The sequence below is a fragment of the Triturus cristatus genome, chromosome 2_1 (genome assembly GCF_964204655.1).
Source record: "Triturus cristatus chromosome 2_1, aTriCri1.1, whole genome shotgun sequence".
Lineage (NCBI taxonomy): Eukaryota > Metazoa > Chordata > Amphibia > Caudata > Salamandridae > Triturus > Triturus cristatus.
In genome coordinates, this window is record NC_140581.1 from 127421525 (window position 1) to 127493613 (window position 72089).

Here is a 72089-nt window from a genome sequence, read left to right on the forward strand (position 1 = left end):
CAACCACACCCATAACCACACACACAACCACACACACAACCATACACACAGCCACAACCACATACACACACAACCACACACACACACAACCACACACAAAACCACATACACAACCACACACACACAACCACAACCACACACACACACACAACCACAACCACACACACAACCAAACACACACACACACACAACCACCACACACACAACCACACACACAACCACAACCACACACCCAACCACACACACAACCACACACACACACACAACCACACACACACACAACCACACACGCAACCACACACACACACAACCACACACAACCACACATACAACCACAACCACGCACACAACCACATACACAACCACAACCACACACAACCACACACACACAACCACACACACAACCACACACACAACCACACACTCAACCACAACCACACAATCACACCCACAACCACACACAACCACACCCATCCACACAACCACACCCATAACCACACACACACAACCGCACACACAACCACACACACAGCCACAACCACATACACACACAACCACACACAACCACACACAAAACCACATACACAACCACACACACACAACCACAACCACACACACAACCAAACACACACACACAACCACCACACACACAACCACAACCACACACACAACCACACATACACAACCACACACAACCACACACACAACCACACACACAACCACACAGACAACCACACACACAACCACACAGACAACCACACACACAACCACACACAACTACACACAACCACACACACACCCACACAACCACACACAACCACAACCATACACACAACCATACACAACCACACATCCATACACACACCCGCACCCATAACCTCACCCGCACCCACATCTGCACCCACACACAACCACACACACAACCACACACAAAACCACACACAACCACACAACCACACAGACAACCACACACAACCACACAAAACCACACACAACCACACACACAACCACACACACAACCACACACACACAACCACAACCACACACAACCACACACACACAACCACACACACACAGCCCCACACACAACCACACACACACACATACAACCACACACAACCGCACACACACAACCACACACACAACCACACACAACACACACAACCACAGCCACACACACAACCACACACAAAACCACACAGACAACCACACACACAACCACACACACACAACCACACACACAACCACACACACACACAACCACACACACACAACCACACACACCCACACACAACCACACACACAACCACACACAACCACACACACAACCACACACACACAACCACACACACAACCACACACACACACACAACCACACACACACACACAACCACACACACACAACCACACACACAACCACACACAACCACACATCCACACCCATACCCGGACCCACAACTGCACCCAAACACAACCACAACCACACACAACCACATACACACAACCACAGAACCACAACCACACACACAACCACACACACACACAACCACACAAAACCACACACACAACCACACACACAACCACAACAACACACACAACCACACACACACAACCACAACCACACACACAGGCACCCACACAACCACACACACACAACCACACACACACACAACCACACACAACCACACACACAACCACACACACACAACCACACACAACCACACCCACAACCACACACACAACAACACCCACACAATCACACCCACAACCACACACACACTCAACCACACCCAACCACACCCACAACCACACATACAACCACAACCACACACACAACACCCACACAACCACACACACACCCACACACAACCACACACACAACCACACACACACACAACCACACACAACCACACACAACCACACACACAACCACACACACAACCACACACACACACAACCACACACACACAACCACACACACAACCACACACACCCACACACAACCACACACACAGCCACACATACAACCACACACACACAACCACCCACACACAACCACACACACAACCACACATGCAACCACACACACACAAGCACACACACACAACCACACACACAACCACACCAAGCATTGGCATAGCCAATAGGTCTCGCCTTTGGGACCTTATAAGTGTTTAGCTACGCAACAGTTGATGTTGTTGCACCAAGGATATTGTGCTGCATAACTAAATATTTAGAAGGTCCCAAAGGCGAGACCTATTGGCTATGCCAATGCTTGTTTAAAAGCTGGCATGGATCTTGCCCAGCAGTATGCATATACATTATTGTCCACAAACAAGCATGTATATTTACTATGAGAAAGCACAAACTTATTTTCCATGAGCAGGCATGTATATTTGCCAGTGGTGCGCATGTAAACTTGCTGGCTAGGAGAAAATTGAAAAAACATATTCCAGAAGCAGGCCCATACTCTGGCTAGGAGCAGGAGTTTACGTTTTCTTCTCTGACCACACATACATATTTTCTTGTAGAGGACATACAACGTTGCTTGCAAGGAGCAGGAAAAGAAAGGAATTTTTCAAGAGCAGGCATGTATCCTTGCCAGGAGTAGGTATGTAAGTTTGTTTTCCGTGAGTAGGCATGTAAGTTTGACAGGAGTGGGATATACAGCTGCTTGCTTAAAGAAGACGTGTGATATTGTTTTGCTGGTATGGGCACTTGTCTTTCCTACAAGTATGTTTCTAAAAGTTCTTTCCATGTACATGTAGATGTTCTAGTAAGAGGCATGTAAAATTGTTTACTAGGAACAGGCATTTAAAATTGTTTTCCTGGAGCAGGAACATATCATTGCCAGCAATAAGTGTGCAAGGTCATTTTTCAGGAGCAGGCATGCATATTAACCAGAAGTAGGCATGTAATGTTATTTTTCAGGAGCAGGCATGCAAGTTAACCAAGAGCAAGCATGCAAAGTTGTTTTCCATGAGCGGGCATGCAAGTTAACCAGGAGCAGAAATGTGACATTCATTTTCAAAAGCAGGAATGCATGTTAACCAGGAGCAGGCATGTAAAGTTGTTTTCCATGAGCAGGCATGCAAGTTAACCAGGAGCAGGAATGTGACATTATTTTTCAAAAGCAGGAATGCATGTTAACCAGGAGCAGGCATGTAAAGTTGTTTTCCATGAGCAGGCATGCAAGTTAACCAGGAGCAGGAATGTGACATTATTTTTCAAAAGCAGGAATGCATGTTAACCAGCAGCAGGCATGTAAAGTTGTTTTCCATGAGCGGGCATGCAAGTTAACCAGGAACAGGCATATAAAGTTCTTTTACATGATCAGAAACAAATCAATACTCCTCGGTAAAAGCATATAATGTTGCTTTTATGTTGCTTTGCCTGTTGCAGGTAAAGCTATTGTGCATGAGCAGACATTTATATTTGGTAGTAGCAAGCATATAAGCGTGCTTGCTTGGAGCAGGAAGGGACAGTTGTCTTCCAGGATGAGGTGTGTACTTTTGCAGTAGACATGTAACGCTGCCAGTTAGTGCAGTCATCTAAAGTTGTTTCCCTGGAGCAGGCTCACGTCTTTACTAGGAGCAGGTGTATAATATTATTTTCCATAAGCAGGCAGGTATATTTCCGAGGGATGGGCACCTAAACGTGCTTACTACGAGCTGGCATGTAAAGGTATTTTTCATGACTAGACATGTAGGCGTGCCGGTAATGAGCATGCAAAGTTTTTTTTTCTGGAGCAGGCATAGGATGATGGTTTCCTGGTGCAGGCATATTAAGTTGTTTTTCAGTCATGTGAATGTGTTTCCCTGGAGCAGGCATGCGAAGTTGTTTCCCTGGAGCAGGCGTATGATGTTGCATGCGAAGTTGTTTTCCTGCAGCAGGCATATGAAGTTGTTTTACTGGGGCAGGCATGTGAAGTTGTTTCCCTGGAGTAGGCATGTGAAGTTGCTTCACTGAAGCAGGCATATGAATCTGTTCCCTAGGGCAGGCACGTGAAGTTGTTGCCTGGGAGCAGGCCTATCAAATAGATTTCCTGGAGCAGGCATATGAAGCTGTTCCCTGGAGCAGGCATATGAAATAGTTTTCCTGGAGCAGGCATATGAAATAGTTTTGCTGGAGCAGGCATATGAAGCTATTCCCTTGAGCAGGCATATGAAGTTGTTTTCCTGGAGCAGGCATGTGAAGTTGTTTCCCTGGAGCAGGCATATGAAGTTGTTTCCCTGGAGCAGGCATATGAAGTTGTTTTCCTGGAGCAGGCATGTGAAGTTGTTTCCCTGGAGCAGGCATATGAAGTTGTTTTCCTGGAGCAGGCATATCTGGTTTTCTTCCTGAGCAGGCAGGTGAATGTGTTTCCCTGGAGCAGGCTTGCATCATTGCGAGTAGAGGGTGTGTGTGGTTGTTGGCAGCACGTGGTGCTTCGCACTGCCGTTTCTTCTCTCAGATGTGGAGCCTGTCGGGGATACCTTGACAGCAATGACTGGCCAGGCCTGTGTGCACAACGTCACACGGAGCCTGGGTGCTGGCCCAGCCACCGGCCGCTTCGTCGTGTGTAAACCTTAGTGACAGAGCGCCAAGCTGGTGACAGCCGGCCGCGCAGCGCCTCTCCTCGGCCACACGCCCCGTGGAGGGTGAGGTACAGCTCCCAGCCGGGGAGGCCCCGTGGGCGTGGCTACAGAGGGGAGGGCACTTCATCATATCTGCACTTAGTTATAAGCACCCTTGGGGCGGATAGAGCGGCATTTGGACCGGCAGGTCGAGAGCTTGAAACCAGCAGCAGCACACAGGAGCCAGGGGTACATCCACAGAAAATGGGGCGCCAGAAGGAATTGGTGAACAAGATCGGGGACCTGCTGAGGATCCGAAACAAGCTGATGAGGCAGGCTCTGGCCGAGTGCCTGGGGACCCTCATCCTCGTGGTGAGTGTGCAGGGGGCGCCTCTGGCCCAGGGCGGCTGATGAGACAGGCGCTGGCCGAGTGCATGGGGCCCCTCATCCTCGTGGTGAGTGTGCAGGGGGCGCCTCTGGCACAGGGCGGCTGATGAGACAGGCGCTGGCCGAGTGCACGGGGCCCTCATCCTCGTGGTGAGTGTGCAGGGGCGCCTCTGGTCCAGGGTCGGGGTAGGAGCTGAGGCAGGACAGGTGCCGAGCCCCCGCTGGATCTCCAACAGTCAGCATGCACCAACTCGGTTGCTTAGAATAGCTCCTTGAGTTTAGCGCCTGTTGCAAAGCTCTACCTGTAACTGCAGGTGCTTCATCGAAGGCGAATCGGCTCGATCCTGCCTTACTCACTACCTCCAGCTGAATAATCTGAATAGTATATACCCCACAGTATACAGTGTTTCTTCCCTTTTCATTAGTTCTAGCGCATCGAAGTGGTATCCAAACCGCGATCGGCGCTATGCTGATTGAGATGCGTAAAGTGCCAGTGGCTTAACCGAAATGTAACAGGCATCACTCTGCTAAACCTAAAAAAGGTGAGTGCTTAGAAGTCATGTAAAAGAATGCACGACGTGTTCAGGCAGATGTCAGCCTCTGCCCTGTGCAGATGCATGCATTCCGGGTTTGAGGAAACATTTTTTTCTGGGGCAGGTGTTATTTTTGAAGGTAAACAGAGAGGTGCTGCTCACAGTCCCTGCACCGCCAGCTGGAGCAACAGTGTGTGTGTGTGTGGGGGGGGGGAGGGCATCTTAGTGAGTGGGTATTTGTCCACAGGTCACACGTTCCAATATACTCGCATACTATGCGTTTTCATGTAGCATTTGCTTCGGAGTACCCAGCCCATCTACTGCGGAGAGGCGCGAGGCGCTGGGGCAGTCCCGCCGGATTCGAACCGGCAGCTGCGCAGAGATCTCAGCAGCAGGTGTTTACTTAATTGACCAACCTGTGTGATCTTGGGCAAGTCCATTTCGTCCGGACCACCAGGGTTTACTGATCTGCACCAGACAGAGGGGCTTAAACTCGCCAGCCCCGTGTTTAGCGGACTGTAGACTCTGCCAGCTTCCTGCAGGAGTGCAGTGAACTTGGCAGGCGGGCAGCAGGTGCACACGTTCACTGCGGAGGAAGGACAGACGACAGACACGTGTCCCTCCTGTCTCCGGTGGTGGTGCTCAGTCCGTATGTCCTTGCGTGCGTGAAGCGGCGTGTGATCGTGTGCACGGATCCCTGGTGTCTGTCCTGGGAGGGCTGCCTTCACGAGCACATGGCAGCGTCAGGTGTGCCAGCCGGTGGGCATGGAACTTACAGTGGTGCCCAGCCCGTGTGTGCGGGAGTGAAGCGACGTGTGATCGTGTGCAAGGCGCCCTGGTGCGTGTCTGTCCTGGGAGGACAGTCTTCACATTATTGATCACAGGGCACTGTGCCCTGTGCCAGCCGGCGTGCACGGGTGCTTACAGCGTGGCACGGTTGACGCTACGCTGAAGACGTATGTTTAAAGAAACTCTCCAGATAGACCCCCTGTGGGTGAAGCGACCCATCTCCTGCTCTGCGTGCACTACCCCCCCCTCAGCCGTCCACCCCTTCTCCCCCTTCTCCTTCAGGACAGGGCATCTAAGCGCGTCGTGAAAGGAACTAAGAATCCGCGTATGTCAGTTGGAAAAGAATGCAGCGCGCCTATCTCTGCCTTTTCTCGCTCCAGAATCGCGAAGCGCTCTGAAGTGTCTGAAAGGTGACATGGCGCTATGCAGTGGACTGACAAATAATAAAGGTCTCTCCAGCTAATACCAATGCACTGTGCACAACTCTGTCTTCTCCAAGAAAATGAGGCTCACTGAAGTATCTTTAAGGCAAAATGCAGGCGCTACACAAATTTCAAAAGTCAGCCCTGGTGAAATGTAAAATACGTATATCTTTTTGTATGCAAATGATAGAATGCGCCCATATTTCGCCCCTCGCCGTCTCCAGACTCCCTAAGTGGTGTACAGGAGCTATATTAAGGGCCAATAAATACAAATAAATAAACCTGTCTCTGTACCATAAAGATTAGCTCGAGCCTGGCGCTTTCTTCCCCCCATCAAAAACGCTATAAAGTGTATGGGCGCAACATGATGGCACTACACAGAATACTAATGGCTAAATAACTACACACATAACTAAAGCAATGTGTCCCTTCTTCGCAAGCAAGATCGTGTTAAGTACCTAGCTTTTTATTAATCGTTGCAGGCTATCTAAGCGCACTGAAGTGCCTGGAAGGCAGCGTGTTGGCGCTACGCAAAACACCAATAACTGCATTATTGTCTTTTGCTGGGTATGAATACATTATCACTCCAGATTCTCAAAATATTCTGATGTGCCTTGAAGGCACCATGTGGACGCTCTACAAAATACGATCTAGTAGGCTTGTAATATTTAGGTGAATCCTGTTGGAAAACCCGACAGTGCACTCTGCTCTTCTACTCTGGAACATCGTGCGCTCTGAAGTGTCTGAAAGGCAAACTGTTGGCGCTACACCAAACAGCAACACACAGTTGAATCATATAGATTTGGACATCTCCTTTGTGATGGTTCAGCACTCTGACAGCACCGCCCGGCACATTCTGTTGGTTGCATAAGGGTCCGGGACAGAGAGATATGATGTTGCTTTCATTTTTAAAAAGTTTGCATAACTGTTCCTATTATTGCCTATAAAGCGCTGCGTTTCATCAAAGGCAGCTCCAGGCTCCTGGATAGCCGAACAGAATACATCAAACAACAGACCGTTGAAGCCATCACAGATTTGTTTTTAGTTCTGTACTAATTATATCGAATTGTTCCTTGTCTTAATTTTTTAGAGTAGAAAACCCCTTCGACACGTGTTGTTTATTGAGTGCATGTCACAGTAACTTAACCCGACACCGGAGACTTGTAAATAACAGGCCATGGAGCCGTTTGTTTCTAGACGCATCCATGCCAGGCTCAACAGAGCAATCGCTTTATCACAAGCAAGCGCTTCGTGTTGGTGTGCGCATCGTTTGTGAATGCTTCTGAGCACGAGAACTGGGTTACCGCTGGATGGATAGCTTCATTTGCCTGTGCTCACACACTTTTGTTCTGGTAAAACCGTAAAGCCGGGATTAAAACGAGCCCGCCGGGTTCCATAGCCGCCAGACCCTTTGAACCGCACCCACTACAGAGTGGTCTCTGCAACAGGAGGGCAGCCTTGCTGTGAAGGGGCCCCGGTGGGTAGCCGGGGTGGGGGAGGGGTCGTCACACTAGCAGGCGTGCAGAGCCGTCGTGTATGTGCACGCACGGCCGGTGGTACACACCCCTCCGGTCTGCGGACGTGCCGGGGCTCCTCTCTGTGGAATGCTCTCAGTGCCTCGGCCACTGTCCTCGAGGCCCAGCAAAGGCTGCGTGTAAAGCATAGAGGACCGCTTCTGGGCTCTATAAATCTAAATACGCCAAGAAATACAGCTCTCTCGGTGACAAGTGAAACGTTTTGTCGGTCTCACTTCACCTCCCAAATAGCGTGTTCTTTTGTTTTAGATAAGTGTGTCTTGTTCTTTCAGACGCCCGCAACTTTGAAAAATACATTACATTTGTAGAATGGAAACAGTTCTGTGTGGTGTGGTATCTGATTGATGGCCTTGAGTAGTGGTGTGATGTGGTACGGCACCGCATAGTTCAGTGTGGTGGGGTATCGGAAGGGCGGCACTGAGTGGTGGTGTGATGTGGTAGGGCACCGCATAGTTCAGTGTGGTACGGCACTGAGTGGTGGTGTGATGTGGCATGGCACCGCATAGTTCAGTGTGGTACGGCACTGAGTGGTGGTGTGATGTGGCATGGCACCGCATAGTTCAGTGTGGTGCTGTACTGAGTGGCGGTGTGATGTGGCATGGCACCGCATAGTTCAGTGTGGTGCGGCACTGAGTGGTGGTGTGATGTGGTACGTCACCGCATAGTTCAATGTGGTGCTGTATCTGACAGGCGGCACTGAGTGGTGTGATGTGGTAGGGCACCGCATAGTTCAGTGCTGTGCGGTATCTGACGGACGGCACTGAGTGGCGGTGTGATATGGTATGGCACGGTGTGGGTGTGGTCACCGGCCTGGTTCGCCTTGATAAGGCCAGACATTCCCCACTACACACTCCGCGCCCAACAGCAAACACCACCCCCGCGGTGAGACCCACACACACTGGGTACACTAGTGCGGGGTAGGGGGGCGCTGCAGTGTCTAAACGCCATAACCTGGCACTGTTGGCCTGGCACCCACTGCTGAGAGGGCATCACTCTAGCTGGCACCAAAAGTCAACACGAGGTGTGGCGCATGTGGCCAGCAAAGTGCTGCCACTTCTGGGTCCAGGCCTGTGTTGGCTGGGGAGAGTGGGCAATGGCACAGGGCGCCCGTCCGCCAAGGGGCCCTCTGTAGAGTGAACCCTGCTCTGTTTAACCTCTGTGTATTCTACTTGTCTATCTAGACCTCTATCCTCCTCTCGACCCCCCCCCCCCCCCACCCACCCTGCACCACCGTCATCCTAATGATTTCTGGGTCTCCAGACAAGACACAGTTCAACTGTTTTTGTCTGATCGTTTACAGAGTAACATACATTATTGACCGCATCCGCGATCAGTAACTACTGTGAGGTACCCGTCCTCGCAGCCATGCGCGACGGCAGCGTGCATACAGAGGGGGCAGTTTATTCATCATGGCTGCTGTGGCCCCGAGCGAAGGGCAATAATGGTATTAGGACCCCTGCAAAAAAAGAAGGGTCCACAACTTGAGGAGAGGGCCTTTAATACCAGCAGTGGGCAATAATCCTATTTTATAACGCCCTTGTCGGCCCTCTGTCTGGAATGCTGATTTTGAATAAGCCAATATAGGTCTTACGAGGCCAGGCAAAGCTGGAAGAACGAGGCTGGGATACTACTTCCTGCAGGGGTGGGGTCTTGGGGAGGGTTCAATCATGGGGGCAATTGATGAGTTACTCCGCACTGCGCAGGAGGCATTGATGCCTTACTCCGCACTGCACAGGAGAGGCACCGATGCCTCCCTCCACACTGCACAGGAGAGGCACCGATGCCTCCCTCCACACCGCATAAGAGAGGCACCGATGCCTCCCTCCACACTGCACAAGAGAGGCACCGATGCCTCCCTCCACACTGCACAAGAGAGGCACCGATGCCTCCCTCCACACCGCATAAGAGAGGCACCGATGCCTCCCTCCACACTGCACAAGAGAGGCACCGATGCCTCCCTCCACACTGCACAAGAGAGGCACCGATGCCTCCCTCCACACCGCACAAGAGAGGCACCGATGCCTCCCTCTACACCGCATAAGAGAGGCACCGATGCCTCCCTCCACACTGCACAAGAGAGGCGCCGATGCCTCCCTCCACACTGCACAAGAGAGGCACCGATGCCTCCCTCCACACCGCATAAGAGAGGCACCGATGCCTCCCTCCACACCGCATAAGAGAGGCACCGATGCCTCCCTCCACACTGCACAAGAGAGGCACCGATGCCTCCCTCCACACCGCATAAGAGAGGCACCGATGCCTCCCTCCACACTGCACAAGAGAGGCACCGATGCCTCCCTCCACACTGCACAAGAGAGGCACCGATGCCTCCCTCCACACCGCATAAGAGAGGCAACGATGTCTTTCTCCACACCGCATAAGAGAGGCACTGATGCCTTCCTCCACAGTGCACGGGAGAGGCGCTGAAGTCTCCCCCCACACTGCACGGGAGGGGTATCGATTACTTCCTCCACCCTGAAAAGAAGAGGCGCCGCTGCCTCCCTCCGCACTGCACGGGAGAGGCGCTGATGGATTCCTCCCCACCAAGGTCGGAGAGGCAGGACCAGGCACCGGGCGTTTCACAGGGAGGCTGGAAGGACTGGGGCGGTTTTATAGCAGTGCGTAGTTTTAAAAGTTCCCACTGTATAGGTATTTGAATATTTAGCAGTTTTCAGACAACAATACAAGTGTCAAAAGTGTTGGGGGGAGGGGGCCTGAGGTGGGGGTGGTGTCAGGCGGCTGAACATGGATTTCTGGCTTCATGAGAGACGCCCTGGCAGGCGGGCGCAGCGCGGAGTTCGGCGGGGTCCTATGCATGCTGCGTCCCCGGGGTTAGAACACACCCTTTCTACCTGTGCCCCTCACCGGTGAGCGCTGACACGGACCCACACCTGTCTACTGTGCATGCTCCCTTCTCAGCGGGGGTGTCCCGTTGTACCGCGAGCCTCTGCCTATCTGTGGTGCGCGTGCCACTGCCAGCAGGAAGAGGTCACCTCAGGACTTCCCAAGGCGGGAACCGAGCATGTCACATGCAATTAATACGCTTCTCTGGTAAGCAGCATCACTCCGCAGAAGCGCGCATGAGACGTCACTGAAGAGGGCCTGTCTCTCTGGTTTTGAAACCTAGCAAGAACAAAACTGACTCATTCTTTGGGGTTAAAGACTGCCTTTTCTCCCAGGTCACGCTCAACGTAACCCAAAAGTTGTGGTTGACGAAAACCATTTCACCCAAGGTTTCAGATGAACGCCTTCACAATGACATCACTGTAAGGGGCGGGAGCTCGAGGACGTCTCTTTGACTCTGACCCCTGTCTCAAGACAGCATTCATGATTTGGGGTCGGAAGCGCCATCCGAGCGTGATCCTCACCCCAACAGAGGAGGCGGCAAGAAGGCCTGTGGCCTCTATGGGTCTGTCTTGTCCCAAGAGACCGCCCTTCATGTAGGTTTGGGAGGGAGCTGGGTCTCTCATAAGTCGCCACATGAGTGCAGATGAAGGAAGCAGTGTCTCAGTGAGTCTAAGACCTGTCACAAAAGAGCGTGAGAGATGGGTTACAAGAGGGCTCGGTCTCTAGGAGTTTGAAACATATGTCAAGAGATCACCCACGGGTCGAGGATGGACAAGGGCCGGGTCTCTATGAGGCTGGCGCCTGTCTTAAGAGACAGATCATGGGTTGACATACATAAGACTTTGGTCTCGCTTGGTTTGACTCCTGTCTAAAAACATCACCCACGAGTTGTAGTTGGAAGACGGTTTGGTTTCTATGATGTCGGGCCTGTCTCGAGAGTTCACCCATGAGTGGTGGGTGAAAAAATGTTTGGGGTCTATGACATTGCCACCTGTCTCAAGAGATCACCAATGAGTGCTCGGTGAAAGAAGGTTTGGGGTCTATGAGGTTGGCTTTTGTCTCGAGAGACCACCCATGAGTTGTAGGTGGAAGACGGTTTGGTTTCTATGACATTGGCGCCTGTCTCGAGAGATCACCCATGAGTTGTGGGTAGGAAAGAAGGTTTGGTGTCTATGAGGTTGGCGCCTGTTTCAAGAGATCACCCATGAGTTGTGGGTAGGAAAGAAGTTTTGGTGTCAATACGTTGGCACCTGTCTCGAGAGCTCAACCATAAGTTGTAGGTGGAAGATGGTTTGGCTTCTTTGACGTTGGCGCCTGTTTCAAGAGATCACCCATGAGTTGTGAGTAGGAAAGAAGATTTGAGGTTTATGAGGTTGGTGCCTGTTGCAGGAGATCACCCATGGATTGTGTGTGAAAGAAGGTTTGGTGTCAATACGTTGGCACCTGTCTCAAGAGAACACACAAGAGTTGCGGGTGAAAGAAGGTTTGGTGTCAATACGTTGGCACCTGTCTCAAGAGATCACCCAAGAGTTGCCGGCGCTTGTGCATTTAGTCTTCCTGGATTCAAGACCTGTTGCAACAGACCAAAGATTTGTCGGAGCTGATGAGGGTACAATCTACCGGTGTTTTGACTTAGGTTGGTGACAACTGGTGTTTTGGAACTGCCACAATATTTCAGCAACAGTTTTAATGTCCTAATTCAATGTAAGATATTTTTGGGGTTCGTCATGCAGCTGCTTTTGAGCCTGGCACGTGCAGGTTGCCAACAAATTCAACCAGCAGATGAGTTAACCCACTGAGCTACTGAGTGGAACCAGCTTTCATCCTCATATTTCCGGTAGCCATCTTGAATGAAAAGGTGCTCTCCCAGTTTGACGGGATCCATAGAAGGACAGTTCAATTTAAGTCAGTGGTAGGCCCACTGTGTAGGAGAGGGCGTGCCTGGAAGGCACTTGTCCAAGGTATCATTATCTTGTATTTGAATAGTTAAGAATAGTTCTGCATCTCCCCTTATTTTCAGGGGAAGCACAGAAATACAGCTTCTCGAAGAGGCTCATCGACAACAGACTTCGCATGGTTGAGCACGTGTCAGGACGGCGGCCATGTTAGGTGTGGCTCAGCCCGTCACTTGCAGGTATAGGGAGGGGCCTGACATACATGTGTAATACTCCTCTGTGGCTGAATCAACTTGCTGGAGTTTCTGTTGCATAAGAAGATATTTGTGTCAAGCAAATAAAACAAAAAAAAATAGTCGGTGCCTCAGTTCTGGTAAGTCATTAATGACGCCGTAAGGAATGCGAGCGGCAATCACCATATTTCATCTCTGACACACGCGGCATTGTTAGGGTTTGGAGTGGACCACACGATGTGTTCACGCCGCTCCATGTCTGCTTGGGAGGGCGGCTAGGAGCAGAGTGCAGACTCTTCCTTCCTTGCCCAACCTAAGGAGTGGGCATCTGAAGTGCATGTGGTCCATCGGCTAGACTGCCGACTTTGGTGCTGGAAACCAGGGTTCGAGCCTCGTGGTCGCGTCCACTTCCTGTGATTCTGGGCAATTCACTTAATCTCCCCTGTGCCTGAATATGTAATGTAAATACGTTGCTCATGTACAGCGCTCCAATACCTTCGGGTCGAGTTTGCGCTATATAAAAGATGCAACAACAAAAAAAAAATACCGGAAGTACCACTCCCAGACTGCCGAGCGATTAATCAGCAGAATAGAGTGCCTCGACAAACACACTGTAATCTTATATTTAGCGCTGTTGATTTCAGTGGGAAGGATCGTTTGAGTGCAAACCGACAGAGTCGGCCAACACGCACTTCCACCAGCAGAGCAGGAAAGAGGGCTGGCCGGTGATGTCACTCAGTCTGGAAAACCTGCTGCAACTGAGGGTGCAACATCAATTTTGGTGCCACCAGTGGCACAAGTTCTATAAAAAGAAGTGGGGGACTGACCAAGTCAGACAATATGCAGGTGACATCATGACGTCACGATGTAGCTCTATTTGTGTAAATACTGGGACAGACCACCCCATCTGACACTCTTATAGTGTCTGCACTTATATACAGGGACAGAAAAAAGGCCAAAGCATGCCTCCCTTAAGTACCTGTGAAGAGATAGCAAGCTGGGTGCCTTTGTTTCCCCTCTGGTGCATTTACATTTGAGTGTGAGGTTTCAGGACGCCACCAGTCAGAATATTCAAACAAAAGGAGTCCTAATGTCCCCTTAACTTCGACCTGGCTGGAGTGGAAGTTTCAGTTGCTGGTCTCTAATGGATTTAATTACAGCATTTAATAATTTGTACACTTACATGACAGTTTTTATGTGTCTTGTCCAAAGGCACTGATAACAGGCCTTAATTATTACCCAACTCAAAGTATCCACCGCAGAAGGATGAAAGTATGAATCGGTTTGCCAGGATTCAAACCCATCTCCTTCCGGTTAATGATTAGACTCTGCAGTAGATGCATCAGTCCAATGAGCTATCTTACGTTCTTCGGCCCCATACGACGTAAGTCTAGTGGTCAAATACAAATACATCTTAAACCAATAGATAATACTAGACACTAATACTCAGTTTCAAGATGCAACTGGAAAGCAATGGAATGCTCCCGCTGGCAATTTAGTAAGTGCCCACAAACTATAATACACAAATTAAATTCTGTAAAAATCATTTATAACTGGTCAACTGCACTTTCCCCCTGGGATCTCCTGCTCTTTGTTGTGTTGACTAGGGCAGAAGTGTTTGAAGCTGCAGATGCTCGTGTGCAGGAGACAAAGGTCTGCCCCAGGATTGATTTTTCAGAGAAAGACGGAATGAATGTGGAAAGGTGAAAGAGTGGTGTGAGATGGCACATGCAGGGAATTTTGTTTCCCACGGTGTGGAATGCAACCTGCCGCCTTTCCCTACAGGAGGACATCCTGAGGATCTGGGGGCGCCCTATTGGTGGCACTGCCAGTGGCCTTCTGCACATGCCTTACACTAGAAATGCACTGGCGAGGCGACCGCTAATGGTCACTGAAGCCAAGTCAATGCAGACTTCTCCTCACTCATTCCAGAATGCCTGGTCCGGGAAAGGCAGTGCTCAGGATGGAGTGGAGTTATACAGGGGTCTGGTCACACACTCCTAGTGCTAAAGATGGATTGTATCACAGCTAGGTAGATCTCACTGTCGTTTCTTCTGCCCAAACACACCATCTGTTTCTGGTGCATCACACTGGTTTCTTCTGCCATGTTGAACCGATGCGCCCTGGTGGATCATACTGGTTTCTCTTGCCTGGTCACTCCACTCTATTTCTGGTGCATCACACTGGTTTGTCCTGCCTGGTCACACCAACTTCTGGTGGATCACACTAGTTTCTCTTGCCTGATCACACCATTTTCTCTTTACGGACTCCACTGGCTTCTCTACTCATGTTTACTCATCTTCTCCTGGTAGATCACACTGACTTCTCCTGGATCACGCTAGTTTCTTTTGCATGGTCATACCATCTTCACCCTGTGGATCACACTGGCTTGTCCTGTCAGATCACACTGGCTTGTCCTGCCAGACCACAATCTTCTAGATCACGCTATTTCTCTTGCGTTGTCACACCATCTTCTCCTGTTTGATCACAATAGTTTCTCTTGCCTGGTCACACCACAGTAGATCAAACTGATTTCTGCAGGTGGATCTCGCTGGCTTCTCCAACTTCGGTCACAACATCTTCTCCCAGTGGATCACACTGGCTTGTCCTGCCAGATCACACTGGTTTCTCCTGCAGGGTCACACCATCTTCTCCTGGTGGATCACACTGACTTCTCCTGCAGGGTCACACCATCTTCTCTTGGTGGATCACACTGGCTTCTCCTTCTGGGTCACACCATCTTCTCCTGGTGGGTCACACTGACTTCTCCAGCAGGGTCACACCATCTTCTCCTGGTGGATCACACTGGCTTCTCCTTCTGGGTCTCACCATCTTCTCCTGGTGGGTCACACTGACTTCTCCAGCAGGGTCACACCATCTTCTCCTGGTGGATCACACTGGCTTCTCCTTCTGGGTCTCACCATCTTCTCTTGGTGGATCACACTGGCTTCTCCTTCTGGGTCACATCATCTTCTCCTGGTGGATCACACTGACTTCTCCTGCAGGGTCACACCATCTTCTCTTGGTGGATCACACTGGCTTCTCCTTCTGGGTCACATCATCTTCTCCTGGTGGGTCACACTGACTTCTCCTGCAGGGTCACACCATATTCTCCTGGTGGATCACACTGGCTTCTCCTGCTGGGTCACAGCATTTTGTGCCGGTGGATCACACTGGTTTCTCTTGCGTAGTCACACCATCTTCTCCTGGTGGATCACACTGGTTTCTCCTGCTCTATCCCAATGTGTCTCCTGTCAGATCACACCACCTACTCCTTCCGGATCACTGCATCTTTGCCCACTGCAGGAAGCCCCATGCTCTAAGGGTGCGGGTTTCCCTAGCAGTTTAGAGAGGCTTGGATGTGCTGTTGTAAATCCATGAAGCCGCTCAGCCGTCTGGGAACTACAGAGACGTATCTGCTCACCTTCAAGTGACAAGGCGGAGAGCTGAGCTAGAGTGTGGCTGGGGCGCAACTGTAGAGATTGAGACTGTGGACTGACATGGCCTCACCATTGCACCCATGATGGAAAGAGCTTTCTGGGGGCTGTGCCTGGGTGTGACGAACACACCTTGAGGCGGAAGGAGGCACAGGAGGTACCTGCCCAATGGTTCAACTGCAGATTACATGACCGTAGGCTCATCTACGCACTGCAGGGAGGTAAAGTTCACCAGGAAGCTGATGGCAGGGCTCCCATACAGAAACTGCAGGAATCCTTCGTGAAGTCTGAGCCATGTTACTCGACAAAAGGCGAAGTCACCATCTTGATAAGAACTGGCAGAGTTTGATAACTCTTCCCCCATGTAGAAACTGTAAACAAGTCAGGAGGGTAAACACTCCCTGCCCTTTGTGCTGTCAGACATTAGCCCCACATTTATGACTCGACCGGTGCCGAAAGTCCAGTTATAGGAAAGCAAGGCAGCTTATTCCCGTATAAACAGCAGAGACCAATGTGCAGGCAGGACAATCAACCCCCTTCCTGGAAATAGAAACAAAGGAAACGTCAGTCTTAGAGAGTTTCACTTAATTCTAAAACTAATCGGAGGGAGAGCACGCGCTGCGTTCGTGCTGCGCGGCGCTACAGAGCAGCCGGGTAACTCGGAGGGTTGGTGCATTCTCTGCAGAGGATTTCCTGATTATGGGTTTGGCCCCTCCTGTGGCTGACTCAGCCTTTCATCTTTTCAAAACTGACACATTTCAGCCGATGAAGCATTAAGCCTGAGAAATGAATTAACAAGCAAAGAAAGAGGTTCTTTCAGAGAGTAAACACAAACATTATAACATATTTCGAGTTTTTCAAAGCACTTTATGTTATAGGGTGCACGTTTGAGAGGCGTGCAGGCTTTGCAGCATCTCGGGAGTCCTCTGGGGCTGGCTACCTCCGTCTTTGAGCCCTTTCGGGGGGCAGTGGGCAATGCCTGCTCTACTGGGAGCCAAGCCCTGGGCACGGACAGCTGTCATCAATGGCACCTGCAGAGAGCGGGCTAGCAGTGACCCTGCTCGGAATGACACACTCCTGCATTTATAGGCCTAATCTAGTGTATGTAAATAATTAAAAAATATATATACTGCAGTGTACAAAGAGTACAGCTGGCGAATGAACATGGTGGTTCATAAATAGCAAACCGATGCATTTCACGTGTAATAATACATTGCTTTTATATAGCGTGTCAGATCGCACTTTTGGCGTTTCTAAGCACTGCAAATAACAAACGCTAATTGTAACTAAATGAGATGCCATTCGATCTATGAGCCTCTGAAAGAAGAAGGGCTGTGTTCGCTTGCTGGGCGCTGAACTTGTGGCTGGAGGTCGCCATATTTATGGGAGGCAAAAGTTCATGTCACTGATGTGCACCACCGAGGCAGCTGGGTAAAGAGAGGCGCCCGGTGGGCCTGGGCACAGGTGCAGCAGAGGGGGACTATATACTCGGGAGGTTGCTGCTCAGGGGTCGCTTTTAGCTGGAGACAGTAGCCTGCAGGGGGCAGAAGCCTGCTGACGTCTTCTCTCGTCTCTTCCCTTCCCTGCTGAGCTGTCATCACAGCCCCTCTCACGACGATCGTTGCCAGTTACTGACCTGGTGACCCACAGGCGACCTTAAGTGAATACGTGCGACAGGCGTTGCTGACTGTGCGGCGTTCGGGGCGCCGCCTGTGAGTCCGAGGCTCATATTATTCGCGCATTCAGTGATGGAGCATGATTCCCGCGCTCCTTCGCTTCGTACATTTGTATGCACTTTTACTCGATACGTTCTCCATATAATTCGTATTTTCATTGCGTTTCCCTTTGTAGTACTTTCGTTCACTTGTTTACTGTGCTCGCACGCCCTCTACTGGCTAACGATAAATGTTTAAAAAATGCCGACTCGACTCAGTCTCGTCTGAGCACAGCCCGGAATGATAACAAGGAGATGATGACTCGGCATGTTTTATCAGGCGCCCTCCTTTTCTATTCAGAACAGCGAGATAAGGGGACCGCACGAGACCACACCACGCCCCAGAGGGTCAGTCAGACCGCACGAGACCACACCACGCCCCAGAGGGTCAGTCAGACCGCACGAGACCACACCACGCCCCAGAGGGTCAGTTAAACCGCACGAGACCACACCACGCCCCAGAGGGTCAGTTAGACCGCACGAGACCACACCACGCCCTTCTCCGCAGACGGCCAGTTAGACATTCACTAACGCGTACCAACGCTGAGGCGGCATCTAACAGCTCAATAGCTAATTTCTGAGCAGTTGTTTTGGTGCGCATTTTATCGCCTTTGAAATGATGAAATGCTGATTAATCGGAGGCGTTACAAGAAGTGAGTGCAGGTGACTACAGTAGGCGCTCAACCTATCGAGATGTCTTCCAGGCCTGGCGGTAGCTGTTTGCGTTATACAGTGAACAGTGAGAGCCTGCATCAGTGAATAGATCTCGTCGCCACCGTTGAAAGTTAATGAACAGCACAGCGATACCCCACCGGCCCAAGATTGCAATGCATGTAACAGCACCGCACTGGCATTGCTGCACAAGAGCACAAGTGCAAGAGGCCGGTGTCGGTACATGTAGACAGTACTGCAGTGCATGTAACAGCACAGCACTGGCATTGCTGCACAAGATCACAAGTGCAAGAGGCCGGTGTCGGTACTTGTAGACAATACTGCAATGCATGTAACAGCACAGCACTGGCATTGCTGCACAAGATCACAAGTGCAAGAGGCCGGTGTCGGTACTTGTAGACAATACTGCAATGCATGTAACAGCACAGCACTGGCATTGCTGCACAAGATCACAAGTGCAAGAGGCCGGTGTCGGTACTTGTAGACAATACTGCAGTGCGTGTAACAGCACAGCACTGGCATTGCTGCACAAGATCACAAGTGCAAGAGGCCGGTGTCGGTACATGTAGACAGTACTGCAGTGCATGTAACAGCACAGCACTGGCATTGCTGCACAAGATCACAAGTGCAAGAGGCCGGTGTCGGTACATGTAGACAGTACTGCTGTGCATGTAACACAACAGCACTGGTCTTGCTGCACAAGGTCACAAGTGTAAGAGACCAGTCCCGGTACACGGGACAATATAGCAATGCATGTAACAGCACAGCACCGGTGTTGCCGCACAAGATCACAAGTGTAAGAGGCCAGTGTCGGTACATGCCTAAGGGCAGCCACGCGCTCTATAAATCCTTCAACATAAACATGTAGACAATACTGCAGTGCATGTAACAGCACAGCACTGGCCTTGCTGCACAAGACAGCAGTGCATATGAGCGCAGTGTCACTCTTGGCACACGTGTGACTGGCATATCTCCATAAGACTGCAATCATGTAATACTAGAGTTCTGGTAGATGTGCACACGGCTGCAATGTACGTCACGGTCCAGCGCTGCCATAGCTGCACAAATTGCAGCATATGTACTAATGTAACACTGGCATATGTGTCCTATTTTTAGGAATCTAAACAAGGTCACTGAGTTATGCGGCAGTGGAGGAGCCAATCATTTGACAGTGTTGATACAATTATGCGGCAAGAAAATGCAAATTATGCGGCATACTGCCTCATAGTCTAAAGCTGTAAAATGTATTTTTTTGACATTTTGACAACTATTACTACTGTTTGTTAAAAAGGGGCATTCCAATTATTCGCGTTTAACAACAATCAGCAACTGAACTTTGAACAATTCACCATTGCAAGAGCCCGCTGATGTGTAGAATCATTTATCGCACTTTTCGTTTATTAATTTTTGATCCTTATGAACTAGACACAATTTGTTAATCGCGAATCGGCAACTTATGCAGTAGATGGTGCACTCTGTGACGAGCGCTGCAAATTCATAATTATGCAGAGATGGCCATGGTCACAGAATCACAAAACTCCAGCAACCATGGAAATACCATTAAAACATATACTAAAATAAAACAAGGCTTTCGAAGTATTATGGAGCTCTGTAAACTGTCCCTAATTGTTTAGTAAAGTGAACAAGAGCAGATGTGTCACGATAGAACAGACGACGGAAAACTTTGCCCAACACAATAACCAATCACCAGCGCCCGGCCCTCCCAGAATCTGAAAACATGAGCAAGGGGTGGTATTTTTCTCGGGGTAAGGCGGCCACCCTCTCTTCACTGAAGGCCACCTGCGCTGCCCCAGTTGTATTTACCACACTCGGCGTCTGGCTTTGAAGTGTGTCAGTCGGACCCCAGTGACCCCCGCACACAGCCTGCTTTACTGTTGACCCGATTAGAAACGCCCAAAAAGCTCGGAGAGGTCACTGCCCCGTATTGTCAGCCGCCATGTAGGCCTCAGCGCGCTTTGATGTGACGTGAAGCCGGAGCGACGTCCATTGTTGTGCGGGTCATGGCTGGGTGAGCAGGGCACCTCGGCACAGACCTCTCCCTGTGAGCTGGGGGCTCGAGGGGGCGGAGGTAACACTCTATAGCACAGACCCCCTGACTGGGAGGTGTACAGAGATCATGCGGCTGGCCTTGGAATCTGTTAACATGGCTTCTGAAGCTGGCTTTTACATGGCCGAAGCACTGTGTGATTCTTGGCAAATCATTTCCCATGCTTGTAGAGGTGATGGGAGTGGAGATATGCCCCGGGGGGCTACACCTGCAGAACCGGGTTCGAACTCTGATCTGGGCTTGACATACTGTGATAAACAACATCGCAACGTCATTTGGCCATTGGGGCAAGTTCGCGATTCATAAAACTGCAAAAAAGTGAAGTATATGTGATGTGATACGAACCGTGGAATTTTGCCTTGTGGCACTGTTCCAGGTCTGTATCCCATAAACCACACCGCTCCTGTGACCTAAGAGCGGTTATGTTAAATCTCCAGAGAAACGTATCGATATCTCGCAGGGCGTCGGGTTTTAGGACCATATGTATGAACACATTTTCCCATAGACACATAATGGGTAAAACCCTTTGATACATATGGCCCTTAATGCGTAAGCCGCCTGCGCGGGCTCATTGAGCGCATCAGCCAGACATGCCAACATTTTAGGACAGGGAAGTGGGAGATTTTGAAATAGAAATAGGGAGAAAGTAATTTCCCCATTGACTTCTATTGGACAAGATGTAATGTCAGGCGAGAGATGGTTACAAGAAAGCCATTTTTTGCTTGAAAAATCGGGAGTCTCCCGCCCGAATCGGGTCTATTGGCATGTCTGCATCAACATATATTTTCTTTGAGTGTTAATGCATTAATTTATTTAGTGTAGGCACACTGAAGAGCTCCCGGCGCCAGGGATGTTGAGGGTCAGACACCCCACATACGCTTCTTGGAACAGCCGGGATTTGAGAAGTTTTCCAAGTTTCAGGTGACCTTGTGTGGTAGCCAGGAGGCTGGGCCACTTGTGCTCCCGGAGATCTTCCTCAGGATAAGTTATCAGAAAGGTGCAAAGGGTCAATAGATCAGGGATTCTCAGAGACCCCCGGGGGCCTCAAAGGAAAAGGTGTCCTGCACCACTTATCTTTAGGAACACCTTCATTTTTTAAAACATTGTGTAACAAACTTGTAAAAATATAATAAAGTCTCTTCAACATTCAAAGGGGTGTATTTCAGTACCATGCAGAAGTGTTTTTCCCTTAGTAAATCAGATGATATCCCTGTAGTGAAGAGTGTTAGAGAAGTGATAGTTTTCAAACATGAACTAAGAGGCATTCACCCTCCCTCACCCTGCCAACAATGCCATTAGTGAACCAAGAGGCGAGTCACTTGCCATGTGCACCCTCAGGGAGGCCTACATTTGTATTACACTTGAAACAACGTTATAGGTTATTAAATCAAATTCAAGAGAAGGTTTTGTACAGCGCACACCATGAACTGATATATTTCAAGGTGCTCTCGTATGTGATAACGAAGCGAAAGGAGGCAAAGTGAAATAAAACAATTGCCTAGGATCACACAATTTAGTAAAGTCAGTGAAGCTGGGAATGATCCCAGGTTTTTCTGGTTTCGCATTGAGTAATTCCTTCACTAGTTCAAGTTCAAGTATCTTTATTCGATTGTATTCTTTACAATCATAAAAGTTCATATCACAAATGTACATACATAAAACAAATTTCACAAATAGACAATTAAAAAAGTTCATATCATAAACATACAATCATGGGCAAGATTACACAAATAAAAAGGTAAGTCCTCCAGTTCCCTTTTTTTTTGAGCAGCAAGGATATGAGACAAAATATGTTGCGAAACTATTATAAAACCAGAGCAGCAGACAAAACGAACCAGTTAAAAATATAAATACGAATGCAAGATTAAAATAAAGGAGAAGTACAATATTAAGTACAGCATAATTAACCCTCCATACTATTCCTGAAGGTGATAGCTAGTTTCAGGAAGCTGCATATATATAAAGTGCAGTCACTATTTAAAAGTTGAAGGTAAAAAAGTGCTGGTTTAATCTGTGTAAAATTTAATTTTTTTAAACAAGGCTTTAGGTATAACTTCCGCGGTACTGTATAGTAAGGACAAATAAATAAAAAGTGCACCAAATCTTGCGGAGACTTCCCGTCGCAGCCGCAAGCAGGAAGCACTTGACCTCGGTGTGCCCCTTTCGGAGTTGCTAACAGGAGGTGGAATAAATCAAAGCGGAACCTTATCAATAAAAAGCGCTCAAAGCCGGACATAGGCCATGTTAGATATGGTTCCATACTTAGGCTTGTTTGGAGTAAAGCATGTTTCCTAATACTAGCTTTCAACAATTCACCCTCCTCCCGGGCAAAGTACCTAGTGAGTAAGAATGTTTTTTTCACAAAGGTTACATCGGCTCTAGTTATAGTCTCTGGGGCTGAGAACAAGTCAGGTCGTCCCAATTCCGTGAGACGGTCATTTATATACCTCAACCATGGTACCTTAAACCTGCCGTCCCAGGTTAAGGCTTCTTTTAAGATGTCATGAGTAAGTGGTATATCTTTATTTAGCCAGGAGGTCAGCCAACATAACAGGGGACTTGCTGCTAGTCTATCACTTAGAAAGGGTACCCCTAACTCCTCATGCACCGAGAAGTTTCCAGTTCCCCTTGGCAGCCTCAAAACCTTCTTTAAAAAGTTATTTTCTACAATCTCCAGGGCTTGTGTTTGGCTGTAGCCCCAGAGCTCGCTGCCGTAACAGGCAATGGCAACACTTTTAGCTTGGTAAAGTTTAAGTAAAGCAGCCACCGGGCTATTACCCATTTTTCTGGCAAACCCGAGTATGGCTGCATTAGTACGTGTTACCTCACCCTTCTTTTTAACAACAGCTGGGCCCCAAGTTAATTGGTTGTCAAGTAGGACACCAAGATAAGAGAAGGTTTTAGAGTTTGGGATTTTTCCACCGTTTATGGATAAAAAATTTGGCTTTCGCATTCCTTGGCCTATTTTCATCACATATGACTTTGAGTTATTAATACTCAAGCCTCGAAAGCACATAAAATCTTGAAATGAGTTTAAAAGTAACTGGAGACCATTTGCCGTCCTAGAAATAAGGACGGCATCGTCCGCGTATAGCAGAACCGGGACGCCTTTTCGGCCGACATAGGGGTAATCAGCTCCTGTTTTTATCAGGTAATCTTCTAGCTCATTAATGTATAAATTGAACAAAAATGGGGCTAGGATACACCCTTGACGGACTCCCCGATTAATTCTAATGTCACTTGTTACTTTCAGATCTTGCGTGTAACGGACATTAGCTCTAGTATCTGAGTGCAGGTCAGCCAAAATATAAATTAGGTTCTGCTCAACGCCCATCTTGAACATGATGTCCCACAGTTTACCTCTATCGACGCAATCAAAGGCGGACGATAGGTCCATAAAGGCCAAGTGAATCGTTCCCTGCCGAGCCAGGGTGTATTTGCCTACTATCAAATATAGATTCAAACATTGGGTTATTGTAGAATGACCAGGTCTGAAACCATATTGTATAGGGGATATGATTTTATTCTCTGCTGCCCATGTTGATAACCTATTCAAGATTGCGCCACCTATCACTTTAGCTACAGAATTAATTAACGAGATGCCCATTTAGTGAATTCCTTCACTAAATGGGCATCTCTTTAGTTCTCACGTTTTACATCAAAAGGTAATGCTTTGTCTTTAATTCTTGGTGCATGAAGTTCGAGCGTGCGTGGAGAGAGAAGTCAAGGCCTAGTGCGTTTTGGGTTTGGAAATCAAAGAGAACATCGACCTGAGCCAGACCGAGGCATTTGATCCAGCCTGGCTCGAGCCTTCAGTCCCCACTCACCTCTATCACATAAAGGCAATTAAGGGGACAGAGGCATAGGAAGGGTATGTTTTGACCCTTAAAATAACTCCACAACTCAGTGTCCACTCCATGTACATGCTTTGCTTCTCCTACTCCCACCCTAAACCACCCCGACACTCACCCTCCTGGCGTCCATGTTGCCCTCGGTGATGTCACAGACCTTACTTTTTGGCCCCTGGGAAAATGTTTGCGAGTACCCATGCAATAGATGGCCCTTTGTAGAGACAAGGCTTCTGATTGGTTTGTATTTCTGAAACATTTTCACAAGAAAACCTTCTCCAGTACCTTGATATGCCCCATTTACAAAGCACAGGGCCTCACAATTGCTGTGCCAATGCACTGGAAGCTAATGATGTGAACTCATACAGGTGATATATATGCTTACTTGTGTTCTTTAGGTTGTCAATCTTGGCACACAGCAGTCTGTAGTCACTTCAGATTCCATAGCAATATGTTAGTGAGCTCTAAAAAGAAGCTGTTGTAGTGGCTTGGCACCAAAAGCGATATTTGCTTTTAGAGCTGTGTGTATAATGCTCTGAGAGGTAGAATGTGATCACGGTGGAGATCCCGGTGTCTTGTTTCTGTCTGATACATGGGTCTGCCTCAAAGCATGGGTGGGGTCATCCCATAACAAGAGAAATGAGACAATTCCTTGAAAACAACCTTCCCACTCAAAAGTTCTTTTTAATGAAATGATTGTAACTTATCCGTCATTCTCCTGGTGCAGTTCCTAAAGCAGACATGTATTGGATCGATCACTACATATCCTTAATTTTAGGACTTCTGTTAGCAAATATCTCTCTCGCCATAGTTCCTATAGGAGTGTGCCTGAAACCTTCATCTCTTTGTAGCAAGGCCATTTTCTCTCCACGCCTCTTATTTGCAGCTTCCATTCTTTCCGGTGTGTCTCAGTGGCGCAAGGCCCTTTCTGTTGGCAGGTTTTGTAAATTTCATTTAAATTGATGACGCCGGTTTCATATATCAGTTCATAAAGTGTCATCACAGTTCTATCATATCCTCTGGATCTTCTTGACTGTTACCCGTAATTTAAATTTACATTTCTACATTTACATGCTGGGCTGCACACTTCACAGGCAGGAGTGGACAGAGGTATTTCCAGTACTTTGTTTATTTCACTGCAGAAGGTCAGTAAGGAAAACTGGGGTCTCTGCAAGGCATCACACCCTTTAAATCACGATGCTGGCTTTAAAATCCAGTTACACAAAAATGGTTGTCTTAGAATATATTTCCAGCAAAGTACAAGCTGCATGTTGGCATGCTTATATCCACAGTACAGATCCCAGATTCAGTTTTCAAGTCAGTAACTGAAAGATCTCTTGCGCCACACGGAGAAAAACATTGAAGTGTTGAAAAGGAGTGTGTGATGGGCTTTTTCCCAGCTGTGAAATCAACCCCCCCCTCATTCCACCCCAAAGCGTGCTCTGCATGACCCACTGCTTCCAGGCCTGGCCTTTTGTGTAATATACTAATGCATTCTGGGTGTTGTAGTCTTGTTTTGCTTACATGGAACTAATGAGACCAACACACCTAAAATGAATGGTTTGTAAGTGAAAAGTTCAGGACTGAAGACAGGGCCTGGAATGACCTGGAGTGAGCCGGTCACCCTAACTTCTACCCAGTCACTCAAAGCAGGCTCAGGCCAGGCCTAATGCACACTCAACCTCTCTGCGCTGATGCCAGTCCCTGTGTCAGGACACACTGCCTGTGGCGTCCCCTAGTGGCCGACAGAAACATCACACTCTCATAGTCATGCACAGACATGAGTCCTGGTCTCCAGTCAGGCCCTTCCTTGAGGGGCCGGGCTTCTGAGGCAAAGCTACTGTGCTGAGGATGGACTCACAGGGTCAACCTCAAGTTCTCATTGGCGGACAGCCTGCCGTGTAATGAATGGTTTATGAGCCTGTGTCAGGCTGTAAAAAAGGCTAAGAAAGCAGGCAAGGACATCAAGTTTATCCTGGTACAGCCCCTTATATACACCGTCCATCCCAGGAGCTTTCTGAAACCTTGACATACAAAGCTAGTGTGCAGAACAGATGCAGCGCCAAGACGGCTGTACTCGGAGGCATGGTAGGAATACGGAAGGTGAGTCTCCTTGATGAAAGTGTGACAACAGGAGTCACCCATCCCTGAACAGACCACGAGGCACAGGGTCTCTCTAGACTAGGTAAAATACTTTTGAGTTTTCAAGGAGAGGTAGGTTCCCTCAATATTTTTTAATATTAGCACACAGATTAGTATAGGAATCCTTAGATAAGCCCTGATGAATGCCTGAGTCCAAGCTAGGCTATCCAAGGGCAGAAACATGTTGGCACCACAAAGGTACTTAAGGGCCATGGTAACCAATAATGTCGTCTGAGAATACTTTTTAGTATTTTTATATGTACACCAAGGGTACCACCTGACGCATTGCTAGTACCATATCACCATGGTGGGATGAGGTGGCCTATGTGTGAAGCATGTCACATTACGTGAATGAGCCCACCTCATCCAATTCTTGGAATTGCCCGATCTAGAGTTGGAAAGTGGGACAGGTACACAGAATCTCTGGAGAGGCACACAAAACGCATAGGTGGCTAACAGGCTACCACGTCAATGTGTGATATACTGCTGGAGGCCGACGTGCAGTCTATTTCATCCTCTTTTTCTCTCTTAGTGATAAGGAGGGTGCCAAAAAGTGAACTAGGGGCCAGGTATGACGAGCCATTGTTATAGGTAACACTATGACCAACAAGCGATGACTTGAGTTGAATCCATTTTGTCTACCCCAACCAGTGCAGCTGACACAGGACTGGTGAACTGTGGTGCCCCCGGTAGGGCCCAAAACCAGGCAGGGAGCAGCCTGGTGCACGTTCCGGAGGCGTTAAAGCCAATATTGAGAGAAGCTCAAACAGAGACTATTGCAGTAGTCTAGGCGCCATGAATGGCAGCGTGGGCAACCCAACAACAAAGAGACTCTGGGGTAAGAGATGAAGTCCCCACATCAGAATCTTCAGCCCAAAAAACATGACTTGGGCAACCCTTCAATTTGCAAAATACAAATCATGTTTCAAGCAGTCGGACCTGCAGCGTAAAGTTACAGAAAGAGGAGAAGAACTCCAGACCAATGGGCAGGCACGTACTTGAAGGGGGTGGGGCTGAGCGCGGCGGCCTGGGAGACACCATGTCACAGCGGTTGCACCACGCGCAGCCCATGCGCTGAGGAGCTCAGGGGAGTTTGGGCTGAAGCTGATGTTTCGTGAATGGGGCTAGTATATCTGATTAAAAGGGTGCTCCCCCACCTCCTCCTCCACTACTATTTCCAGCGCACCCTGATCCATTTAAGGACCCCAGTTTTGCACAAAAGGATACATTACAGTGCAGAATGGCATGCTTAAAAACATGTTGCAAAATGAGAAGCGTTCCTCCTAAAAACAGAGGGATGCTGGAAGGTGTGAGAAGGCGGACTTCTTTACTCCCCTCTGACACTAAGACCACTGCCGGCAGATGCCTTACGGCACCACCACAAGAGGGCGCCAGGTGCCAACAGATATCCTCAAAATGGCCCTGTTGTTAGGGGAGTGAGCACAGCATATTTATTACTTATTTATGTATTTGTGCATTTATTTATGATATATTTGTTTAATTAAGTGCTCTGATACCGAAATGATGGTTTCCAGGCACTAAATAGAAGAAGACGGTAAAAGGGGACAAAAGAGGGCTGGAAATTTGCTAATGTTTCTTTATACCTCCCTTAAGAAATCTGGGACCTATGTAAACACATTTGTGCACATAGAGTGTCATCTGCACCTACAAATATAACATCCTTATTCATAGACTTAGAATCTGTGCATATTTGTCTGTCGATTGGAGTAACTACAGCAGAAAAATACACCCGGCGGGTGTCATTTGTTTCAGTCGTAAGTGTTGTTAGAGAGTGGAAACTTAAGTGTTCCCATGAGAGTGTCAAGGGATTGCGCTTACAAATGTTGAGAAAACGCTCACAACCATTTTTTGTGCCTTTGCCCTTATTGGCATATTTTTAGGTCAATCCTACTAGACCGCGCACGCTGTCTTGTTGCCAAAGACATATTCAAGACTTAATGAAAACATGAAAAGGCTTGCAGACCACCCATTACTTGCCATTGGTTGGTTTTACTATGATTCCCATTTGCTTGCTTTCTATTTAAGCATTTCCTTGTCTCAGCCTGTCCATCTTGTGTTTGTCCCTCCTACGGAGCATAGGGCCAGATGTATCAACACTTTTTGGGATCGCAAACGGGCCAATTCGCAGAATCGTCCAGTTTGCGAACGTAAAAATGCGTTTTGCAATGTATCAACATTTTTGAATTTGCAATATGGGTAATCGCAATTATTTGCAATTACCTCACTTGCGAATGCAGTTAGGGAATCGCAATTTGAGATTCCCTGACTGCAATTCTTGTAGCTATCGCAAATTGCGACTTTGCATTTAGGAATCGCAAATTACCACCAACTTCTTGTTGGTGTTAATTTGCAAATTCCTAGAAAAATGCACTTTTGTGCATTTTTCTAAGTGCCTTGTGGCGTGTATGTGCGCCACATATGCACACTTACCTATCACCCTTGTAACTGCATTCGCAATTTGTGAGTACCTATTTGGTACTCGCAAATTGTGAATGTCTTCCCATTCATTCCTATGGGCCTTTAGGAATGAATGGGAAGGCATTCCTTAACAGCGAAACGCAATTTGCGATTCGCTATTAAGTCATATGTAGGAATCGCAACACTTTTGCCAAAACCTGCCTACATTGCATTTTGCAATTCTATAATAGCGAATCCGTAAACTTCACTATTATAGAATCACAAATGTAATCTTGATGCATCTGGCCCATAGTCTCTTTACCATCTCCTTGCATGGCTGGCTTCTGTGCTTCCACTGCTTGTTTTTTCTTTCTATTCAAACACTCTCACCCACCTTGATTCGGATTAGTAAATAAAAAGAAAAAAACACTTTTACGCGGTGGCTACATCATTTCACCAGTTTTTTTTTAACCATGCTGTGCAACGACTGCTATGTTGTACAGCATGGCTAAAAACACTGTCAAAACCAATTGGTCTCTTAGGCGGGTCCTATTGGCTATGCCAATGCTTTTTTATTTTTATTAAGCGCCGCTCCCCAGAGATATGAATGCTTCCATCCACGCCTTCAGACCCACTCTCCATCTGTTAATTGATGAAGTGTGCTTTTGTTCTCATTTGACCTGCACACACTCAGGCTCTGGGATGCTCTTTCTCTGGACCATCTCCAGATAGCTGAGGTTAGGCCCAGACGCACTCCCCGGCTGCATCGGGCATGAGCTCGGGTGGGTCCCTGGAGCCTCTAAGTGCAGCTGGTCCACATGTGCCAAAAACGTGTTTGCACAAACAAGGCGAGGTAAGCGTGCAGGAGGTAAGGCGTGTCCTGAGCTCCTGCTGAATGAGTAGGAATGAACGTTGCCATTGTATTGATTTCCACTAGGAGCACTGGCGCGGTAATGCAGCCCACGAGAAGTCCCAGGCTTATGCTCAGTGAACCATTGCGTTCTCTTTTTTGTGGGGCAAACGTATACATTGCTGTTTCCATGGTTGAGAGTGCAGATGACGGGTTACAAAATATTTCTATTGGTATGTATATATTCATATACACACACACACACATGCGTGCGCGCTCCGCTTTCAGCTAGTCCTGCTCAGGACAATACGGAGACGGACCACGAATTGACATACGGAAATATTTATTTTGGATTGTCCACCATAATGCGTTTTGGCCGCCCTCGGCCCTGATCACATGAGATATATATATATATTGCGGATTTCCTATGGAGAATAGGTCCTAACTATAACTACCTACTGGCGACCGCCAGTAGGTAATATATATATATATATATATAAATCAAAAGAGATTCTGGGATTACCCATCACAGAAGTGGCACTGTGAGCACTTGGAATGCCACTGAGAGTACTCGCCAGGAGCTGAGATTCACGCCGGCGTCCCAGCCATTACTGTTTTGTTTTCCTGCAGGGAAAGCTTCCTGGCTTTGTATTTGAGTGTGAGATGAGGCTGCAGAATGTGGTGTGAGGAGTGTCTGTGGTTTTTGCAGTTACATCCATAGGAAGCTGAGGTTGCGGGACAGGCGGGATTCCATTTGCTATTGGCTAGGGTGATCAGATGTGCCAGATGTGTGGGACAGCTGCAGTTTTTGGACGTCTGTCCCTCTGTCCCACCTGCCATGGATTTTACCTGCTGACACTACCTGTCTGCAGGTAAAACCCACTGCCTGAGTTTGAGAAGGAAGATGGGGGTGATCATAGACTCTGTTTGCAATTCTGAGCTTCCATTGCTGTTTTCTCTATCTCATGAGTTACGAACAGAGCTGTCGCTCTGTAGCGCCTCGTCCAGGCATGGTCTGTTGTAGCACTCCACTGATCCCAGGTTCACAACTGTTCTCTGTTACCTTCTTTCTGCAGTTCCGAAAAGGAGTCAGGCCTCGCCCTAAATAGCCAACTTATGCTACAAAAATGGAACTACGAGATGTGAGCACCTGTGCAACCATGATTGTCATGAAAAAACAGCACATCAGCCCATCAGAAGTAATATAAAATGGCTGCCACATTTGTCTAACTTTCCCCTGTGCCACTCCTGCAAACTGGCTCTCCCGAGAGGTCCGTGTGCCAGTGCTAGGTGTAAGAGGTCCGTGTGCCAGGTGTACTCTTTGCTTCTTGATTTTGCTAGTGCAGCTCTTTCTCTGTGCCCATTGTTGCTGGTAGTGTTAGTCCTACTTCTATGTCTATGGCATTTTCTGTTTTTTTTCTGGTTTTGAAAAGTAGTCACCGTACCTGTGGGGCATTTTAGAGCTCCCTGCCTGTACATGTACATCAGCCCTCAACAGACAGCGGCAAATTATTTGTGAACAAGTGTCATTTGGCATCATACAGTGGCTAATTTGATTGGCCTGTGGAAGCTCTAAGGTTTGGAATACACCCATCCCAATGTTAATCCTTAACATATCAAGGCAGTTTTAGATCTGGTGTTATCCAAGACCTTTTGATTTTAATAAAATAATATGTCATACTTACTTGTCTGGGCTTTCAACCAGCTCTCTTCATCCATAGGTTTGTCGGTTTGTCATTCACATTTTGTTCCACCAACCACAGCAGACATAACTGAGCATAGGTCCACCCCACTTCCTCTATTGGCTTACCTCTGCGAGTGATGAGATTCTGCTGCTGCACAATCTGCCCTAACATACAAAACAAAGTCCCTTTGTACAGTTTTGCAAAACTCGTTCACTTCTATTGGCAAAGCCAAGAGTGGTCAGCAATGCAGACCTGTTGGCATTGCCAATGCTTGTTTGGTAATGTTTATAAGGAGAGGCACACACTTCTCGCCCAACCCAGAAATATGCGGGTTATTTACTAAAGTTTTGCACAGGTGCTCGAGGGACACAAAGAATTGCGTCCTTTTACATCCCAAAATACAAATCTGTGGGCACAGCGCAAAATGTGGCGTTGCACCCGAGCAGCTGCCCACCCACTAGTAAATAACACCCGTGCCATCACTTTAGCACTTGCACCTTGCCTTGATCGCGGAACTCATCTGAACCCTGCAAATAACCCCGCCAGCCTTCCATTTCTTGAGAAACGAAACGTCAGCGCCCTGTTTGAGTTGAGCAGACCCTACCACCCCGGTGCTACAGTTATGCTGTCTCAGCACAAATATACTTATAAATCACAGACTCCTGCAATCTCAGCTGCTTGTTTCCAACCCTGTAGAAATGGGCTTTTTTGGGGGCTTAGCGATGACCTCTGACCCTCAGAGCTTCAAAACATAGCCTGAGGGAATTGCCGGCCCAGCCATGAAGCCTGTGGAATGTCATTATTTAAACAAACCCACAGACGTGTACACCTCAATAAATCTAGGGTGATTGATTGACACATTTTAGGTTGAATGGACTCATTTATATTATTGTGTCTCTACTTTTACTCATTACTCATTTTAAACCCGCCCTGGCCGGAGTGTGAGTTTGACAGGGTCAATCATTTTTCACACCACAGAGTGCAGCGCTAAATTTGGTGCGTGTGTTGTACAGGGGAAAACACAGCGCCGAGCCACAGCGCCTCGGAATGGCCGTCTGCACCCTATACCTGTGCTCTAGATAAGCGGCCTTGTGTGATGCACACCCACGCACCGCGGTGCAGAGGTGAGTGCGCTGTCTAGCACGGCATTTGTACTGGAAGCATACCATTCCAGTGCAAAGTCCTCTGCCTAGAAACATTTCAGGAGCTATGGTTGCTGTGGATGTGTACTGTGCACTTCAGCACACATGGCGGAGCTGGGGCCCGCTGGTCCCGGCTGAAATGGGGGCGGCTGATACCGACTGGAGCTGCAGTGCTTAATTTGAGCCGGTGGTTTCCGGTGTTTGGCACCGCCACTTAATTGTCAACACCAGGGCTTGTAAGTCTGTCATATGGTGGCGCTGTTGTCTAATTTGAATATGAGCAGAAGAACACTTGTTTATTAATTCAATATACATTAAACATGTTTATTGACTGACATCCAAGCCATTCCTATAGCTTCGGGGGCCTGGGATAGACTGAAGTGTCACACGTGTAGGAGTGTGATGATTAGTAATTGTGCTGGTACTGCCTTTAGCAGTGCTGGGAGGGGCAGTGTGTATTGCAAGCTACAATGGCCGCTTGATGAGGGCCCTGGCACTTATGTTCCTACAAATTAAGCACTGTGCAGCTGCTTCTGTTTCTTTCAGAGGGCATGTGGCCTGACAGTTGGGACGGCCTAGAGCAGACCCACACCGTATTTGCGCCAACGTGCTTTCGGTTTGTAGTGGAACAGTGGGCAATAAAACGATGGAATGGAATGCAGCCCAGAGTATTTACCAATGACTGACTGAGTTTAATTCAAGCATTCCACCCATCACTTCCGTTTCTTGCTGGTGCATCCACACGCCTCTCCAGTTTGGGTCTCAGAGCCCTTGCTATTCACCGAATATTCCACCAAACTCTGCTGTGTTTTCCTCGCCCTGTGATGAGTGTGCAGATGGAATCAGTTCTGTAAACAAAGAGCTGCTCGGTGCTTGGCTTCTCCACGCCACGCGCTGCAGGAACGCAGCCAGACAGCTTGCAAACCTGGCTGTATCCGTCTCCACGGGACCCGGATGTGTGTTCATCTCTCCTGCTCTCCTGTGCAAGGTGCATCCTGGGACACAGCAGACTTTCAGGACAGACACAGAAAACACAACAGACGCATGGGAAACGAGTGCAGAGCAGTGTGGGGGCACCAGGGCAGGCCAGAGACCGGGGCACGGGTCTCAGACACCCTACATGTGATGCCTTCCTCTGGCAATGGGGTAACTTGGTGCCCTCTGCCGGTGGCATCCTCAGCATCAGCCTGCTGCTGCCGTGCCAGAGCCCCCAGGCCTGCCTGCTAGGTGGCCCTGCATGATGTGCACGGCTGCCAGGCCCATCTCTACCCCTTACATAGCGCCTAAGCCTTCCACCAAGGACACACAACATTTCAAGCTACACACAAGTGTGTTAATGCCATCCCCCTACATATGAGGGTGGGCCCATGGCGCCTACAGTTTATAACTCATCTGAAGGCTCGGGTTATCGGAGGGGGAGGGGGGCTCACCCACCACGGAGGAGACACTCTACTTCTTCCAACCCTCCCCCCCCTCCAGGCCCTCTAACCGAAGACCCAACCCTCCCTTCTGTACTCGCTCCTGCGCACTGTCCTGAATCAGCTGACGCCCAGGAGCACCCTGCAAATGCTCAAAACACACACTAATAATAGCAATAAAAGTGGCCTTTGCTATAGCGCCTCTTACTGCTTTTCTGTTGTTTCAAAGCACTGCAAATAACAGGTACTCCAATCACCCAATACATTCGAATCCACACGCCAGTGAGATTCAGAAATTGGAGTGAACCACGGTTTCTGCTTTCACAGCGCTGTGAGGACTGTATGCAGGCTTTCAAGCCGCTGTCTGTGCAAGAATGGCTCTTATCACAGACCTTCTAGAGGCATTTTTAATGTCCTGGGTTGTTGGCACGGGTGAAGAAAACAAAATTCAATTTGTCTAGCTTCTGCAGTGTGGAAAATCGAAGGAAGTCGACGCTTTAGAGTCATTTATTCGAGTGTGTGGAAACAAAAAGGATCCATCATTTCAGCATCCTTCGATGGCCGCATGTGACTCTGAGACGCCCCATGTTTGCGAAATTTCACAAATTTGAAATGAGTGGCGTCCCAAGTCCGCATTAGACGTCATTTTATTGAGTCCACGAGTGAACCCTTTCAGCAGGTCTAGTGGAACAGCGCACATAGGGCCACATTTGTCAAATAGTAACGCAGCGCATCACCTGGCTGCGCTGCTCTACAGGGCAAGAGTAGGAATTTGATGTATTTATCACAATACGGCGCATTCTTGCCTTCTCCCAGCGCTGGTGCCCAATGTGATGCCTCGCGCCAACGCACCCTGGCACAAGGGTGCCTGCGTTGTAAGCAGGATTGTTTTTGTGCAGGTAGAGTCACCTTTCTGAGAAAAACAACCCCCTGAGGCATTTTCTTCTTTCTATGTGTGCTTCATTTTCTTTCTATGTGTGCTTCATTTTCTTTCTATGTGCATTTTCTTTCTATGTGTGCTTTATTTTCTTTCTATGTGTGCTTCATTTTCTTTCTATGTGTGCTTCATTTTCTTTCTATGTGCATTTTCTTTCTATGTGTGCTTCATTTTCTTTCTATGTGCATTTTCTTTCTATGTGTGCTTCATTTTCTTTCTATGTGTGCTTCATTTTCTTTCTATGTGTGCTTCATTTTCTTTCTATGTGCATTTTCTTTCTATGTGTGCTTCATTTTCTTTCTATGTGTGCTTCATTTTCTTTCTATGTGCATTTTCTTTCTATGTGTGCTTCATTTTCTTTCTATGTGTGCTTCATTTTCTTTCTATGTGTGCTGCCAAATGCAGCACACATAGAAAGAGGCAAAAACGAGGTGAAATTAAAACATTTCTCCTCGTTACGTCTTCTTTGGAATTATGTATTATTTTGGTGCATTCCCAGCTCTACCAGTAATGGTACGTCTCGGAATCGGTAAAAATCCATGGGTTTTGCGTGTGAACACTTACACACCACCCATGGAATGCTTTCCTGGGGCAGAGTAACATAACACAGAGATGTGTGCCGCGTTGCCTTATTCTGGATTTTTCAGGCCACTCAGGGCCCGCAAGGTGGCTTGATAAATTGTTTCACAGGTTGCATCGCAATTGCACCGAGCAACGTGGTGCAAAAACGACCCAACCCTTGATCAACACAGACCATAATAATGATCTCACGTAAAGAAGTAAACAACAAAAATAAAAAACTCAGAAAACTAAGACTCACTAGCTTGAATAAAACGATCTAATGCGGTGAAGCAGAAGCAAGACGTGGATTAACGCAAGCACCACAATAGGCAAATAAACATAAAAGAGAAGGGGGATGTGGGCTACGGGTGGAGCGTATGCGTTGCAACATGGTAGATCTGAGTTGTAATTACAGCTTCGACATTTGAATGGTTGTGTGATTCTGAGAAAAGTACTCCATCTCACTGTGCACGCCTCAACTTGTGAATATGTGGAAGGTGTTGAAAATGTATGTAAGTGTGCAATGTACAATGACGCAGTGCACGGACACAATGACACCTTTCCAATCCACCATTTGTGGGGTGTGGAGGAGAAATCCACAGGTATAAGGTGGACACCTTGTTGCTGCCTCCTCTAAGAAGGCACACAATCCTGTGAATGAGTGTGGGGTCTGCATCTATGCGGATATCGCAATAACCCGGTCAAAACGTATTTAACTTGCAAACTCCCATCCCCCCCCAACGCTCTTCAGGAATATCCATTGGATAAGATCACATTTCCACCCCTCTGCCCATACTTACTACTTAAAGGTACCAGGCGCTTCACGTGCAGTGGTACTAACGCCCAAGGGTCTGGCGACCACATTGCACCCTAAGTTAGACTGCATTTTATGCCCAAAGAGGAGGCCGGAGGAGCGGGCTATGTCCACTGCTTCTATTAGGGCCCATGGCATCAGTAGCGGCTGGTACGGGGCAGTGATGGTGAGGTGGGAAGGGTTAAAAAAAAGAGAAAAATCTACTTACCTGCTGGCCACCGCCTCTCCTCCGTCCGAATCAGGATAACACAGGCTCCCATACTCCCCTAACCAATCACATTGCTGCTGTCCCCAGCATGACAGCAGCGTTGCGATTGCTCAAGCGACTGAGAGTGGGCGCTGTGCATGTTTTCCACCCGTCTGTGCAATACCGCTGGTGGAGAAATATTAAGTGGGCATGACTGTTTGTCCGGCCCAAGACGGCCGGCCAAACCGTCATGCACACTTACAAAGGGCCCACCACTCCTCACCCTGCTCTGTGGGCAGCCCAGCTCCCCCCGCACCTACAGAGCCAGTTCTGAAAGATAGAATGATAATAATATGGGGCTATTATCATTTTATTTTTCCTGTAGGTCGACCCTCCTCCCCCTTAGCGGAGGTGCTGCGCTGTATGGCATCCTTGCTGTGTCTCTCACTTACCCCATGTTTTCGCCCTTCCGGTTGCCTTTGTGGAAATTCATTTCAATAACCAGATTTAACTCCTCCCCCCACTTCCATGACTAAGGGTGACATTACAATGATGGTGAACCTGCCACCGACAGGCTGTCGGTGGCGGGTTCACCGCCATCGTGAGGCCATATTCCGCCCGTCATATTACGATGGCGGGCGGAACTGTGGCTGGGGGAAACACAAACCGCCATGTATCCGACGTGCTCCTGAGCCCGCCGGTGCTGTGGAGGCCCTCAGCATGTAATGCATGCCGACGATGCCAGACTACGATGCTGTCTCGCCACCAACCTTTCCATGGCGGTTCACCCGCCATGGAAAGACTGGCGGGGATGGCTTTGGGGGCCCGTTGTGGGCTTCCCTTGTGCAGGAGCAGTTGGTTTTTGCACTGGGGGTGGGGCACTTCCCTGCACCATGTGACAGGCACCGCGTGGTGCCTGCCATGTAGCGCAGGGAAAAGCAAAACGTACCTTTTTTTCATTGCGGGGGGCAGCACCCGCTGCAATGAAAAAATGCCTTTTGCGGGCGCCGCGGTGGGATTGTAATAGCATATGTGGGACCGCCACCTTATAGGCGGGCGGTCCCCATCCCCGGGACAATGGCGGACGGAAAGAAGTACGTCCGCCATCGTAATCAGGCACTAAGGGCCTCATTTATGAAAAGTGACACATCGCTGCTCAATGATGCGTCATATTTACAGTATGACGCATCATGTCGCAAGGAGTTACAGATACGTCAGTATTTATGACGTATCTGTAGGCGCAAAAATTACGCATTGCTGGAGTGTATCACAAAAGTGACGCAACTCCAGCAATGGGTCATTTCACATGGGCAAGTCCCATTTCAAAAGTGCCTGTGTCAGTCTTACGCCTGCTGTGAGGCAGGTGTAAGATATTAACGCATTTGCGTCCTAGAAGTGGCGCAGTGAAATCTCATAGATTTCTGCGTCACTTCTACGAGGCTAACTTGCGTCAAAACGCCCACCCTGCATACATTATACCTGGCGCACGTATAATGTGGTGCAGGGGTTTACAAAGTGACGCATCTCCCTAGATGCATCACTTTGTAAATATGATGGAACATGGCGCATTTTTTACCCCGCTGGTGCGTCACAAACAGTGATGCACCGACGGCGCAAAAGTGGCGCAAGGGTTCATAGAGAAGCCCCTAAATTTGCTGGGTATGAAAGATCCGCCAATTTCTGGCGGAATTTCTAAGGGGCAGATTTACAAGCCCCTTGCGTCATTTTTACGCCACCATTGCGTCACTTTTTGTGATGCAGCAGCGTAAAAATGCAGCCCATTTACAACGTGATGCATCTAGGGAGATGCGTCACGTTGTAAAACCCTGCGTCACATTATACCTGCGTCAGGTATAATATATGCAGGGTGGGTGTTCCAACGCAAAAAAGCCTTGTAGAAGTGACGCAGTGAAATCTACAAGATTTCACTGCGCCACTTCTAGGACACCACTGCGTCAAATTCTTACGCCTGCTTAAAGCACGCGTAAGGAGTGACGCAGTACAATGAGGATAGGCCTGCCCCTGCATTGCTGGAGTTGCATCGTGCTTGCGACACGACTCCAGCAATGCGTGACTTTTGCGTCAACAGATGCGTCAGAATTTCTGTCCTTGACAGATGCGTCACTTTCTTGTAAATCTTCCCCTTAATCTGGGAGAATCTCTTGGTGCAATTTTGTGCAACAGACTCTGTCTGTGGGAGAAGAGATTCCACTGGTGGATTATCGTCCCACATAACACTTTATCCAGAAAGCTGTGGACTTTCCATTGCCACAAAACTATAAATCAGGTTCAAATAGATTGCGTCAGGATGGTTACAGCGGCCTCTAGGCGCTAGGAAAATGCCCCTGGTTCGTCCTTTGTAAAGTCATCTGCCTCCCTGTAGTATTCACGGGGGTGTGCCCACATGCTTGAGTTCGTAGCTGCACTTGCTGCTTTGTTGAACTAGAGATGGGCTTCTGGGCGCTTTCTAACCCTCCTCCTCTCTCCCTTTGCCTTCCAGATGTTCGGCTGCGGGTCGGTGGCGCAGGTCGTGCTCAGCAAGGGCTCCCACGGGCAGTTCATAACGGTGAACATGGCCTTCGGCTTCGCGGTCACGCTGGGGATTCTCATCGCGGGGCAGGTGTCAGGTACGTGGTGTGCCCTCATGCATGTTCAAGTATCTGCGCCCACGTGGCACGAGAAACAATTACATATCACTAATGTGTGAGGATTCCGCTTCTAAGCACTGCACAATGCACTATGTGCATTAAAAAAAAGTTGAGCATCTTTTTAACATTTTAATAACACTGTAGACAAATATTCCGTATGCTAATTGATGCGCAGTCTTTTGATGGCATTATGGACTGGCATTGCACACTGGAGTGTGCCAGGTTCTGCGTCAGGGTCTCTAGGTCTGGACTTGGAGATAAAGACAATTCTGCAAAATCTTTTAATGCCAGCCCCAGAGAGCCCCAAGGGAGGAAGGCTAAACAAGCAAGGCCATTAACAGATGAAGTTATTTATTTCACAACATAAAGTCGAATGTGTATTGCCTGGAAGCTCGTCAGTGTTACCGGGTATGCTGAGGAGTCCCTTGCGGAGCGCTGCTACACTGTGGGGTCTGGCACAGAACCCGGGGGGATTCTTTCTCCTCAGCAGCAAATCATGTGTTTGCCAATGACATCATAACTCGCTCTGCGTTGGTATCTGACCTTGATGGGGTGAGGACCCCTGTACCCCTCGACCCCCAAAGCAGCCCCCCTGTCTGCCATCCCACAAGCGAGCCCCTTATGTGCAGCCATCCCTGAGTGTCTACAACATTTATCGGTGGAACATATCGGGGTGCAATGGGCGAAGCAGATAACTCAACAGAGTGACCCCCATTAAGAGTTAGCAAATCTCCAACATCAACCTGACAGAGTGAGACAGCCCCCCCTCCAACATCCTGACAGAGTGAGACAGCCCCCCCACCATCATCGTGACAGAGTGAGACAGCCCCCCCTCCAACATCATCCTAAAAGAGTGAGACAGCCCCCCCTTCAACATCATCCTGAAAGAGTGAGACAGCCCCCCCCTCCAACATCATCCTGAAAGAGTGAGACAGCCCCCCCTCCAAGACAGCCCCCCCTCCAACATCATCCTGAAAGAGTACATCATCCTGAAAGAGTGAGACAGCCCCCCCTCCAACATCATCCTGAAAGAGTGAGACAGCCCCCCCTCCAACATCATCCTGAAAGAGTGAGACAGCCCCCCCTCCAACATCATCCTGAAAGAGTTACACACATCACATCCCCCCATTTTCTTTCAGACAGCATCAGACAGGTGGCCCCAACACCAGCTTGACAGAGAAAGGCAAATCCTGCCAATATCAGCCTAAAGCCACAACCCCCCTCACCCCCCCCCTCAACTTCAGCATGGCAGAGTGAGACCACTCACCCACCAGCATCCGGCAGAGTGAATGGGGCACCCTGCCTGTGCGGGGCTGTACGTCATTCCTTCGGGAGCACTGTTACGTATGCTCTCTGCAGGGTTTGAAATCCATTCCCACGGTACAGGAATGTGATGCATTCCAATTCATCTATCCATGCACTCTCTTTTTCAACCTTGCACCCATGCACTCATTCATTAATTGCCAATGCTTTCACTAACTCATCCATCCATCCATCCATGCATCCACTCCTCCTGCCAGCCATTCACCCGTTCGCAGATTCAGTCACACTCCAAAACTACTCCATAGGAAAACTCGACAGTCATTTCTATGTATTGTATAGCCAGACCTGCTGACTTTACCAGTGCTTGTTTTCTTTAGTGCTTCATATCAAATTGCTGCCGTTTCTAAGCACTGTATACAAAATTGGTACCCAGCGCAAACTCCAGTAACAGCAGATGTCTACGTTGTGAGTTTTTGGCACAATGCCTCACCATGTCGCTTTGTTTCGCAGGGGGCCACCTGAACCCGGCAGTGACGTTCGCTTTATGCTTCCTGGCACGAGAGCCGTGGATCAAGTTCCCCATTTACACGTTGGCACAGACTCTCGGCGCTTTCCTTGGCGCTGGAGTAGTCTACGGCTTGTACTACGGTAAGTGGGTGATATGCAAGGTGCATTGTTACTGTCCTTTGGTTTGTGGAGGTATTCACCCAATGACACCGACCTGCTCGACAGAGAATCCACAATCACGAATCAAACACAACTTTGTCTTAATTCACATTCCATGTCTTTGCAAAGACCCCCTGCACAGAGGGCCTCGTCATCTTAACCACAGGGCTTCACTGCCATCGCCCGTTCACCTAAACCTTTCCCTGACTCTCACCCCCTTTATTTCTATTTGCCCTAACCATAATCCCTAGTCTAGTCCTAAACAGATGTACCCCTCTCCCTGTCATCTAACCCTAATGCTAACCCTATGAAAAACTCTTCCATTTTCCAAACCATAACACTTAACTCTCACCGTGACCCTTAACCCAACGCTGACCCTTCCTGACCCTAAACCTAATTCTTGTCCTAATACCCAGCCTTACCTTACCTCAAACCTAACATGTTTACAGCTTTGGGCCATATTTATGAGGTCAGTTGCACCATGGAACGTGGTGCATGCGCCATGCAACTCAAAAATTACATTTATATAGCACGCAGAGCCATCATGCTTGCCCCCCCCCCCCCCCCCAAGTGGCTTCGTAAAACTCGAGTAACGTAACGCAGCGCAAATCGTTGCATTGCGTTACTCTGCCCTATTAAGGCATTCCATGGGCGTTGCATGGGTGTTCCCACACAACCTCCATGGATTTTGACGCATTCCCAGATATACCAGAACTGATAAAATTGGGAATGCGCCAAAATGCTGCTCCTTCCCCGGGGAGGCGTAACAAGGACAAATATCTTTCTTTCTCCTCGTAACGTCCTCTTTCTCTATGTGCTGCAGCACACACGGAAAGAGGAATATGCCACCCAGGATGGTTTTTGTGCAGGAAGGTGCACTTTTCTGCACAAAAACAATCCTGCTTGCAACACAGGCACCCTTCCTCCATGGTGCTAGGGTGCTGGGTTAGCGCTAGGCAGCCAAAACAGCACCAGTGCAGGGACATGGACAGGAATGCGCTGTATTATGTTAAATATGGTGCGTCCTCCCCTTTCCCAGTGACGCAGCGCAGCAAGGTGACTTGCTGCACTGCACTGCCTTACAATCCCATAAATATACCCTTATGTTTCCCTTCAACCTTACAAAAAGAACTTGTTGTGTTGACTTTTTTTACTCTATCTCCTGCTTTGGGGGATTTTTTTTTGCCAGGGAATTCTTTATCAAACCATAATCAGATGCAGGTGACTTAAGTTAGATTCAGACAATTTCAAATACATCACTGCTTAACTCTCACTTATGCATTGGAAATTCGTCAAACACCACTGTATCACCCTCAGTGTGCTGCATCACAGAAATGACAAATTCTTTTCCCATCCTCCCTGCCCCGCTCGATCAGTCTTCTGTTTCTGTGGTTGTCCATCCTCAAGAAAAGAAGTAATGTGTGGGTGAATAGGACCACAAGTAGAATGCAGCGCCTTCACGTGTTATTACAGAGTTTTGGGTGTAGGCCCATGCCCATGCCCATTTTGTTTTATCAATTTGGGGTGTTGGTGTTCTAGGAAGTGATGGAACCCTGCTGTTTCTGCGTGAAGTGTACTGGGTATCTAATAAAAACGGTGCAAACAGGTAGAGGAAACACCCTATAATCTCTAAGTGGGTGAAGGAAAGCATCCTGCACAATGATATGAAACAAAGTCCTATGCACACGTTAAGATTTCTTAATGAAAGTTCATCAAGTCATATGAGCACAAAAAAGGTCATTAAAGTCCAAGTGGATCTGTTCTTTGTCTCTTATTCCATGGAACATCAAAAATCAACCAGCCAACACGTGTTTCCTCACAAAAGGAAATATCCCGCGACTTCTTCAGGGCTGTACTTCATGTATGTAGATTCTTAAAGATCACTCCGCCGGTGATAATTCCGACCCGGCAGGCCAAAAATAGAAAGGCTTAGTGGATCCGCCATCAATTTAAAATGGTGTGTACCAAGGGAAGCACCTATGTAGTGGTGATTCTGTGTGGGACCGTGCCGAAATGCCAGGGAAGGGTAAATAAACCGCTCTGTGTGTCCCTTGATCTGCAACAAGTACGCTGTGGTCTGCGACGGCAACTGGTGTGTTCACTGTTACGGATGTGGCAACACAGAGCGGTTTATCACCGGCGGAGTGATCTTTAAGAATCTACATACATGAAGTAGTACAGCCCTGAAGAAGTCGCAGGATATTTCTTTTTGTGACGAAACACGTGTTGGCTGGTTGGTTTTTGATGTTACATGGAATAAAAGACAAAGAACAGATCCATTTGGACTTTAATGACTTTTTTTGTGCTCATATGACTTGATGAACTCTCATTAAGAAATATTAACGTGTGCATAAGACTTTGGTTCACCCATTTTGTTTTAGTTGTTTTATTTTGAGTCTTAATATTGCATTTAATAATTTTCTAGTATTGTGAGATAAAACTTTTTAAACTACCTATCTAAACTCTGGTTCCGGCTCCTTAGATACACACAGTGACTCAGCTTCTCATTTGAAGGATGACACTGCAGTTCTCAATCACACCTCCTGAGGGTCTCTCACTACTAACTCCACTCTGCTTTTCAGACAAAGCCATGTTCTAAAAAATCCCCACCAAGGAAGCCTCTAGTAGAAGCAAATCACTCTTTAAGGTAGTCAAACTCCAAGTCAGTTGGCGACACTTCCTTCTCAAGTGCAGTTTCGTCAATCACCTTCTCAACAAGAAAATAAACAATGTAAAAACCCACATCAGTAATACTAAATAGATATACACATGTCTTCAATACTCCCTCAAATCAGTCCCACATTGTGCAAGCCCCCCACCCCTTGCACATCGGTCCCAATAGCATCCTCAGCGCCCTCAAGGTCACTCTCCTTGAAAACAACATTCCACGCTCACCTATCGTGAAAACCTTCCATACGGGTCTCATCACATTTCTGACCAACACCATCAATGATTCTAGCAATCAAAGAACCTTCTGAGAAGACATCACAACAGGATAACCCCTTCTCAGCTGAAGAAGTGCACCCTGAACTCAGACTATTTCGGAAATTACTAATTTTTCAGCAAAATAATTGAGACAACTGTCTCCGTTCACCTTAAAAACAAATAAACAAGAACAGACTTTTCCATGATTGTCAATCTAGATTCAGCGCATGCTCCAGTAACAATGCTGCCAGCCTTACAACAGTAGATGACACCTATCCAATAAGCAACAAGAGTGGCCTCTGTTTCCTGATCCTTCTCAACCTCCTTGCAATCACTGACACAGTCCTTTGTCGAAGATCTACATGGTAGAAACACGCATCGGTTTCTCCATCCTGGTCCTGCTGTCATTCTCCTCCTACCTTCCCAACCACCACCAGTTCACCCAGATGAGAACCTCATGGTGCCAGAACCTGCCTGTCTTCTGCAGAGTGTCTTAGGGCTCCATCCTTACTCCCCTCACCTGAGGAACGGCTTAGAGCGTTACTCGCTGACAGCCGCATTAAGATGCCTCATTCATCTGTGACTCCCAACTCTACCTGACAATCTCCACTTCTCACAACAATCAGTGACTCAGATGTTACCACGATCCCATTCTGAATTAGATGTCCATTACCCAGCAAAAGCTCAGCTGGACCAAAACAGAAGTCCTCTGTTTCAACAACAACAAACAACCACAAATCCAAGTCTGGCTTTCCATAATACCAATGAAAACATTTGCGTTCACCTTCGAAACCAACCTCTTCTTCAAAGAAAGTATCACAATAAAAATCAAGACAGAATGTCATTAACTTCCCCTCTAAAGAAAGTGAAACCTTTAATCCATTCAAAGCTGTCCTCTCACACCTGGACAGTGGCAACACAATGTTCTTCGATCTCCCTGACGCCACATTGCCCTCTTTGACAGTTTTCCTACACGCTGCAGCATGTCCATCAAAGTTTGACCACAGCTCTACAACCCTGAAGGTACTACAATGTTACCCCCCGAAGCTAGCATCATCTTCAAGACCAGCTGCATCACATACAAGGTCACCAGAAACAGCAACACTGAATATCTTGCCAAGAAATTAACAAGCTCATGCAGACAGCACCACTCTAGAAGTCAGGGTATTACCAAAATGGAAGCAAAAAACTGCAGAAAAGAGAAAAACAGAATACAGACCCTCTATGCCCCCAGGATCTGGAACAACATCCCAGTCAACATGAGAACTTTACAATAAGCACCACCACCCATGATTCTTCTGCCTTATTGTAAACATTCGTATTTGATCTCAGGGCTCCCACCCATGCCCACAATCACCCGCTCTCTAGTTAGGTTCATTCGCTACAGATCTCCACACATAAATACACGTAGAGTTGGGCCACACAATCCATGCCTGTAGGTGTCCATTTCTTGGAGTCTCCATTAACTTTGCTGTTGAATTGGGAAGTCCAAATGTGGCAGATGGAACATTTCTGACATGAGTTTGTGTTTAAATTGCAGATGCTATTTGGGCCTTTGCTGGTGACCAGCTCTTCGTCTCGGGGCCCAATGGTACAGCAGGAATATTTGCGACCTACCCGACGGAGCACCTGACACTCCTCAACGGGTTCTTTGACCAGGTGAGGCAGGAGTAACAACATTGGAGTAACACGAAAGTCTTCTGAACTTAAAAAGGCTTCTCAGCTGGCCACCATTTTTAATCCTCTCCACTCTAGAAAATAACAAAAAAATGTTTAGGCAAACCATGTTTATTACGTCAGGAATAAAATTCAGATCGAGGCTTCCCAATACTGAGGGTGTTAATGGCTGGTGATTGCCTGTCCCACAGTTTTGGACCCTAAGCGAGAAGTCAGGACAGCCAGGTTCTCACTAGCTGTGGCCTCTTAATTCCAATGAGGCCAATAAGAACACCTATCCGTCCCATCAGAATTATTTGGCCCGCAGGAACATCACACATCTCTTAACTTTCACATGGAGATTACAGCGGAAGTTTCTGGGTGAGTCTGGCCTAAAATGAGGAATTACGGGGCTATCAGATTCAGAATTAGAGAGTCTCCCGGTAATGCCTCTTATTTAGTAGACCCTCAGGGTCCAACTCGTAATGGGGTGGATTTTCTCCACTTCAGGAGCAACAGGTTCCCACTCAGAGTAATAACTCGAGGGTGGGGAAAATCCAGTCCATTTACCAGGCCACTCAAAATGAGGGTCTAAAAGGGGAAGGGGAATCATCAACCTCCTATGAAAAGCTGAGGTTGGCTCAGACAATCAAGATGTTCACAGATCTAGCATTAAATACTTCCTGTTGTGTGTCTAAGTTTAGTGAGGGTGTGAAGTAGGAACGGAAATCAGAGTGGCACACATGTTCTGTTAGCTGCCTGTCAGGTAACATCAGGAGGAGGGTGATAATTAACACCTTCGATAGGAAAATATGACTGCTACCACTCATGTTCCTAGCGGTAGTTTTCTATCTTGAATGCAGAGGACATGCGTCTCCACTTCCGGGTTACTCGGACTGCATGATGGGGGCAAGAGAGGAGGCCTTTTTAGTGCTTCCACTGTTTTTTAAAACCTCTGATACTTCCCACCTCAAGAGTGCATACAGCATCCAAGAAATGTCCTGTAAGCCAATGAGACATGAAAAGGGAATTCCAGGTTTTATTTCCACACCAACACAGTCGAGCTGGAAATTGTTTTGTATTGTATGTAACTTTCTCAGCACTGTGGCGTGAACTTGAAAGATACATAATGTGAATTAATTTTTAAACAGAAGAAATGTAAGAGTAATTACTGAGAAGGTAAACTGAGCTGCTCTGCGGGGGGGGGGGGGGGGGGAGGTGGGGGTAGAGAGAGCACAGAAAAGGCCCCACCACCTGCAGTTTGTGACCCAGGGTTACCGACGAGCAGCCAAGCCCAGTAGCCGGCTCCATGGATATCTCTGCAGCTTCCAAGTCTGAAGTTTTAACCACACCTCACCCTTCTCACTACTGCGCTTTTCTCAAAGCACATTTAAAAATATGCACACAGGTGTTGAGCCCGTTCCACTTTTTAATGCCACTTTTATCAGTGAAAGGAAAGATGCATGTAGTGAAAGGAAACAGCAAATTTCACTTCAGAGCACTCCAACAGCACTTGGAAAGGTATAGGAGGTGGCTGAAAACCATTCCTGTTCTCCCTGTGATGAAACTTTAGCTCAACATGCCAGTAGTTGGGTTTCTTTTAATCCACCTTCCTACAGGTAACGAAAGGGTACAGGTGTGCACCTTCTACCAATCTCAATAAAGAATTCGTCCACATCAACAAATGATCATTGCTGGTGAGTCTTGAGTGTGGGATGTCCACCGCCCTCTAGACGTCCTTGAGACGCCTCTGATGCAGGTCTCAATGTCTGCCTTTATCTTGTCTTTGAAACCCAGTCTCTGAACTGATGGAACCTGCCATAGGAATCCATAGCATGTAAAATAAGGCGCACCCCAGCCAACGTTAGCCGCCATTCATACGGCCTGTCTTCTTGTTGCCTTTATCTGGCCGACTTTGTGATAACCTTGAGTCACATTCTTCAGAGAGCCACCTTCACGCCCTGATAAACCGACTTACTGAACACGTGACCTTGTGTCCCGGTCTCCATGTCTGCCCTCATCTGACATTTCAATGCAGTCTTTGTCCTGGAATGCCCATCCCAGGTCTTGCTGCAGTGTTCTGCCGGTGTTGGTCTTGCTGGCTACTCCACACTAGTTAACAGTAAGAAGTAGTTTGTGTGGGAAGATAAGGGTTGGTGCTATTGATATGTGCGTACACACTTGTTTCTCAACCCCCCTTTTTCTTCTTCTCAGTTCATTGGCACCGCAGCCCTGGTCGTCTGTGTCCTCGCCATCGTCGACCCGAACAATAACCCCATCCCCCAGGGTCTGGAGGCGTTCACAGTGGGGTTTGTGGTGCTCGTCATTGGACTCTCCATGGGCTTCAACTCCGGATATGCTGTCAACCCGGCCAGGGACTTTGGGCCACGCCTGTTCACGGCCATCGCTGGTTGGGGCACCGAAGTTTTCTCGTAAGTGTGAACCGTACCATATCTTAGGCTTTACTTTGCATGTATTTCTTGATGAGCCTTTTGTTGAGAAATGTTCTACAGTGGCCAATCAAGCGGCATGCTAGCAGAGTAAAGGAAGGAGTAATGTTAAACGAGAACACAGAGGCGAATTATCCTGGTAGTTAGGCAATACATGGCAATGCATTCAACTGTGGTAAGGAAAAGGGGGATTAGTAATAGTTAGTGCATTAGTGGTCAAGATTGGAAGGTCATGGGGTGCCCATGTGTGCAAGAGATGCTTCCAGAAGACCATCATGAAGGTGTTTAATTTAAGAACATGAATGCTTAGTGGTGAATGATGAATCAATCAATCAGGGACTTATAAAGCACGACTACTCACCCGTGAGGGTCTCAAGGCGCTGATGATCCAATCCAAGTGAGTGGAGAAGGAACTAAGAATTATCTGAACCAAAAGATGACTCAGAGAGATGCGGGTATGGTGAGGCGTTGCTAGATGTGATGTTATGGGGTATTTATAAAGCGTATAGCAACGCCAAAGAGCTTTCTAGCGCTAGCATAACAGAACAACGCAAGTCTGGCCAGGTACAAATAGCCAAGTATTCACATGCATCTGGGGCAGTGAGTTCCACAGTTTAGGCCCCAAATCCTGGAAGGAGCACCCGCCTTGTCTTAATAACTTGTGGTAGGACCACTAAGTTCTGAGTACATAAGCGGAGAGGACGCTTGGGGGACTACGGAAGCTCTCAATTCTTGAGATGTAGGATGTGTAGTGGCAGTGTGAGGATGTAGGGGTTGCTAGCGTGTGTGCATAGTTATGCATCTGGTAGAAATTTGTAAAAAGCACTGTTTTCACCTGGAGTGACAATGTGAGTCAGGGTTCGCGTCTAGATTCGGGCAAGTAGAAGTGGGTGAATGGTGACATTGAAGGTTAGGAACAGGAGTGAGGGTGGTGGGGGCCAGAAGAAGTGACTTTTACACCAGCGGTGTTCATACAAGAGCTCTGATGAGGGCTGAAGCGGATTAGAAGGGAAGGTGGGGCGACTGCTTCTAAGACCGAGAAGGTGGGCGTGGCTACACTAGTGCTACCGGTAACATAGGTGATGATTTGCATTTTGCTTTCTAATATCTTCCATGTTATGAGCGAAGGGAGAAGGGAGGATGGTTCTGATTTTGTATGTAAAGGAACTCCAGAGTTCCTGCACAATTTTGACATAATAAATACTGGACAAACCTCTGCCCTGGGCATAAACCTACGAACCCCAAAGATGAACTGCTAAATCACCCACTTTCCCTTGACTTGGGGATTGGACAGTGTCTTAGGCTTGTGAAGAGAACATGGCCATGACTGCCTCAGTGAACACATTGGAACCTTTGCAGTTGAAAGGCTATTTTTAAATTTTTTATAAAGTTGGTAAAGACTTCCAAGCTAACTTTGTAAACTTTGTATGTCACTAGACGTAGTGTCATTGTCAGCATCTTTAATCATTTGAACGCCCTACAGTCACATTTGATATGTCAACCTACCCAGGACTCTCAGGGCATGCCATTTCTGAGTAGAAAATGTTACTTTATGCTTTGAGTACAGGGGGTACCAACTATTCTCATGCTTGAGGTGACCTTTCAGCCCTTGGCTACTGCTTGACTTTGATTGTCAGCCTCGGCCACTCCTTGACATTGAATGTCACAAAAGAAGATTGTCGAACAATGGGTGAAGTCAACCCAAAGGAGCCTGAATAGATGTCACCCAAAGAGCTGGCAAGCCTTGGGTCCAATGGGTGAAGTCAACCCAAAGGAGCCTGAATAGATGTCACCCAAAGAGCTGGCAAGCCTTGGGTCTCACGCTAGGTGGGAAGCCTCGTCAGCTGCTGTGTGATATGATTTCACTGGCTTCCGGACTCGCCTATGATTTGTTGTGCCTCTGTGCACGCACAGGCATGTGCAGGGGTACAGCGCAAGCACGGTTTGCGCCCCCGGCTCCACTGACATAGACTGCGCTTGGTATTTCGACTCTTGCCCAAACTTGTTCACAGTGAACACATTTGCAATAAAAGCAGTCACAGACCAACTACCAAAGGAAAACACATTTTCGATTATGTAATGGAAAAATGAATTTTGACTTCACATCACTTTGGTACTTGTCTGACACACAAAAGGGTGTGGCTAAACATAAGATCTGTAATGCGTGATGCTTAAATTAATGAAATAAATACCTCTTGAAGTTAGACCTCTCTGGGAGTCATGAAAAGTCGAACTGAGTGTAACATTCCTGTCTTACTCCACTGTCGTGGCATACTGTATCTGCAGACACAGATTTTGATGCCCCAGAGTTGGGCTAGAATTTCGAGGTATACAATAATCGAGGGCAAAATATTGAATCCTAAATATAAAAAACTATCCATTTTCTGAACCTAATTTCAGATATTTGTTCCTGAAAATATCGATATCTCGTCAAGGTTCCTAGATGTGGAGCTGGGAATAGTGAGTCTATACTTCCCTCTATGCACTTACCTTTCAATCTTTTTAACTTTGATATTTTTCTATCAATATATTTATTGACCCAATATTCAGTAGATACTGATCACTGCAGTCAATCTGGGCTGTTTTTTAGAAAGTGAAAATGGTTTTAATAGTGGTTGGGGATTCATAACTTAAGATTTTGACATATAGTGCCTCCTCATGAATGATCTTACTAGTGATGCCGTCATGCGCCATCAGTTGGGGGTACTGTGATGGAGTCGCTACACAAAACTGGGTAATTTTAGCATTTTTTAGGTTTAGAATTGTAGCCATAACGTCCCTTCAGCTGCTTTACTTCTCCTCGGTTTTACTCTTTCCAAGTGTGTTGCATTTTGAATCAAAGAGTGGAAAACACCTCTCAGGATTGTTTTGCACTGGAAGATGCCCCTTCCTGCAATAAACAATCCTGCCTGCAACGCGGGCACCCTGGTATAATGGCAGAAGGGTGCCTGCGTTGGCGCTAGACAGCACATAGTGCCAGTGCAGTGATGAGGCAGGAATTAGCCATATATTAGTAAATATGGAACATTCAACTATTGATAATTCTGGTTCCACACATCTGTGATACACCAGTAGACACATACGTTGGAAATACTGGGCAGAGTATGTGCCCAAGACCTGGATGCTAGGGGTAAAGATCATATGTCATAGCTAAGGATCACGTCTGTGTGCAGGGATTGTTGGCTGCAGCTGCAGGACAAGCCTCATAGACACTGAGGGCAGAGGTGCAAGGCATAAGGCATGGCTGAAGACCATACTATTTGCCCAGTGGCCTAGGCTGGTGGGTGCCATTGTACATCACTGTTAAAGGGATGTTCAATTGGTTGATAAGATTGAAAAGTAAAATATACGATAAAAACATGCAAAATACTTTAAAGCGGTCTATGCGCGGTGTAATGGCCAGGAACAACACCCTAGAAATATTCAGTCATTATACTTCCATGCATTGCTCATGACTCTCACATGGGATAATAAATTGCATCATCAATGACATCACTGAAAACATACATGATGTGGCCAATGACATCGTTTTGCCAGATTTATTATATGCACTTAAAAGCCTGAAATTCCGCTGACATTTAACAAACATCCTCAAAATTATTCTATAACGAAAAAGCAAACAGACATCTCAGAGTTATTAAATGACGAGGTGAGGCTGTAACACCACTGAAAATTGACAAATGTCCTCACGGTTGCTACATGTAGGGGACAGAGAGCAATCTGCAGAAACTCCTAGACGTCTTAGTAGTAAAATAAATGCAGCTTCACCAACAGCTAATTGATGAAGATTATTGATAGAGCTAATGTATGTCCAATGAAGTCTCTCGTGAACCATAAATGTCACTACAGCTGTAGAAAATGCCCAATACATTCACAAAATGCCCCGGATGTCTTGTTAAGTTCCCTTAAAGTGATGCATTATTCCTCAATAGTGCCATATTACATCCAAAGCGTATCCACAATTGGTGTCGGGTATACCACCATATTTGAAAGCATAAAGGAAGGACTCATGGGATTTATAATGCTAATCATTATTATGATAGCCCTGTGAGGACACCTGTTAAATGTGAGTAATACTGCATATTCTCCTCTCCATGTACAAGCTGCAAGGACATTGTTTAATGCTTAGTGGTACTTCATTCTTCTTATCAAGAGTGAGGACATCTATCAACTCCCTCTGGTACTGCAGCTGTTCTTCAATATATAATCCCTGCAAGGACATCTGGTGGCTGTCTCTGGTGCTGCACCCATTACCATCATGTCACATAATTTGATAAAACATCAGGGATTGTATTTATAATGTTAAAGCCCACAGTATGTGGGGTGTCGCAAACGATGTACATTATAGCCCAAGTGTGATGTCACGAGCAGTAAACTGGGGAGCAGTATGGTTTCATGGCTAACTGTAACTGGTGAATGTCACCTGGCGCTAAACGTTGCAGCATAAACTTACTATACACTTAACAGTTTTTTTTCTCCCTAACATTCCTCAGTATATGACCTCAGTAGGTAGCCAACCACAATGTATATTTAACAAAGTTATTTATGTAACTTCAAGACTATATACATTTTTCATATTACCCTAAAGTTTCTTAGTGCCAGCATTTACAAATTAATTTTTGATTGCATCAACTCTATTGATCTTTATAATAGCTTGCTCCTAATAGAAAACATGTAACCAGAGAGCCTGCAATGTCTCAGTTCAACTTTTGTCTTTCCTGCAGGGCCGGCGGACAGTGGTGGTGGGTGCCAATTGTGTCCCCCTTACTTGGATCAATCGCCGGCATTTTGGTCTACCAGCTGATGATCGGGTTCCACCTTCAGCCTAAGCCTCAATCCACCGAGCAGGAAAACGTCAAGTTGGCCAATGTCAAGCACAAGGAAAGGATCTGAGTGGCCAACAGTTGCCATCTGGACTCTTAATATACACAGCACCGCATCAACCGATGATCAGGAAGACGCTGCATCACAGTTGTGTTCAATGTTGTGGCTTCTATTCTAGTTTCCTTTCTTAAGCCTGATGCTTCCAAGAACTGTGTGCAATCCTTTTCTTCCAGTCTTCTGTTTTACCCACAAAGACACCAGGTCATTTTCTTCCAAAACACAGCATCCGATGTAACTATGCTTGCACTATCTTTGCGATTTCTCTTGTGAAGCTTTGTAGCTTCTTGACTAGCTGTTAGACACACTAGTTATGTATCCTTACTATAGATACAGGTCATGTGTCCCTTCAGGTTGCATAAGAACACCAACTTCAAAATTCATTTATTTTCCGTGAAAATTCTTGTTAGCTTTAAGAGGAAGTTGAGATTCTACCATGTGGCGGGCTGTGTGGGACTGACCTCGAAAGCTGATCATAATACGCTGAAAAGCATTGGATTAGACTGTCTAATGGTTCACTACAGATTTGTATAGAGTGATCAACAGGGAATTTAGCCTTGAAGAGTGACCTAGAAACCCCTTGTGACAAGCAGGAATCAGCTGCCCCTCCACAGTTCATGGGATTGCTTGAATCTTGCTACTGACAGAAGTACCGTAGCACGGTAGCCACCAGCCAGTGCTAAACCAAGAGGTTTAAGTGCGTAATCTAAGCTTATCACTCACAGTGCCTTTATGGTTTCAGCTCTTCCACCACCCTTCATGACTATGGGCCTTACTTAGAGTTTGGCGGATTGGATACTCTGTCGAATGTGACGTTATTCTCATCCGCCGCATTACAAGCCATAGACTACAATGCACTTGTAATACGGTGGACGGGATATCGGCCATATTTGTGACAGCGCATACAGTCCGCCAAACTCTAAACAAGGAGCTATATCAGGAAACATTTGACTGACTCATATTTATCAGGATATTGCTTTAGCGTCAACCTAGTTAGAAGCACTTGTAGAGTACCGGCAGCTTTGTAAATAAGGCTGAGCGCCATATTGTATTAAATGCGTTAGACTGACATATTACCTTTGGCACTCAGACCAGCTTGTCTTAGACTGTGTAAATTGCATATTCGTGTTTTTTTATGATAAAAATGGCAGCACACTGCTAGGAATTTGAGATCATAAGTTAGTGACTGGACGTGGAGATCTCTCTCAAGTTATCACAAAGACCCAAGCTTCCGCAGTCTGCGAATGAAGCTACTAGTTGTTTGGAGGACCAGCGGGCACATTGTGCTGCCTGCAGTCTCAAGGAGGCTGCTGTGCCTTATTAATAGACAAAATATTCTAGGAACATGTTTATGGACGGTCTGAGAGCGTGGGTTGACTCGTCTGTTATCGGTGACCTATCTCCCTCAGAATATTGCGAAACCTGCAGAAGTGGTGAATGCCCCGTTGAAGTATTCATTACAGTGGCCGCACCGATGTAAATGCCTTATGACTTTTTTTGTCCATAAAGTAATGGGACTGATGATATGGAAATACTACTGCTATGTATGACAGCGACTAGGATCGACATCAAAATGTTTTTTTATGGCATGCTACCAGGTAGTCGTATGTGTATGTTTCAGCCATTCGTGCCCTCGGCCATCAGCCTGGCTCTGGGAGGCACACTATTAGAGAGCGTGGGACATACATGCTTCAGATAGTCCGGCATCCCTATCAAATAGATATGCTTCAGCTAGTCCGCAGTTGTACAGTAGGTTGATTTTCCATAGGCCTATAAATATTTCAGACAGACTATGGAATATGTTTATTCTTGCCTCATTTTTATAAAAAATAAATTTTATTACAAAAGTGAAGCATTGTTATGATTTCTTGTATCAACTTGAGTGTGCGCAAACCTACCCGAGTCTTACACTCACCTCTTGAGTCTTACTTCATCGTTGTGAAGTGTCCGCTCCCATTGAAATCTGCTTTTGTGGGTTCTGTATCTACCAGGTTTCAAATCTAAACCGTTCTGGTCAAGTTTTGGGATCTCTTCGATGTGTGTGGAGCGCAGTGTTTGTCAGGGCTCTGGGCAGCCGCTGTTAGTGAGCCAGGAAGAGACTAGCAACATGTTAACTTCGGCAGGAAGGAAGTATGAAGTGACGTAGTGCCCTCTGCAGTCTGGATGATTGACAGTGGCAGCAGGTGTGCGATTGGCTGAATATCTGAAGAGGAGTGTTTGAGATGACAGAAGTGTATGAGTGTGTGCTGGAAGATTCCAAAGAATTCTTTTAGAGAAGGCAGGGGAGAGATATCTTCCTTAACTGGGTCTACGCATGTATGGGTCTCTCTGGCGTACAGATTGATGTCCCAAGAACTGATGGTTTCCACAAGGCCGGGCCCGAGCCAGAGGCGGGAAGATTGCCCTAGACCCCCTAGTCCTCAGACCATGTTCAAGAAGTGCAGGGATGAAAGGACATTGTATGGAATCCTGGATCAACAACCTCTACATAGCAGTAGGTGGGCAAGATGCAACCGGCCATCGCTTGGTTGGACTAACACTCAGTGAGTGTGATAGGGTAAGATCCAGGGAATGGCCTGGCTACCGGCTAAAAGCCAGCCACGACCTCCCCACATTAGGACTAGGCACATCTCCTTTTGGTGGTTCCTCATGGGACACAGGAGTGTTAGACCACAATGCTGACTCACAGGACACCCGCTACCTTCTTGCTGCTTGTTATGCATCCTCCAGGAAGTTTGGGAGGACACTGGTGGGATGCAGCTAGGGTAGGGTCACAAAAGAGTAAAATGAAGATCTTGTGACTGCAAAAACACAGGGAATGTTAAGGATAAACTATTCAGTGCGATGGATGGGCGTGGCATTGTTATGTGACTGTCATGGTACTCTCCAAACAAGAGGAAAAAGGAATCACAGTGCACAATGTGGGTAATGGAGCCACTATATACTAATAACCTGTTTCGAATTAATGACATTTTTTTAACCACTTTGTTAAAACTCACTCGGCCACTGAAGACCAAACCATGACGAACCTCCGCAGCATTTCTAACCCACTCGGATATCTAGGCCATTCAGCTCTAGGCCATCTAAGGCCACCTATGGCTAGACCCAGCAACAGAAGAGAGAATACCTGTTCACAGAAGGCGTGTAGCCACTCATACAGAAGATCAGTGTTATTGACAAAAAATGTTGCTTAGTGCTGCCTCGTAAATACCTCGTTCGAGGCATGTGGGCTGCTGAATTCATATCTGTGCATAGATCGCCGCCTAGTGTTGGGTCCGGATGATTGCACATTGTTGTCCTGGAAGAGTCTTCGAAGTATCCTGAGATGGGTGACTCCTCCCCTGGACCACAGTGCGCATGGGCATCCTCTCCATCCTCAGATTGTTTTTTTCCGCCATTGGGTTCAGGTGCAACTATCTTAGCTCAACTTCGGAATACTTAGTTTTAGGCCAAAAGGCCTATAGTTTTCGTCGGTACAGTTACCGTTCGGTGTCGACTACTAGTTCTAGTGCTCAACACCCTTCTTCCCAATTTCGAATCGAATTGGTCCAAACTTCGACGCTCCATCGACGATGGAATCGAGAACTCCGTTCAAGAGGTGTCCGTTGTGCCACGCCAAGTACCCTCACATCGATGTCCACCCGGTCTGTAATAAATGCCTCTCGCCGGATCACGACGAATCAAAGTGCATGGCCTACGTGCGGTTCCGATCCAAGAAAACTCTACGGAACCGACGGGCAGCGAGGCTCGAGGCGCAGCAGGCAGCGCCTGCACCCACCAACATATTCAGCACCGAGGACGAGGACGCCAAGAGCGTGGAAGAAATACTATCTAGCCCCGCTTCGGAGCATGGTTCCCAATCGGACGACGATGACGAAGAACTCTTTCGACGTGAAGAAGCCGTCGACGAGGTAGGGGACATCGGCAAAGCCTATGGGGCTGAAGAAGACAGCTCTCCCGAGGAGTTAGGCCAATCCGTCGAAACGGAGGCCGAAATTAGTCGTCAGGCTCCGGTCGAGGGATCGCCTTCGGGCCTTACCCAAGACCTAATCCATGGTTCCTCGGCCCCGCCTTCTGGCCCGGCACTGAACACTATGCAAGAGCCAATATTACCCAAGACGACCGGGTTGTTAAACCCTAAAACATCCATCGCTCCAGTCCCTTCCAAATCGAAAGCGAAACTGGTGTTGGTCGGATCAAAGGCGTCGAAACAGTCCACTGCCTCGGCGCCGACGCCGAAGAAAGTCGTCGGCTCCGAACACGCACAAAAAGACTTCGGCGCCGAGCTCACCGCAGCAGACGCGGTCGACGCACTGAAGAAGCGCGTCCCCGTGCACCACAAGGCACCGACACCTTCGGCGCCGACACCGAAGCCCGTCGCCTCCACAGTCAAAATGGCCGCCTCGGCTACGTCGACGCCTAAAGCACCGATGCCGAAGAAGTCCTCGACTACGTCGAGTATCGATGCATCCCTTCAAGCCAGTGACCCCCTTCCGACAAAAAAGTCGGGGTCGGCCTCCACACCTACTACCAAGATGCCCACCAAACCACCATCTCAGTTTGCTGTGCAACAGGTCTCTGCATCTCTCCAACGTATCCGGGACCAGGTAGCCCTCCACTCTACCTCGGGTCCCCACACTACCTCACACGGTACAGTGCACTCGGAGCCCACCAACATTACCTTTGGGCTGCCACCGACATCGGCACCGAAACTCTTTCAAATTCGGACACGTGTCCTCCACACACAGTCCACCACCTCTGGCCTACCAGAACACGAACCTTCAGGGCCACAGTTTATCGACGCCGACACTGGCAGGCTCATGCTCCACAAGCGCAAGATCACTCCAGTCAGTGAAGAGGTGCCATACAAAATTCCTCTTAAACGCAAGCTACCGGCGGAGCAGGAACCAGTGCTACAAGAGCACCTCCATCCCCTCCACTTAAATCCGCAGTCCTTTTCTCCTACCCCTTCTGAATCGGACCCAATGCAGGAATATGGCGGGGACGATGCCATCTACCCCGGGGACGCAGATCCCGATGAAACACAGGATCCTGATCAGGCATGGGATGACCCCACAGACCCAAGTGTCACGCCACATGCTCAGGACGCACAACTCTACAACATTAAAACTTCCCCTACAGAGGACACAGCCGCATTTAATGCCCTTATCGAACGGGCTGCTGCTCATCATGGGGTGGAACTGCACTCTGACGCCATTGAGGAGGTCTTCCTGCTTGACACTTTCGCATCTTCGGAAAGAACTGTCAAGACCCTACCCATGCTTAAAGGGGTTCTGAAGACTACCAAAGACATTTTCAAAGACACCACAAGAGCCCGAGTCTTAAACCCCAGGATTGAAAAGAAATATAAGCCTGCACCTGGTGACCCTAAATACATTAGGGGTCAGTTGCCATTAGACTCTATGGTGGTTGCCAACGCTCGCAAAAGAGCCCACTCACAGACAACTGGTGATGCTCCTCCCCCAGACAAAGAGTCTAAGGTCCTTGAAACATCTGGCAAACGTGTGGCAGCGCAAGCAGCCAATATCCTGCGCATTGCCAATACACAGGCACTCCTGGCACGTTATGACAGGTCACATTATGACACGCTAGAGTCACTGCTCCAACACCTACCAGAGGAGTATAAAGAGTCAGCGGAGCTCCTCATTAGAGAAGGACAACTCCTCACTAACGCGTCCATAAAATGCGCCCTAGACGCAGCTGACACAGCGGCCAGGGCAATAAACACTAGTGTCATGCTACGACGCCATGCCTGGTTACGCATCTCAGGCTTCAAACCCGAGATACAAAACAATATCCTCAACTTACCGGTTAACACGGAATTTTTATTTGGCCCAGACGTTGACACTACCCTGGAGAAAATAAAAAAAGACACAGATACTGCCAAATCTATGGGGGCGCTACAAACCCAACAACTTCATAGTGGCTCCTTTCGTCGCACTGGAAATAGGGGAACATCAAGAGGCCAGGGGTCACAACAACAGTATGCCAAAGGTGGCACACAAACCACCTACGACAAAAACAACAGGGGTGGATACCGTGGATCCAGCGCCAAAGGCAGGGGACGTGGATATGGCAACACAAGGTCCTCCCCAAAAAACAAACAGTGACGCCCTCTCCCTACCCCCCGACCACTTAACACCTGTCGGGGGGCGACTCCAGCTGTTCCTGCCCGCATGGAAGAACATCACCACGGACAGGTGGGTCAGGGACATCATTCAACATGGGTACTGTCTGGAACTAACTTCCACTCCACCCAATATACCACCAAAGCACCGCCCTATGTCAGCCGAACACTTACATTTACTCCAGCAAGAAGTGCTTGCTATGCTCGCAAAAGGGGCCATAGAAGTAGTGCCCACCACCCAGCAGGGCACAGGAGTGTACTCTCTGTACTTCTTGATCCCAAAAAAGGACGGCTCGCTCCGACCTATCCTAGACCTGCGACCCCTAAACCTATATATACTGTTGGAGCATTTCCATATGCTCACCCTCCAACAGGTTCTCCCACTACTCACTCAGGGGGATTTCCTAGCTACACTAGACCTGAAGGATGCATACTTCCACATACCAATACACCCTTCACACAGGAAATACCTCAGATTCACCATTCAAGGGAATCACTATCAGTTCAAAGTTCTCCCCTTCGGAGTAACAACAGCGCCCAGGGTCTTTACCAAGTGCCTGGCGACAGTGGCCGCGCATCTACGAAGACAAAATATTCACGTCTTCCCTTATTTGGACGACTGGCTAGTTCAGGCCAAATCAGCACAACAATGTGCCGCCCACATGTCCCACACCATTCACCTTCTTCACGATCTGGGATTCTCACTAAATTACCCAAAATCAAGTCTCCAACCTGCGCACGTACAACAGTACTTAGGCGCGACAATCAACACTCTGGCTGCCACAGCTCAGCCAACTTTAGTGAGAATCAACAGCATGCAACTGCTGATCTCAAAATTCAAACCTCAACACTCCCTTTAGGCGCGAGTGTTCATGCAGTTGATAGGCATGATGGCCTCCTGCATCTTCATAGTCCCACACGCGAGACTACATATGCGCCCACTTCAGGAGTGCTTAGCACGTCAGTGGAATCAGGCTCAAGGACAGTTGAAAGACCTAGTGTTGGTGAGCGGTCGGGCATACAACTCTCTGCATTGGTGGAATCCACAAAACCTTTGCAAGGGCCGACCGTTCCAAGAGCCTGTCCCACAAATAATACTGACAACGGACGCGTCTCTCCAGGGATGGGGAGCTCATGTACTCAATTACACAGTGCAGGGACTATGGACTACACAACAGAAAAAGATGCACATCAACCTTCTGGAACTGATGGCAATCTTCCTGGCAATGAAAGCATTCAAAGTACACCTGTGCAACAAGGTCGTGTTGATCCGGACGGACAACATGACTGCCATGTACTACATACAGAAGCAGGGAGGAACACACTCTCCACAGCTGTCTCATCTGGCTCAGAGCATGTGGAAGTGGGCCATCCAGAGGAACATATTCCTCATGGCGGAACACCTCCCCGGCAAGGACAACCAGATGGCGGATCTGCTCAGCAGACACAGCCACCAAATGCACGAGTGGGAGTTACACCCATCAGTACTCCAACCGTACTTCCAGCAGTGGGGTCATCCAGAGATAGACCTATTCGCCACAAGGGAAAACGCAAAATGCCAAAGCTTTGCCGCCAGGTTCCCACATCCACAGTCGCAGGGCAATGCGATATGGATGAACTGGTCCGGCAGATTTGCGTACGCTTTTCCCCCAGCGCCGCTGATACCGCTGGTGGCACGCAAACTGCGACAGCACTCACTGACACTCATCCTGGTTGCTCCAACATGGGCACGCCAGCCATGGTACACCACCTTTCTGGAACTTTCCGTGGTGCCGCATCAAAGACTGCGGATCAAACCCGTGCTTTTGACGCAGAACCATGGAGAAATTCAACACCCAGATCCGCAACAGCTGAACCTGGCAATCTGGCTCCTGAAGTCCTAGAGTTTGGCTACCTAAACCTGCCACCTGAATGTATGGACATCATTAAGGAAGCTAGGAGACCCACTACCAGAGCTTGCTATGCAGCCAAATGGAAGCGGTTTGTCGTTTATTGCACCAACAATCACATTAACCCGCTAGACGCATCTATTCAGAACATAATCTGCTATCTATTACCACTATACCGATGCAATCTAGCATACACCTCAATACGTGTCCATTTAACCGCAATAGCAGCCTATCTCCAAAACAGGCAGCACCTCTCTTTATTCAGAGTGCCTGCCATCAAAGCCTTCTTGGAAGCCCTTAAACGGGTGATTCCCCCAAGGCACCCCCCAGCCCCGGTGTGGAACCTCAACTTGGTCCTCACCAGACTAATGGGTCCACCCTTTGAACCTCTCCATTCATGTGAGATTCAATTCCTCACCTGGAAAGTAGCTTTCCTGGTTGCCATCACTTCCTTAAGAAGAGTTAGTGAACTCCAGGCACTAACCATTCAAGAGCCATTTATACAAGTTCACGCAAACCGGGTCGTACTGCGTACCAACCCCAAATTCATGCCTAAAGTAATATCGCAGTTCCACATGAACCAAACCATCGAACTGCCTGTTTTCTTTCAAAACCCACAAAATGTCGCTGAGAGGATGCTCCACACACTAGATGTAAAGAGGGCCCTCATGTACTATATTGACAGAACTAAAAACTTTAGGAAGACTAAACAACTCTTTGTTGCCTTCTCTCCACAACACAAAGGCAACGCCATTTCCAAAGCAGGTATAGCCAGATGGATCGTTAAATGTATCCAAATTTGTTATCAAAAAGCTAAACGCACATTAACGATTCCACCACGAGCCCACTCAACACGGAAGTTAGGGGCCTCCATGGCTTTCCTGGGAAACATTCCTTTACAAGAAATATGTAGAGCAGCCACATGGTCCACTATACATACATTTACAAAACACTACTGTGTAGATGTACACTCAAAACAGCAGGCAGCTGTAGGACAGGCTGTTCTCAAAACTCTTTTTCAGACTGCTGCAGCTGGCACGGGTAGCCGCCGCTAATAGGAGGTACTGCTGTGTATTCTATGCACAGATATGAATTCAGCAGCCCACATGCCTCGAACTGAATATGCTACTTACCAGTATGCATCTGTTCTTGGCATGTAGGGCTGCTGACATTCATATCGCCCACCCTCCTCCCCGGCGCCTGTCGCAGCTGCAGCTCTCAGAATTACTGTATAGCATGGTCATCACTTCCTGTATCTACTCCATCACTGCCACAATGGCGAAAAACAATCTGAGGATGGAGAGGATGCCCATGCGCACTGTGGTCCAGGGGAGGAGTCACCCATCTCAGGATACTTCGAAGACTCTTCCAGGACAACAATGTGCAATCATCCGGACCCAACACTAGGCGGCGATCTATGCACAGAAATGAATGTCAGCAGCCCTACATGCCAAGAACAGATGCATACTGGTAAGTAGCATATTCAATAAATACCACGGAACGTCACAAAATGCGATGTTCTGACGGTGCAAGGGGCCTCATAAATGAGGCCCAGAGTCCCTGCGTTGATCTTCCTCTAACCGCTCTTACTCAACAATGTGGCCAAAATACTGAGAAACAGAAAAAGACTGCTTTTCCACAATTGTCACCCACACAGCACCAATTTGACAATGAACCAACAAACACAGTTTAAAACTCGCAGTGAACACTTACTGTGGCAGGCGACAAATATTCGTATGCATAAGTGATGACTTCAGGGCAGGCGCGCAACACCCATTGGGCTCACCGGGCTTCAGCCCCCCCCCCCCACCCCCGTCGTGTGTGTCAGCCCGGCTGAGACAGCCTCGCGGGCTGGCGTTCGTCTAATTGCAGCCGCACCAGAGTACTTAACGGGTCTTTAAAAGACCCTTTACTCGTTAATGAGGCTTTTGTTGTGTTTTCACCCCTACTTACAGCCATTCTGTCTATGGCTGGAAGACTTAGCCCCCCCCCCCCCCGAAATTTGGCTCTAGTTGCCTGCCTGCTTCAGGGTATATAATCTGTTAGTGACCTCAACCAATCAACCCCTTCAGCCTCAAACCCAAGTACCCAATATAATGGGTCCGGAGAGGAGAGGAGAGCTGAGGAGTAGGTGTCGGATACAACAGGGAGCTCCGACATACAACAGGCGTTGATCTTCTTGGATGCCGAACATAAATATTTTTCCTTTCCACTTTGTCGCTGCGTCCTCCCGTGAACCACACCTGGGGGCATATTATCAAGCCAGGCGATAAAATTATCGCAGCTTTAGCGGCAGAAAACTGCCGCTAAAACGGCGATAATGGGCTTGATAATATGCTCTATGGAATTCCAATTGAAGCCCATGTTAAATGTGAAGGACGTCTAACATGGCCTTCAATTGGAATTCCATAGAGCATATTATCAAGCCCATTATCGCCGTTTTAGCGGCAGTTTTCTACCGCTAAAGCGGCGATAATTTTATCGCCTGGCTTGTTAATATGCCCCTGATCCGGAAAGAGCAACATGCCCCAGCCTCTGCAGGATCAGTCGAGGCAATACAAAATGGCGGTTTAGAACCTGTTGTCCCCAGATACTTATGACAGTACACCCCTTCCAAGACTCTCCCCACCGGTTTGGACTTCAAAGGGATTTATTGGTGAAACTGTTGTAATAATAGCAGTAAATTAATATGACTGATGGGTTCCCAGGACCTTTCCTCTGAGCCATATTCCTTTCAATACATTAAATACAAAAGTTTCCCTTTAAATCTTTTAGGGTGTAATATTTGCTGAACCTCAAATTCTGGCTGTCCCTGTATACCACAGGAGGGGTGCTTATGTAAACTGTTATTTGTTAATTTAATTTATATAGCGCGGCTGCTACCCGGAGGTGTCCTGGCGCTTTGTCAATACAGAATCCGTGAGGGAACAACAATGGAGCGCTAGAGAGTAAAAAGCCAGGTTTTAAGGGCCTTCCGGAACATAAGATGATTATCAATCGATCTTAAGCGAAGGGGTAAATCATTCCAAAGTTTGGGGGCTGCAAAGGTGAAGCGCTTGCCGCCCCAAGTAGCCTTACGAATGAAGGGGACCGTAGCCAATTTGGCTTCAGAAGAGCGTAAAGATCTAGCAGGGGAATACCAAGTGATGTTTTGTTGAAGGTGTTGTGGGCCCAGTTTATATAGAGCTCTGTGGACTATGCACAGAGATTTAAATTGAATTCTGCGCCTGACCGGGAGCCAATGAAGCTCTTTGATTTTATCCTTAATGGGCGCAAATTTGGGAGTCTGGGTCAGGAGTCTTGCTGCTGTATTCTGGACCCGCTGTAACTTCCCTAATAGGCCTTCTTGTAAGTTTAGATAGATGCTGTTACAATAATCCAATTTAGGCATAACAAGAGATGTAATGACCGTCTGTTGGCAGGATTTGGGGAGGTAGGGGAGCAACTTCCTGCAAGTCCTAAGCAGATGGGAAGTGGAAGAAACAATGGTATTGATTTGGTCCTTAAAAGACAATTTATCATCAAGATAAATGCCTAAATTTTTTACTTTGGATGTAGGTTCTGGTGGTAAGCCCATGTTATCTGGCCACCAAGATGGATTCCAAAAAAACAGGTTGTTGCCAAAGACAACAACCTCAGTCTTATCAGTATTTAACTTAAGACTGTTATCAGCCATCCAGGAGCCTACCGCCGCGATGCACTCCTTGAAGCGAAGAGGGGCAGAAGCAACATTCCGGGGTGAGAGAGAAACCACGATCTGTGTATCGTCTGCATATGACGTAAGGGAGAAACCAAATGACTTGATCAGTGGGGCAAGTGAGGTGACATAAACATTAAACAGCGTGGGGCTGATGGAGGAGCCCTGTGGCACCCCACAAGGAAGCCTAAATGGCTTAGACGTAAATTTTCCCAGGGCAACTGAGCTTACTCTCCCCGCTAAAAAGGATGAGAGCAGCTCCAATGCTGAGCCTCCGACACCGATCTCATGCAGTCTAGCAAGAAGAGTGGCATGATTCACGGTGTCGAAGGCTGCAGAGAGGTCAAGCATAATAAGTGCTGCGTGACAACCCTGGTCTAAGGAGGTTTTAATTTCTTCAGTTGATTTTAGCAGGGCCGTTTCTGTACTGTGAGCACTACGAAAGCCGTATTGAGTGGGGTCAAGGAGATTGTTCGTGCCCAAAAAGGTGCTCAATTGGCTGTTAATGGCCTTCTCCAGTATTTTTGCCGGTAGGGGAAGACGGGAAATTGGCCTAAAATTGTTGGGATTGCCTGGGTCAAGCGAGGGTTTCTTTAGAAGGGGAACTATGGATGCTATTTTCCATATTGATGGAAAGATACCAGTTTGTAAGCAGTTATTGAAAATATCTGTAAGGGCTACGGCAGTTGGCTGAAAAGCCATTTTAATAAAGGCAACAGGACTGGGGTCCAAAGGGGAGCCAGACTTGGCATTAATGATAAGCTTCATAATTTCTGTGGTGGTCATGGGGGCAAAGGACATAAGTGTAGGGCTGTTTAATTCAGCAGCTGCTGAAAAAGTAGAGCCAAGGGAGACTGGTACGGATATATCATTAGTGAAAGGGGAAAAAGAATTGAAGATGTGGCTAACTTTATTAAAGAAAAACTCGGCTATGTCCTCACAGAGTTCTTGGCTTGCCACAACCGGGGAAAGAGGGGGCGTTGAAAGAGAAGATACGATCTGAAACAGTTCTTTAGATGAATTTTTAGATTTAGTAATCCTGTCCGCAAAGTATTGTTGTTTAGAAGTGTGGAGTAGAAGTTTATATTGAGAAATGGAGGCTCTATAGCTGTATTTGTCCTCCATAGTGTAATGCCGACGCCATTGACGCTCCAATTTCTTACACTCCAGCTTCTTGTTTTTGAGAGCGGCATTGTACCAGGGCGCCGTAGGAGAGCTTCTAGTACAACGGATTTTGGTAAGCGGTGCGAGTTTGTCTCCTGCTTGTTTAATCCAGCCGTGGTAAGACGCCGCAGCTGTATTGGGATCTGGTGAAAGGGAGGGGAAAGTAGCAATAAGGGTAGATATAGCGTCGTGCTCATGGATTTTGTTCCATTTCCTAACAAGAGCAGTATGACGAGTGGGATTTGGATTAGTGGAATTGGGACAGGCAAGCTGGAAAAATACAACCTGATGATCTGACCAGGTAAGTGGGAGACAACTGGAAAAGGTCAGATTAGAATTATTAGTGAAAATGCCATCCAGAGTGTGGCCTGCCTTGTGTGTAGGACCCTGCACTACCTGGGAGAGTTCGGCGCAGTCCATAAGGCTAAAAAGTTGGGCCGTGTCCGGATCTAAGATGGCTTCCAGATGGAAATTGAAGTCACCAATAATGGTGGTATTGGCATTATTAATATCGTGTTCCAGTGCCTTCCCTAAATAGAGAAGGAATTTAGACTTGGGGCCTGGAGGTCTATATAAAAGCGAGCCTTTAAACGCGTGTTTAGGTGAAAACTGAATTTGAAAGTCCAGAGCTTCGCATTCCGGGGATGAAGTGTCAGTAGTAGTGACCTTCAGGTGGGAGCGATAAATAATTGCTAAGCCTCCACCCCTTCTGAGTGGACGATTAAGCGTTAGATGATTATAGCCTGGGGGCGAGGCGGCAATAAGGTCAGGTCCGGAAGCGCTATCAGTCCAGGATTCGGTCAGAAAAGCAATGTCCGTGTCACTCTGGTCGATAAGCAGGGCACATTCGGTGCTATGCTTAACTAACGATCTGGTGTTAAGCAGGAGACACTTCAGCGGTGGTGTAATAGTCACTTCTGCGGTGGGAATAGCATGAGGAGGAGAGACCAAACGTTTATAAGGGATGAGCAGGGGAAGAGAAATGTGACAATCTTGACAACGCAGGTGTGCTTGGCAAGCAGTGTGATATGGCATGATGAACTGTGACCCATCCATGACCTTCTTAACTAAAGAGAAACGGAAAAATGATTGGATTCCCATATTGGAAGGAAGTTTCATTTCATTGCTGCTGATTTATTGCCTTCTTTCCTATCAAAAAATGTTCAGGGTACTTAGGTTTAAACCCCTTCAGTGCCCATGACGAGCTGGACTCGTCATGGGCTGCGGTGGCGCTGTGCCCATGACGAGTCCAGCTCGTCATGAACTCCGCCCGCTAATGCAAGGCGCGGCACTGGGCGGGGAAAGGGGCGGGCATGCAAGGGGTTAAACCCTTCCTCTCAGCTCGATAACATGAGTAGAGTCACAAAATCGATCGTCTGCTAAATACTAAAATGCTTCTGTTCTATGCTGGTCTGCACACATTTTGCCTCTTTAGCAATGGTTACATTCTCTGTTTTTTTTTTATTTATTATGTTCTTTTGTTTTTTTGTTTCCTGGAACTCCTGCACCTCAAAAACGTTCTTTTCCTGTGAACTCTATCATTCGAGGATGGTAATCATAGTTGTAGAAAAATGCTAAATATTTCAACAATGAAGGTAGCATTATTACACGTAAATTCTCTATTCTATTTCTAAGATTTATCCATATTAAAAGACCCATGGCTAAGTGTCCAGATGCTCAGGAGAAGGCTCAGAAGGAACTGACCATTCTCCTGCCGACCTTAGATGGGTTCCAAAATACAATACAGTGTCAGAGAATGAAAAGAAACAATCTAAGAGCCTTACGGAGCACAGTGGGAGTTAAAAATCAGTAAAGCACATCAGTAATACAAAACATATGACTTAGGACACTACATCACCTTCCACCCATACAAAACGTAAAATAACTCATAATCCTTGAAACGGAGTAGTAATCTAGAAATCCTTCTAGTACAAGTAGCTTCTGAACTAGAAGTGAACTCTCAAACACCTGGACACTGTGAGCTTATTGGAGGATTGGATTGTGACACAGGAGCAGAGACCACAAATTCATGTGGTGAGTTTTCTTTAGAAAGCAAACACTGTAGAGAACACTGTGAGCCCACTGGTGGAACAGTTTGGGACTCAGGAGCAGGTACAACAGATTCATGTGGTGAGCTGTGATTTCCTTCTGCATTCTGTCTGCAATACCGGGGTACATTGTGGTACCACCAGACAACACTGTGTTGGCATACAAGTCTTTTCGGATATCAACATCACACTTCATGATGGAGTTGTATGTGGTTTCATGTGGGTTACTTAGGAAGCAAACACTGAGGAGTTCCTGGACCCACCTTGGAGGGACATGACTCACACAAGATAGAATCTTCTTCAAAAGGGGTATGAGATTTTAGATACATTTCTTTTTGAATATCAGAGTACTAAACTGTTCTTAATCCACCAACGCCTTCCTGCAGAAGAACAACATTTTTACTAGCACGTTCAGCTTTACAGGGTAAATTGGGAGACGTGTTGAGGGGACAATTTTATATCACGTTCGCCACTTTACGACAGGAATATGATCTGTGGGAAGGGGAATGGCTCCAATACTTGGAATTGGGACACGCACTTCGTGGTTACATCCGTGAAGGGGAGGAGTTGGTCAAGGCGGCCCCTCTTGAAGATCGGCTGTTGACAGACCCATTAGTCAACAATGCAATATCACTAATCTATAAAACATTGGTGAACAACTCTGCGGACCCACTGGCGCCACTGAGGGCGGCATGGGAGAATGATTTTGGTTCAATCAATGACGAGGACTGGGTAAGAGCTATACAAGGCCAGAGAGAGGTGGCCATACGCTCACGATTCAGGCTGATTTAGCCAAAGATTTTGCATAAAACATACTATTCCATCTCACTGCTACATCGCTTGGGAGGCCTGAAAACATGCTCTGCTAAAGGTGCTGTGGGCAAGAGGAGACCATTTGTCACCTTCTGTGAGAATATCGTATTCGTAATAGCTTTATTCGATATATGAAAATATCATAACAGTATAACACATTATAAAACAATCATGTTAAAAAAAAATATATATATATATATATATATATAAAATGAACCCTATACAACGACAGGTTCCCCATATGTACAGAATAAAATTTTGATATAATTAAAACAGCATAATTCATTACCCCCAGAGAGAAAAAAAAAAAAAATAATAATTTTATAATAGGGATGCCATAAGGGGGGGAGGAATAGAACAATAGGTATATTTACTTGAGGACTGGGAACTAGGGCAGAGGTAAAAGAGTTGAGGTTTTGCTCAGTAATTGGTGCTTCTCAAGAAGCCTCTGCCTCGGCCCCCCCCAAAAACTTGGCAGTCCCACAGATGACGCTGGGCACTGTCGTCTCATAAGTTAGGATGCGCAGAGCCACCACGTACGACCTACAGCCCAAATTAGCACATACGGGTTTCAGCCATCTAGATCTCAGTTGTTTGTAGGCCCGACAAGTAAACAGGAAGTGGCCGATAGAATCCGTGGGGGAGGCAGAACCTGGGCAACCTTTAACGACCTCCATTCCACCTCTCCACCCTGTTTGGAACTCGTGTACTGGAAGTGTACCATACTTTAATTTAAGGTAAAGTGACCTATCGCTGGGGGAAACGCCTCCAAACTAGGAGCGGGTTTAGCACCTAAAATGTTTTCGGTAAGAATGCCTCTCTGAGACCTCAGAGTAGCAGCATTAACCGAGTCCCAGTAAAAAAAAATTACGATGGGTTTAGAAGGTGGCTTCTGATTCTCCCAGGACTCGCCCAATCCTAGCTCTAGGACCAATGTTTTTAGATTGGATACCCACGGAATCTTATGGCATGCTCCGAGATGTAGTATATCATTTAAAGCTGCGGCATACTGGCTTAGGTCCGGAGACCTTCTAAGCCTTACCCAGTAGAGTAGGGGGCGCAGCCTTGCCACATCGTTTATAGGGTGTCTACCAAGGTCGCTGCAGAGAGCAACTAGTGGCGTAGACAGGGGAAGTGAGAGGATGTCTCTGAAGAACTTATTTTCAGATTTAATGAGATCTGATACATTTTCAAATCCCCATAGTTCCGCCCCGTAGAGAGAAGCTGATAGAGCCTGCCCCTGATAGACCTTGGTTGCTGCAGCTATTGGCCGGCTGTATGACAGCCTCTGATGTCTAGCTATAGCTCCTGCTGCTCGTTTATGGTTCAGGAGCATTTTGGATAGGTGAGGTGCCCAGTTTAACTTGTTATTAACCCTCACCCCTAGATAATCAAAGGCTGTCACAAGCTCCAGGTTGCAATTGTCCACCCTAATGTTGTTCCTGAATCTTTAAGAGGGGGACATGGCCATTAACTTAGTCTTGGATGTATTAATCTTAAGTTCCCTGGTAATGCAAAACTCGGTAAAGCGAGACAGGAGTATTTTGAGACCCATAGGGCTCTTAGAGATCAGCAGCGTGTCATCTGCAAAAAGCAGAGAGGGTGATCTTTCCCCGCTCAGGGTTGGAGCGTCGACCCCATCTCTCAAATAGTCTGCCACCCCCTTTATGAAGAGAGAGAATAGGGTGGGCGCGAGAACACAACCCTGGCGGACACCTCTCCTTACTGCTATTCTCTCTGTCATCTGGCCCTGGTGCCCCCACCTGACCCTTGCAAAATTGCCTTCGTGAAGCCGTTTAAGGAGGTCCAAAATTAGGGGGGGGGAATTCCCAGGTCAGCCAGAACTTGCCACAACTTTAGCCGGAGGACCAAATCGAAAGCTGTTTTGAGGTCGATGAATGCCAAATAGAGGCTTCCCTTTTCAATAATTACAGATTTCCAGTAGATTGTGCATAATCTGAAAACCTGATCAATAGTTCCGACCCCTTGCCTGAATCCTGCCTGGAAATGTGACAGGATGCCATCTTCATCGATCCATGCCTCAATCCTGGTCAAGAGGACCCTGCCAACCACTTTTTGAATCACGTCAATTAGACTAATTGGTCTGTAGTTGGCAGGATCCTCTCTATCACCTTTTTTAAAAATGGCCACCACCTCTGCCCCCTTCCAGGAATCTGGTACTGGGTGCCCTGATGCTATGTTGTTCAAAGATTGTAGGATAAACTCGGCCCAGAGTTCTCTGTCATGAAGAATTAAGTCTCCAGGTAGGCCGTCTGGTCCAGCTGCCTTACCCGGCGCTATCGTCTTTATGGCTGAATGAATCTCGCTGAGGCTGAACTGCCCCCCCTGCCCCCAGAATAAACTAAAGGCTCGGGTGCTGGACCCAAAACCTCCGGAGGGGGATATTCACCGGAGGAATATAGGCCAGAAAAATGGTCGAACCACTGATGCCCAGTTATATGATTTGGAATTGGGTCTGCCCCACCCCTTGTACTGATGTTAATAAGGTCCCAGAACCGAGTTGAATCTTTCAGTCGTTCTGCACACCTGAGGTCCTGCCAGTGGTCTTCTTCCCATAGTCGCTTAGCTTTTTTTATAGAGCTATAGTAAGATTTTCGAGCATAAGCAATAGATGACTGATCCCTTTGTTTTAAAGCCCTGGTTAGATCCTGTCTCCTTTCCCTGCAGACGCTCGAAAACCACAGGTTTTCCATATTCGGTCGGGGTGGCTTGCGGTCCCCTTTGATATTG

At 47.6% G+C, this 72089-nt stretch overlaps 1 protein-coding gene across 2 annotated transcripts; it reads left to right on the forward strand.

The window, feature by feature from the left end:
- Window positions 1-4440: 4440 nt before the first annotated feature.
- LOC146863875 (aquaporin-3) lies at window positions 4441-55431 on the forward strand. 2 transcript variants are annotated; one of them, XM_085628883.1, is made up of 6 exons: window positions 4441-4928; window positions 39591-39717; window positions 41512-41649; window positions 46133-46251; window positions 48463-48680; window positions 53423-55431. In XM_085628883.1, the coding sequence occupies exons 1-6, from the start codon at window positions 4821-4823 to the stop codon at window positions 53589-53591; spliced, it is 879 nt and encodes a 292-aa protein (XP_085485009.1). In that variant the 5' UTR covers window positions 4441-4820; the 3' UTR covers window positions 53592-55431. The 2 variants fall into 2 exon arrangements, with proteins under 2 accessions (XP_085485009.1, XP_085485018.1); XM_085628892.1 differs by lacking the exon at window positions 4441-4928 and adding an exon at window positions 4987-5093.
- The last annotated feature ends 16658 nt before the right edge of the window (window positions 55432-72089 follow it).

Coding starts and splice junctions, on each gene's coding strand:
- LOC146863875 (XM_085628883.1), top strand. CDS start 4,821: ATGGGGCGCCAGAAGGAATTGGTGAACAAGATCGGGGACCTGCTGAGG. Junction 4,929..39,590: donor TGGGGACCCTCATCCTCGTG/GTGAGTGTGCAG, acceptor TTTGCCTTCCAG/ATGTTCGGCTGCGGGTCGGT. Junction 48,681..53,422: donor TGGGGCACCGAAGTTTTCTC/GTAAGTGTGAAC, acceptor TCTTTCCTGCAG/GGCCGGCGGACAGTGGTGGT.